At 50.2% G+C, this 53,940-nt stretch overlaps 2 protein-coding genes and 1 non-coding gene across 6 annotated transcripts; 2 read left to right on the top strand and 1 right to left on the bottom strand.

Annotated features, from left to right (window-relative positions):
* The first annotated feature begins 15,142 nt into the window (after positions 1-15,142).
* On the top strand, positions 15,143-33,622 carry MLXIPL (MLX interacting protein like). 4 transcript variants are annotated; one of them, XM_036020807.1, is made up of 17 exons: positions 15,143-15,672; positions 19,922-20,028; positions 23,841-23,923; positions 24,091-24,180; positions 24,472-24,516; positions 25,063-25,264; positions 25,386-25,466; positions 28,475-28,644; positions 29,890-30,418; positions 30,671-30,738; positions 30,816-30,963; positions 31,117-31,229; positions 31,322-31,441; positions 31,606-31,733; positions 31,811-31,934; positions 32,522-32,651; positions 32,886-33,622. In XM_036020807.1, exons 1-17 carry the CDS (start codon positions 15,374-15,376, stop codon positions 33,002-33,004), a joined length of 2,556 nt encoding a protein of 851 aa, XP_035876700.1. In that variant the 5' UTR covers positions 15,143-15,373; the 3' UTR covers positions 33,005-33,622. The 4 variants fall into 4 exon arrangements, with proteins under 4 accessions (XP_035876700.1, XP_028384589.1, XP_035876701.1 ...); XM_028528788.2 differs by having other exon boundaries at positions 15,144-15,672; positions 30,813-30,963; XM_036020809.1 differs by having other exon boundaries at positions 15,593-15,672; positions 19,905-20,028; positions 30,813-30,963.
* Positions 33,623-40,596: 6,974 nt separating this feature from the next.
* Positions 40,597-47,917, top strand: TBL2 (transducin beta like 2). Its single transcript, XM_028512960.2, has 7 exons — positions 40,597-40,797; positions 42,270-42,400; positions 42,666-42,850; positions 43,314-43,465; positions 43,806-43,932; positions 44,290-44,442; positions 44,668-47,917. Exons 1-7 carry the CDS (start codon positions 40,668-40,670, stop codon positions 45,128-45,130), a joined length of 1,341 nt encoding a protein of 446 aa, XP_028368761.1. The 5' UTR covers positions 40,597-40,667; the 3' UTR covers positions 45,131-47,917.
* Positions 47,918-53,500: 5,583 nt separating this feature from the next.
* Positions 53,501-53,627, bottom strand: LOC114514421. Its single transcript, XR_003686058.1, has one exon. It is a non-coding gene; the product is annotated as a small nucleolar RNA SNORA25 (small nucleolar RNA).
* Positions 53,628-53,940: the final 313 nt, after the last annotated feature.

Below are 53,940 nucleotides of genomic sequence, written 5' to 3'. Positions count from 1 at the left end.
GTGACTGTGTGACTTTGGACACTTCCTTTCTCTGAGCCTGACTCTCCTTTCGTGACATGGGAAGACTCATTCCTGTGCCACTACTGTGGAGATATGGACAGAATAAAATGTGACACCAGGATGCTTTGGAGGACAGGGCAGCCCACTCCAAGCAAGGGTTCTTTACAAGGGAGATGAGGTTACAAGGCCAGCTTAGGTGATAGGTGGGGCTGGGGTCTAGCCCAGGCTTCCATCTCACCCAAGTTCTCCTCTTATTCTCAGCACCCAGCCTGCCCTGCCTCCTGCCCAGGCCCCAGACCCAGGGCAAGGCTCAGAACAGGGCTCTGGGAACCTCAGGCCTGGGAAGCTGAGCAGTGGGCCCAGGCCCACCCAGGGAGACTGAACTCAGCCTAAGGCTGCTTCTGGGGGAGGAGGGGGATTCCACTGAGTAACTCAGGGCTGTGGCAACCAGGAGATCCCCTCCCCTGAAAGGATGAGCCTTCTCATTTGTACCCCATCCACATACATACACCCTAAAGACACAATCTACCCCAGGCCAGGGCTCAGTTTGGAAATGTGCTTAGGGCTCAGGCTGGGATCAAGACCCAACCTGGACCCAGGTGAGAGGGTCACTGAGATCTGGGGTCAGTTTCCACCTGGGGACTTGGAATGCTATGAACGGATCATCTGGCCTGTATGCGGGCAGCACTGCAGAGGTGGCGTTGTAAACTGAGGCAGAAGGCATAATGAGCTTTGACAAACTGCAGAGTAAGATGGAAGTGGAAGGGGACGGGCTGTTGAGGATCCAACGGACCACACCTGCCTCACATTGCTGTTGGTCCTGTGCTGTCCTGTGCTTCCCCTCTGCTGGGTCTCAGTCTTTCCGCCTGACAAATGGGAGGGGCACTTCTATGGCTCTGCTGGGGTAAAGGGTTAATACTCTTGGACCTGTGCTGGAGACGTGGGGCTGGAAGAGGCCCTTGTTAACCCAACTCTCACACCGTGGTCAAGGCCAAAGAAGGGGTCTGGGCTTGAATCTTAAGCAGCAGAGGAGGAGAGGGGATTCCCTCAGGGAAGGTGGAAAAGGGAGGAGGAACTGAGATCACTATGCACCTACTGTGTGCCAGGCACTCTACAGCACTTTCCTGTCAATTTTCTTCCTCCTGACAAACTGAGAGGGAAAGGATGTTCTCTCCATTTTACAGAAGAGGAAACAGAGTCCCTGAGAGATCAAGGCACTGGCTCAAGGTCACACAACCTAAAAATGACAGGGCTAAGATTCAAACCCAGGCAGCCAGATTCCAAAGCTCTGGTTTCTGCTCCCACTGCTGCCCGTGACTCACTTCCAGGTGACCCTGTCTCTTCCGGGGCTCACTGTGCTCACCCATAACCGGGTTCTAAGCAATCTTGCCTGGACGGTCAGCAGCAGCTGTGGGTGAGTGAGTGTTCCACATTCGGGGTACATCACACAAGAAGGGTGTACTCCTGGGGCTCAGGGTTGTTCACAACCACCTGCGCCCACTTCCACCACCTGCCTTTCCTACTCCCGGGCTTCAGGGCAAGGCAGCTCACAAGGGCTTCCCTCTTTGAGGTGGAACAAGCTGACCTTGGGTAGGGGGCCCCCCGACAGGGCAGCAAGGAAAAGAACCTTCCCAGGGCAGGGCTTGGCACTGATAAATAAGTGACGCATCCCCCTGACTGGCCCTGGCATTTGAGACAGGCTGGCAAGTGGGTGGGTGGGCAGGTGGCAGTCAGTTCTGCCCTGCCCAGAATCCCTGCCCCCTGCCATGGGGTAGTTCTGGGAGTCATATCAGCTCTTGTCCCACGTGTAGCTCCATCAGCTGTGTGACTCTGAGTGAGAGATATGCCTCCCTGGGACCCCTTTCCGTGTCAGTCTACCAGCCTGATGCCCTGCTGTGGCTGGTGTCACACAATAGGTGCAGTGTTGGCCACCGCAGTCCACCCTGCCCCCCATGCCTCTGTGTAGGGAGCCCTCGACAGCAGGCATCGTCTGGCCTGATGCTCCAGGTAGGCAGGGGCCTGTTGGGGGCAGGAAGCCCCAGGCTTCAACCATCATTCCACCCCCTCCAGGGCACCCCCTTCTACTCTCCTGGGACTGACTCTGAACAACCAGTCACAGACCATGCCCTGGCACACCGAGGTGGCCAGGAAAGCCATTGAGGCACAAAGAAGGAGGCCATGCTGCCAGGCACACCCGCTCTGCAGCCCTCCATTTTCTCACCTGTAGAAAGGGTGGATGACACAGGGGGGCTGCTCCACTGCTCTTGGCTCTCTCTCATGAGACCTCGGAGGTGCCGTGCACAGGGCCCAGAGCTGGGAGGCAGCGGGCTGAGCTTGGTCCCCACTGTGACACGCCAGGTGGTGCGCGGCCAGCCCCTGGGGCAAACCGAGCCTTAGTTTCCCTGAGTAGCAGGAATCCTGTTGCCCTTGCTGACTTTCACCACTCATTCAGGTCCCAACAAGCCAAACTCTAGGAAGAGTCCTGAACAGTCTCTGTGACCCTAACCCCCACGCCGCCTTCCGGAGAGCAAGGGCAGCTGGTCTTGCAGTCCTTGGCTGACTTGGCCCTCATTCACACAGCGCCCACTCGGTACCGACAGCTCCCTCTACCCTTGTCACTGTCTTGGGTGGATCCACCTGACATGTGGTATCTGGGGGAGGTTGGCCCTCTTTCAGTTCCTCTGAGCAGCCCAATGGAGGGGCGTACTTTATCTGCCATTAGACACAACTGGGTTTAAACCCAGGCTGTGCTACTTATAACCTGTAGGATGTGGGATAACTGTCCTGCTCTCTCTACCGTATGTTTACTGTGTGGGAGAAACACACACACACACACACACACACACATACACACACACACACACGTCCCTGATCTGAGCCAGGTGTGCTCCATGAGGTGGGGACTATCAACCCTGTGTGACAAGTGGTTAGTGGGTTGATTGGACATGACACACAGTATATAGGGCCTGGCAGCACATGGGACACCTGGTTGTGGGATGGTGGGAAATGTATCTATTTGGTCTTTATCCCTGGTTTCTGGCGCACACTCCTGAAACCCTAGGAATCTTCATAGCAATAAGAGTGTCTTTTGTATGCTAATGAATGACTGGTGGCTGGGGTTCCCAATAGTTTCAAGATGTGAGATGGGCACCAGGAAGAGTAGGCATGGTTAGAGGGTTGCAATGATCAGCGCACACTCCACCTCCTGGGAAGATCAAGGGGCTAGAGCTTGAGTCCAATCACCAATAGCCAATGATTTAATCAACCATGCCTACATAGTGAAAGGTCCTTACAAACCTGTAAAGGAAGTAGTTCGGACAGCCTCTGGGTTGGTGAGCATGGCTGGGTGTGGAGAGGGTGGTGCACCTGGAGTGGGCCTGGGAGCCCCGTGCACCCCTGCCCCCCATGCCGCGTTTGCCCTGTGCATGGTCTGCATCCAGCTTTTCTGCGCTATGTCCTTTATGATAAGCTGGTAAACATAAGTAAAGTGCTTTCCTGAGTTTCTGAGCCTTCCTAGCAAATGATCAAACCTGAGGAAGAGGCCGTGGGACCCCCTGATTTATATCGCCTGCTGGTCAGAAGTACAGATGACAACCTGGGCTTGTGATTGTGTCTGAATTGGGGGCAGTCTTGTGGGACTGAGCCACCAACTTGTGGGATCTAACACAAACTCCAGGTAGATAATGTCGGAACTGAATTGAATTGGAGAACACCCAACTGGTATTGGAGAATTGGAGGGTGGTTTGGAAAATACATCATGCATTTGGTGTCAGAAGCATTGTGAGCAAAAACCATCCACTGGTAAATGGTGGCTGTGGACATGTTTGCAGACTGACAGACTCTTGGCATGACTCTTCTCAGTGAGACACTAACTCCAGATGGACCCCACCCCCTGCACTGCTGTGTTACTGACGGTTCGCTCCCCTCCCCTGGCAGTTCACAGCAGGCCATGTTACAGGGAGGGCGCTGAGGCCCAGAGAGGGCGAATGGGTTGCCTGACCCATGGGACCCTGACGAACAAGCCTCCTGGGTCTGTACCCTAAAGAGAAGGTGCCCTCCAACCCATTCTCACAATGAGAATGAGTGTCAGACAGGCTGGAGTGGAAGCCTGCACTTTCACCTTCCCCAGTGTCTGGTCGGCCAAACAGGCAGTTTTTTCTGTTGCTTAGAGATCTTTGACCTCTGGACTTTGGGGTCCTCAGAAGGAGAGGAAGGGGTTTCCGTGCCACCATCTACTCCACTATCTTCATTTATTTTCTTAAAAAATTATTGATTTGAGAGAGAGAAAAACATGAATTTGATTTTTACTTATTTATGAACTTGTTTATTAATTCGCTGGTTGCTTCCTATATGTGCCCTGACAAGGGATAGAACCTGTAACCTTGGACTATCGGGATGAAGCGCTAACCAACTGAGTTACCCAGCCAAGGCTTCTTTACTTTTTTGGAGGTTTTTTTTCTAGTTTTAAAAATAATACACAAGTATTATGCAACTTTAAAATTTGTATTGCCTTGGCTGGTGTGGTTCAGTGGATTGAGTGCCATCCTGCAAACTAAAGGGTTGCCAGTTCGATTCCCAGTCAGGGCATATGCCTGGGTTGTGGACCAGGTCCCCAATAGGGGGTGTGTGAGAGGCAACCACACATTGTTTCTCTCCCTCTCTTTCTCTCTCCCTTCCCCTCTGTCTAAAAATAAATAAATAAAATCTTTAAAAACAGTAAAATAAAATGAAATTTATAGAAATTTGCTAAATGAATGTTTTTAATATCCACCCACCAAAAGATCACCAATATCATAGTTTGGTGCCTTTGCTTTTCATAAGTGAATGTTTATTAATAGTTTTTAAAATTATTAGTTTTACTAGTATTAGTTTTTACTCAAGTGGGATCACACTTCATATATTGTGGCTTCTTTTTTAACCAGCACTGCATCTTAACTACCTTTCCCTATTTCTATATCTATATGACGATCCTGGCATCTACTAAGCACTTTGCATGTATTAAGTCACTTAATCCTCACAAAAACTGTAAGAGGCAGTAGATATGATTATGATCCCCATTTTACAGATGAGGTTGTTAACAGCTATACAGTATTCCACTGTAGGATTTATCAAAATTTATCCAACCGTTCTCCTGCGTCTCCATATTATAAACTGTGCTATAAGAAATACCCTTGCACATCCTTGCACACTTATGGAAATATTTTTATAGGACAAATTCCTGCAGTTGAACTTGAATCAAAGAGTCCCAACATTTTTGGAGCAGTAGATTCTGCCAGTGGCCCTCCAAAAATATAATCCCAAGTTCCTTGTCTGCCACCAGAGGAGGAGAAAGGCCTGTGCCCCAGCCCACGTCATTTCTGCCTCATCCTGGCCTGGGCTGGGGTTTTAAGGCTGCCCAGGAGGCAGGCAAAGTGCTGAAGAAGGGGGAGTTTCTGGACAGATGGCCCCGCCAGTCATGCCACACGCCACTGTTTTCTCCTCCCCAGCTCTGGCTCTGCACACCACCCACCCCTCTCCCACCCCACCATGCGCTGCACCCCAGGGCCCTATGGGAACGGCTTTCCTCTCCTCTCTACTACTTAACTGTACCAGTCAAAACGTACAGGGTCAGGAATTAGAGCCTTTGATTATTTGCTCTGTGTCCGCAACCAAGTGACCTAACTTCTCTGAGCCTGTTCCCTCATCAGTGACATGGAATAATCGTAATCCTGGTTCATTAGTCTCCCTGAGGGACAGAGGAGAGAGTGTCTGAAGGTGCTGTAGTTCCTGACAAGGGCAGGAGACCAGTGGTTTTGTTGGCTAAACTTTGGATGGGCTTTAGGAACACAGATAGATGGACCAAGGCCCTGGCCTCAGGAAACTCACCAGCTTGCTGATGAGGGGAGGAGAAGAGGAGGAAGTACAATAGATGGAGAGGGATCAAAGTTGGCTGGGCCTGGAACTAGCCGCATTTCCCCTTCCCAGAGATCCCGCTCCTGTCCTGGTTCTTCTAGGAATATCTGGGGAAGCCCAGGATGACCCTCGGGCAGCTCTCCTCAGGAAGTCTTCCTGTATCCCCTCAGTGCCCTTAGCACCCACAGATACTCTAGGACGTGCTCTGGATGCTAGCTCCACGCTGTTTGCTGTTCTTTCTTCAGTTGCTTCTTCATTACTCTCTGGAGCCTTCCCACTCTACTCCCCAGCTCAGCCTTGCCTAAGAAGGAGCTCATGGGAGGCTGCCTGATGTGGTGTCAGTCCTGGGTTCAAATCTCAGCCCTGCCACCTGCCATGTGTGAGAACCTGGGCCAGTCATGCTGTAAAATAGGGATGATAGTTCTTGCCCTGCCCTGCTCTCAGGGAAATGAGACAGTGACCATGAAGCCACTTTGGCAAAGGGTACATAAATGGAAGCTGTGCTGGTCACCAGTGCTTCTCAAACTTCCTACAGCCCAACTAAATGGGCAAAGAGCCCATTTTTATTTTCAATCTGCCATGGACATGTAAGTGTGCAAAATGCAATAAAAAATAAATTACTTGAAAAATTAAATTGAGCCCTAGCTGGTGTGGCTCAGTGGATTGAGTGCTGGCCTGGGAATCAAAGTGTTGCCTGTTGAATTCCCAGTCAGGGCACATGTCTGGGTTGTGGGCCAAGTCCCCAGTAGGTGACGTGTGAGAGGCAGCCACACATTGATGTTTCTCTTCCTCTCTTTCTCCCTCCATTCCCCTCTCTAAAATAAATAAATAAGTAAAATATTTTAAAAAACCAAAAACTTACATTGAAAAAATAGACAAACTATAAGCCCAACATTTTATGATTATGTTCAACAGATATCAACTTACTCTATTAAATTGATATAAATATTTCTGAACACTCTCAACCTATGTATTTATTGTGTCATGACCTGGTTGAGAGAATCCATGACCTGGCAGTGACCCACGGGCCACACCCTGAGTGGCATTGGTACAGATGCCTCAGTGCCCACTGGAGCCAGGCTTAGGGGAAGGGCTGGGGGTGGCTTCCAGGAAGCACGGCAGCTATGTAGGCTGCTGGCACCCTGCTGGCACCCCAGCCAGTTGAATGACTTGCCACTCTGTCGTTCCCCAGCCCTGCCTTGCCTCTGCTCTCCCCTCCCTGAATACCTTCTCCTCCCTCTGCGTGTCTAATTTCTGCTCTGTCTTTCAAGGTCCACCTCAAGCATACCCTCTCTTTTAGCATACTCCCACACGGCAAGTCAGTTCTCCCTCCATGAAACGTCCACAGTTCCGGGCACTATCTCTGCCCCTCTCTGATTCACTGGTGGCTCACTCTCCTCCGCAGAGTTGCTTGGAGGCAGAAGTCATGTTATAAGTATCTGAGCATCCCCCCACACCCCACCCCTGGCTTAACTGAGGACTTAATATCAGCAGGCAGTTAATACATGTGCTGGATGGGCAGGTAAGTGGGTATTTGAATGGCAGGGATGGATGAAAAGATGGAAGGTGAAGTAGATGTATGGACTAAGGGTGGAGGGACAGATGGACAGATTGGTAGGAGATGGAAGGGTGGGTTAACATGTTATGAATGGACAGACTGGTAGATGAATGGACAAAGAGGTGGACAGATTGACTATTTGAGGATGGATAGATGGATAGGTAAATAGCTAGATGGGCAGACAAGAGATGAATGGGTGGGCAGACAAATGGCTGGTTACTCACATGACTGTCACTTTGTTGTGCTTTCTCCTCTGTCTCTCCCACCTCTCCCTCATCCTCCACTCTCACAACCTCAGAGCACAAAGATACTGGTTGTCAGTTGGGATCAGAGACAGTCTACATAGAGCTTTTTTTAACTTGTTATTTGTATAGTTTAAAAATATATAAGCATTGCCAATGATATCTTGGACAAAGGTTTGCTCTCCAAAATATATAAAGAATTCACACAACTCCACACCAGGAACACAAACAATCCAATTAAAATATGGGCAAAGGTCCTGAGCAGACAATTCTCCAAGGAGGACATAGAGAGGGCCCAGAGACATATGAAAGGATGCTCAGCATCACTAGCCATCAGAGAGATGGAAATTAAAACTACAATGAGATACCACTTCACACACGTCAGAATGGCCATCATAAACACATCAACAAACAGCAAGTGCTGGCGAGGTTGTGGAGAAAAGGGAACCCTAGTACACTGTTGGTGGAAATGCAGACTGGTGCAGACACCATGGAAAACAGTATGGAATTTCCTCAAAAAACTAAAAATGGATTTGCCTTTTGACCTAGCAATTCCACTGCTGGGATTATACCCAAAGAATCCTGAAACACCAATACAAAAGAACCTATGCACCCCAATGTTCATGGCAGTACAATTTACAATAGCCAAGTGTTGGAAGCAGCCTAAATGCCCATCAGTAAATGAGTGGATCAAAAAAACTATGGTACATTTACATGATGGAATGCTACACAGCAGAAAGAAAGAAGGAGCTCCTACCCTTCAGGACAGCATGGCTGAACTGGAGAGCTTTATGCTAAGTGAAATAAGCCAGGCAGTGAAAGACAAATACTGTATGATCTCACCTATAAGTGGAACCTAATTAACAAAACAAACAAGCAAGCAAAATATAACCAGAGACATTGAAATTAAGAACAAACTGACAGTAACCAGGGAGGAGGGGGAAGAAAATAACAGAGGAAAGAAGGGGAAGGGTCGTAAATGAACACGTATAAAGGACCCATGGACAAAGCCAAAGGAGGGCAGGATTGAGTGTGGGACATGGGGGGAGGGGCAAGGGAAAGCGGTGGTGGGAAAATGGAGACAACTGTACTCGAACATTAACTTTAAAAATGATTTAAAAATATACAAACACTATGACTGCTATTTGTAGTGTCACTAAACATAAACATACAAGCAGAAAGTCTATGTGAAATATGCCTCTTGCAAAGAAAAGTTGTTTTTTTTTTATTCCTATATGTTGAGACCCATATTTTTGATAGAACAATTGGATGGATGCTCCTGACATGAAAATTAATCCAATCCATCTTCCTCACTTTAATTTGGTCTATTTTTAAAAATATATTTTATTGATTATGCTATTACAGTTGTCCCATTACCTCCCTTCCATTCCCCTCCACCCTGCACACCCCCTCCCACCCACATTTCCCCCTTTAGTTCATGTCCATGTGTCCTAAGTTCTTTAGCTTCTACATTTCCGATACTATTCTTGCCCTCCCCCTGTTTATTTTCTACCTACCATCTATGCTACTTATTCTCTGCACCTTTTTCCCCTCTCCTCCTTCCACTCCCCTGCTGATAACCCTCCACGTGATCTCCATTTCTGTGGTTCTCTTCCTGTTTTAGTTGTTTGCTTAATTGGTTTTTGTTTTTGTTTAGGTGTGGTTGTTAATAATCCTGAGTTTGCTGTCATTTTACTATACATGTTTTCTATCTTCTTTTTCTTAGATAAGTCCCTTTAACATTTCATGTAATAAGGGCTTGGTGGTGATGAACTCCTTTAACTTGACCTTATCTGAGAAGCACTTTATCTGCCCTTCCATTCTAAATGAAAGCTTTGCTGGATAGAGCAATCTTGGATGTAGGTCCTTGCCTTTTGTGGCTTGGAATACTTCTTTCCAGCCCCTTCTTGCCTGCAAGATCTCTTTTGAGAAATCAGCTGACAGTCTGATGGGAACTCCTTTGTAGGTTACTGTCCCCTTATCTCTTGCTGCTTCTAGGATTCTCTTCATCATTTTTACCTTGGCTAATGTAATTATGATGTGCCTTGGTGTGTTCCTCCTTGGGTCCAACTTCTTTGGGACTCTCTGAGCTTCCTGGAAGTCTACTTCCTTTGCCAGATTGGGGAAGTTCTCCTTTATTATTTGTTTAAATAACTTTTCCACTTGTTGCTCTTCCTCTTCCCCTTCTGGTACCCCTATGATTCGGATGTTGGAACGTTTAAAGGTGTCCTGGAAGTTCCTAAGCCTCTTCTCATTTTTTTGAATTCTTATTTCTCCATTCTTTTCTGTTTGGTTGTTTCTTTCTTCCTTCTGGTCCACTCTATTGATTTGAGTCCCAGTTTCCTTCCCATCACTATTGGCTCCCTGTGCATTTTCCTTCATTTCACTTAGCAGAGCTTTCATTTTTTCACCTAGTTTGCAAACAAATTCAACCAATTCTGTGAGCATCCTGATCACCAGTACTTTGAACTGGGTATCTGATGGGCTGGCTATCTCTTGGTCACTTAGTTGTATTTGCTGTGGGGCTTTGATCTGTTCTTCCATTCGGACCATTTTTCCCCCTTAAAGTGGTCATTTTTATCCATTTTTTCTTCATGGTCTATTCATCCATTTCACCAGTGGAGAAACTGAGACCCAGGCAGGGAAAATGACTTCCCAACTTGCTACCAGTTAGAAACAGTTAAGACTCCTTCCTCATTGTCATCCACCTCTCCATCTTCTACTTTCTCAACTCACGCAACAGATCCTTCCTCCCCAGCCAAGGCAGGCTTTAGTGAGGCTTCCTGATCATATATGTGTATCCTTGTGCAGACTCAGTTTCCCTTTTATAAGACGTTTGTCTAACATACATATAAAAGTGCACACATCACAAGTATTCACAGTGAACACACTCATGTAACCTAAACCCAAATAAAGAAATAAAATGTTAGCAGCACCCCAGGAAACCCCTTCTAGTCACCTAGGCTGAACATAACCCTGACTCCTAACACTGTAGATTAGCCTGTTTTGGAGCTTCATATAAATGAAATTGTACAGCACATATACTTCCACATCAAGCTTCTTTTTAAAAAATATTTTACTTAGTTATTTTAAACAGAGGGGGAAAGAGAGGGAAAGAAACATCAATGTGTGGTTGCCTCTCACGTGACCCCTACCAGGGACCTGGCCTGTAATGCATGCATGTGCTCTGACTAGGAATCGATCCAGTAACCCTTTGGTTCACAGGTTGGCACTCAATGCACTGAGCCACACCAGCCAGGACTACATGTCAAGCTTCTTTTGCTTAACATACTGTCAGTGAGATTCATCCATATAGTTGTATTTCGCTGTAGAGTGTTCACTCTCATTGCTGTGCTAATATTCTATAATGTGCCCATACTGCAATGTATTTATCCACTTGCCTGTTAATAGACATTTGGGTTGTTTCTGATATTGAGCTAATGAGAATAATGTTGTCCTGAGTAGTCTTGTACATGTCTTTTGGTCCATGTATACCCACATTTCTTTGGAATTGCTCATAATTGCTTTGGTCATAAGGTGTGTGGGCATTCAGCTCTAGTAGATAGTGACAAATAGTTTTCTGCAGTGATTGTACCGAATTACACCGGTGGCAGCAGTGGATGAGGTTCTGAGTGCTCCACATCCCCACAAATGATCACTAACCCTTTTAATTTAAGAAGGTAGGTGCTTGTGCAGAAGGCTGGCATCAGCTTGCTTGTGTTTGAATCTCAGTTCTCTTCTTACCTGTAGACTTTCAGCAAAGCCAGTTCCCTAGTCTACAAAATGGGCTGAAAATCATGGGACTGTTAAGATCCCACAGAACAGTGAGGTTAGGCTCCATAAACATTGGCTATTTGCAGTTAACTCTCACAGTGACCCAGCAGATCACTTCACTCCTCGGAGCCTCAGTTTCTCCTTCTGTAAAATGGTGATAAAAATACTGATACCCACATGCACACAGTTGAGAGGATTACCAACAAATGAAATTGTGTGTTAAAGTGTCTATTTTTTACTGAGATATAATACACATATTATGAAATTAACCCCTTTAAAGTCACTTGTAGTGCGTTCACAAAGTTATGCAACCGTCACACTAATTCTGCATTTCCATCACCCTAAAAGAAACCCCATGCCCTTTAGCAGTGATTCCCCATTTCTCCACACCAACTACTCCCAACTCCCAGCAACTGCTAATGCACTTTCTACCTCTATGTATGTTAAAAGTTCTGAATCTTTGCTTTTCCATTTTTTAACTTTCAAAAAAGTGAAATACCTTGCACTGGGACAGGCACATAATATGCACTTAATAAATGTTATCTGTGTGTGTGTGGATGGATAGATAAAACAACTGAGTAGGTAGATATAGCAGAAACCCATTCATTCAGCAAATACTCATTTGCATGTTTGCACTTGAGAGAAAAAGGGTCTGTAGAGAGAAATGGATGTGGTTTTAGCTTTCAGGGAATTCGCCCTCTAGTGGAAAAGACAGGTATGTGCACCACTCATGGTGAACGCAGAGCCAGATGAAATTAGTTGTATCTGAGCAAGGGTTGTGGAAACTGCGGGAGCATGTGGGAAGTGCAGGTGGCACTTCTAGGATGGGTGAGCTTTCCCGACATGGAAGGGCAGTATGGGGGACAGATCCTGAGAACTAGGACTGGGAGAGAGGCAGGGGATAGTGTCAGGCAGGATCACCGGAACAAGCAGGTGTTCACAACCTGATCGGGACCTTGTCCTGCATCTTCATGGTCATGAACAGGACTCACGTGGTAAGAAGATATGAACACAGAACAATGGGTGAAAGAGGCCAAATGGGAAAGGGAGCAAGAAGGTGAGCTGGGTCAGCTCACACAAGCCTGTGGTGTCATCTGGGCAAGAGCACCCTGAAATGTCTGTGCCTGCTGCCAGGTGTGCCAGGCCTCTCATACCACCAGCTGGTTTGGTTTCTCCAGGCACACTGTGGCTAGAACCATTTTTACGAGCAGAGGGCTTCAGCCTCATGCATGAAGGGGACTGTACCTCAGGGTCAGACTTGGTTCTGCCCTTTCTTAGCTAGGGAGCAAGAGTATCACCTCTCTGAGCCTGTTTCTTCACCTGTAAAGTGGAGGCAATATTACTTACTGCAGTAGGGCCAGAGACGATGGCTGAGAGTGTTGAACACAGTGTCTGGAACGAGGAGTGCGTGCTTCCTTAAATGGCCAAAAACATAGGTTGGGGAAGCTGGCTAAGGCAGACGAAGCACACATTCAAAGCCCAGTATTTAGGGTTTTTTTTTGGAGGGGAAATCAGTAACACACACACACACACACATAACATTTTAATTGAAGATGCGGTCATGGAAGAAGTCAGAATTCATGGACACCATTGCACGTATTGTGCAGCTTAGCATTTTGTTTTGAATTATACCAGTAGGGACTGTCTTTTCACTGCTTAGTCCTCCAAAGGTGTTATCAGGCCCTGAGGAAGATGGAGATGAGGTGCAGTGACAGTTGAGGGCTGACTAGTGGCTGGGGAAGTGGAAGGCCATAGGGTGAGGGAGATGACCCACTCTACTGAGACCCAGCTCAGGGGAAAGTCTCTTGAACCAAAGGACATTCAACTGGGAAGATTGTCTCCTGGAGATCAGAGACCTGGGGGAACATGTTGGGGTGAGCTGGGGATGCTGATGGCAGAGGCTTAGAGCCAGAGGTGGTGAAAATTGTAGGACCCTGAAAAATCACCGAATTCAGCTCCCCATTTCATAGGTGGAGAGACGGAGCCCAGGTAAGACAGATTTGCCTAGGGTCATTTGTGGAGTTACTGACAGAGCCAGGATCAATTCAGGTCTCTGCTTAAGCCAGGACCCCTGAAGCTAGGAGATTCCAAGGGACCCTGCTTTCTACCCCTATCCCACCACAGCAGCCACCAGTCCCTCTTAGCATCATGCCCTTCTCCATGCATTCCCCAAGTCCCTGAGTTCCCTGTGTGAGGGTTCAGAGACCCTGGGACACAGTCCTGTCTCAGGACCCACTGGCCAGGGAAGAAGCCAGATAGGCACATAATGAGTCATGACTCTAAGGGTCACATCAAGGAACGTGTATAAAGGACCCATGAACAAAGACAATGGGAGTAGGAATAGGGGGAGAGAATTGAAAGTGGAAGGTGGGGGCAATGGGTAGGGCAGGGGAGAGGAATGAGGGGCAAATGGGGACAAGTGTAATTGAACAATATATATTTTTTTAAAGAAACAGTAATGACCCTGTTGGTCTTGGTGCCAAGGATCCCAAAAGGGCCACTGAGGGATGGCTCTCTCTCCAGAGGAGGCAGGCTGAGGTGGGCACCCAAGTCCTCCCAGGATCTGACAGGGATGGGCAGGGAGAGTGCACCCTCTACAGGGGACAACAAGCAACGAGTGGAGGAGAGCAGATGGGGCTCCTGGGAATGTGAGGTGATTGTTTGTCAGGGACAGAGGGTACCCAACAAAAGGACATAGGTGGGTGGAAGAGCCAGTTGGCGAGCAGCCTTGGGTAACAATTTCAGCCAGGCCAGGGACCCCCGGGGCACTGCCATTTAATTGTGGGAGCTGTGTGACCCTACCATGGAAGAAAGCACTGTGTGGGAACCTTTCCCAAGCCTTCAGCCCCCAACTGACTATCTTATTTATGTGACCACATGTAGGCCACATGCTCAGCAAAGCCAAGGAGGGTGAGCATTTGCCTCCAGCCCTCCTGGCCCCCACCAGGGATGGCCCTAGGCAGGAAGTCTGGAAATCTTTTGGACCAGGCTTTGTTGCTCTGCCTCTGCAGATACTTGGGCATTTCCCCACTCCTGTGGACTCCAGTGCCCCAGTGAAGTAGAGCAAGAACCCCACCTCTGAGGATTGTGAAAGGTGCCATTGAGGTGGCAGGTGTGAATGCCTCTTACCAAACAGCCTGGTTTGTGTCCTCAGGATGAGAAGAGGGACTTCAGAAACAGGGCTGTAAGGCAGACCTCAGGGTGGGTGAAAAGAGGGGCCATGAGCAGATGGCCTGCCTGGGGGATATCCAGGGCGAGGTGAGCAAGGTTCCACCTTGGGAGCCGTCATCCATCACCACTGGTACTGGCTCTGCTTGGCTTCAAAGTATTCACATTCAAAAAACCCTCTGAGGCTCTGTGCAGTGTAGTGATGACTATAACCGCAACTGGGGGTCCTGAGACCCTCCAGTGGGCCAGGCCACACTAGACTTCTGAGAGGTGCTTCCAGCTGTGTGGATGACTGCGAGGGGTGAATGGGAGGCAGGAGATCAGAGAGGGCAGGAGGGTAACTGTTAGGTGAGGGGCTTCATGGGAAGCGCTTCTGAAAGCGGGAACCCCAGGCACTAACGTGCTTTCAAGCTCAGGTGTGCATGACTTAAAATCGAATCCTGAGACATCTTTTCGGCAAAGTAGGGGCGATTCCACCAAAGTCCAAGTGGTCACAGCAGAAGGGACGGCGTTTGGTAACACAGGGACTTAATCCTCTACAGGGATCCACAGGGCTCCCACGTGATGTTTTATGTTAATTTAAGCCCCGCCCCCGCCTGCTCCCTCGCGGGGAGTACCCGCGGCCCCGCCTCCTCCAGCAACCTACCGGGACCGAGGGGAGGGACGACGCTAATGTGGTCTGTCGGGCCACAGTAGCGGCCCTGCGGCTCCACCAAGCCTAGGCGAGAGGGCAGCAGCGATGGCCACGACCGGGACGCTGGCAGGTCTGGCCGCGGGTTTGCAGGGCCCACGGGTCGGTCCCAGCCCAGACTCGGACTCAGACACAGACTCGGAGGACCCGAGTACCCGCCGCAGCGCCGGCGGGCTGCATCGCTCACAGGTCATCCACAGCGGTCACTTCATGGTGTCGTCGCCGCACAGCGACAGGCTGACCCGGCGGCGGGACCAGAAGGGGCCCGTGGGGTTCGCCGACTTCGGGCCGCGCAGCATCGACCCCACACTTACTCGCCTCTTCGAGTGCATGAGCCTGGCCTACAGGTGAGGGCGGCTCCTGGGCCCGACGGCTTCGGCCCTCCATGGCGGGACCGCGCGCTGGGGCCCCGGACACCCCACCTGCCCCGAACCTTGGTCCCTGGCTGCTCTCCAAAACTATGGGCACATCCTGGATTCCCCCTCCTCCCGCCCCGAGAGTCCTCTGACCCTGGCCCAGCCTGCTGATCCCCAATGGTCCTGCTCACCTTCTGCTTCCCACACTCACGACCATCACTCTCCCCAGGGCGCAGACCGCCTGCCCTCCACCTTGACCTTCGTAGGCCCACCGGGGACCCCTCCCCATCCCCATTCTTCTGCCCACAAAGATGCCAAGGCATCCCTCGCGCTCTCAGGACCCTAAACCATCCTGTCACACACACCCCTCGCCCCACCTGGGGGCCACTCTATCCGATCACCTGCAGCCTTCCACACCCTCCCCAGCAGCCCCAGCCCACGCTCACTCTATTGCTCACTCTGTTTCTGCACCCTCGCGGTATGCCTCTTGCCCAACCGTTATCCCGGTTATCCCGATTCGTTGCCAACCTTCGATTGAAACCCAGTCTCTCATCGTGCACCCCCGCCCCCCACCAATTGCCGGGACACCTGTTTTTGACCAGCCAGGTCGAGGGTGGCAGGAGGAGGATTCTTCAGGCGGACCCAGGGGGGCACGTCTTGCAGAGCTTCCCAGCCGTGGCCGGGCAGGGGGTGCTGCAGGCCGTGAGGGGCTGGTGCCCGGAAGGCCTGGGCTCGCATACGCCAGTCGCTGCGCGAGGCAGGGAGCCTAAGACCTCCTCGGACTCCAGCTTGGTGCACCGCATAGGGCTGCCACCTGGCTCCAGCTCCACGCCGACGTCCCGGGGGAGGGTGCGAACCTGGGTCCTGGCCCATTGCCCTGGAGCAAAGTTCCCCAGAGCTGAGGGGCCCGGATAAATTATCAACGGAAAACCGCAGGGTATGAAGGGGGATCGGCCGGCCTTGATCTTTTCTCTGCAAATATTCCTTTTCCTCCGCGGCACTCCTCCCCTTCAGAGAACTGTTGTCTACAGACCAGCAATTGCTGCCCGGGAGCCGGAACTGGGGTGGGGATTGTGGGGGGAGTGTTCCCCACCCCCAAAAGCGGCAGCCCAGCCACGACCCCATTGGCTGGAGGCATGTAACCTTGGCCCTCAAGCTCTGGCCCCGGGCCCAGGTCATGTTGCAACCTGACCGTCTGAGGCATCAGACCAATGTGGAAAGTTCAAATTCCCAGCCCCTCCACCCCCTGCCCCACCCCCATCACAGACCGCCGGAGCAGGGCATTTAAGGTCCTGGTACATTGAGAACCGGCACCGCACCTCCCCAGGCTCCCTCAGGAGCCCCCATTCCCCCACCCCACTCTCAATTTCAGCTTTTCACTACACACCTCTCTACCTGGGCTGGCTAATGCGCGCCCCCACCCCCACCCCAGACCATGGGTGTCCAAAAGGGAAGTTTCAGGGGAGGTGGCAAGGTAGGGGACAGAGCAGATTCCAAGAACTGCTCCCACTGAAAGGCTGAGGGGTAGTGGTGTTATCCCAGTCAGGGGCAGCTGGGATGGAGAGCGCTGTGCTTTCTCCCTAAACACCCAGAATATTCGCTCCCTCTGGCCTGCTCCAGGGATGGAGGTAGCTTAGTACTAGAGGAGTCTTTGGGTCCTTCCATTTGACAGAGAAAAAAACTGGGGCTCAGACTGGGACAGTGTTTCATCCCCTTTTAAAAAAAGACTTTATTTATTTATTTTCAGAGAAAGGGAGGGAGAAAGAAAGGGAGAGAAACATCAATGTGTGGTTGCCGCTCATGTGCCCCAAGCTGGGGACCTGCCCAGCAGCCCAGGCATGTGCCCTGACTGGGAATCAAACTGGCAACCCTTTGGTTTACAGGCCAGCGTTCAATCCACTGAGCCACACCAGCCAGGGCTCTGTTTTAGCCCTTAAGGCCCCTAATTATAGGGTTCCCTGGAGGGGAGAGGATTGTGGAAGCAATCTCTAGGGCGCCCCAAGAGAGCAAATGGATGGGATAGGACAGCAAGGCAGAGGTACTGGGCAATAGGGAGACAGCACCCTGACCCTTGTCTAGAGGTACTGGGAGGAACTGGCCAGCTTGACACAGAGGACAGCTTGGGGATGCCTGGCCAGCTTTCTGCATCAAAAGGGCAGTGTGGGCAGAGGAAGGACTACTCTTCTAGGAGGAACTGCATGTTCCATGGTTCTGTGGGTGGAAGCCCCAGGGAGGCAAGTTCTAGAAGTTCCAAGAACACACTTTTCACCGTCAGAGCTGGCCAGAGCTGGCCAGAGCTATAATCAGAGCTCTGGAAAGAATGGCCTCAGGGAAGTAGGGGAGTCAGAGGACCCTGTCAAGGAGACTCTAAGGGAATTGCTACAAGGTAGAGATGTGTGGGGGTAGGAGGAACTGAACTAGCAGTTCTGGGTTATCCCCCTCCCATCCCCAAGACTCTCAGATTTTCTACTGGTCAGGAACAGTCCTTGAACTCTGGCCTCAAGGCTTTTCGCTCCAAGGCTTTTTGCTCCTCTCCTTTCCTCCCAGCCAACAGGTCCAGCACCTTTCCTCCTGGGCTTAGATATTGTCACTGTCTCATCTCCCCTAGCCCTACCTGGCCATAAACACTATAACCTCAGGAAGAGGAAGGGCAGGCAAGGTGGGGGTGGGGCACTGGGTGATGAGAGTGGGTTGGAAGGTTGCTGGGATACAGGCAGGGGTGATAAACTCAGGAGGCTACCTCCCTCCCCATCAAGTGCTACAAAAGAAATTGGCCCAGGAGAGGTGAGAGTGCCCCTCCCCCACCAACTTCTCCAGACAGATGGTGTTTATCTAACTTAGGAGAGAGGGGGCCAGCCAGCAGGCCTGTGCACTTAAGCTATGTACCCTATTTGGGTAATGAAGCCTGGTGTGCCCGGGAGCCTGGAGACCAAAGAGGAGAGGGGACTCAGTGACCTGTGCACCCAATGGGGCTTTAGGAGTCAGAATACCACCCACCCACCTCTTACCTCCAGGATGAGGGAGAGGCCCCCGGAGACAGCAGGTGTAATGTTCTGCAAGACTAAGCCTTAAGGCCTCAGCCTTCTGTGTGAGTAAGGGTTGGCGAAGGTGGTCCAGAGGGGACTGGTATACAGTCCTGCCTGTTAAACCATGAGGAGGGAGGGACAAGCAGGGGTCTAAGACCCTGAACATCCTAACCTCCTAGGTCAGCTCCCTGGAGGAGGAAGACTTGGCCTGTGCCTAGCAGGACCCTGAGGGTCAAGCCCCTCTCTTTTTTTAAGATTTTATTTATTTATTTTTAGAGAGGGAAGGGAAGGAGATAGAGAGAGAAACATCAATGTGCGGTTGCTGGGGGTCATGGCCTGCAACCCAAGCACGTACCCTGATTGGGAATCAAACCTGCGACACTTTGGTTCGCAGCCCGCGCTCAATCCACTGAGCTATGCCAGCCAGGGAAGCCCCTCTCTTGTATAGAGAGCCCTTTCAGCTCATGGATTTGATTGACTGCTAGGGTCAGGGTCAGGGTGCTGTCTCCCTATTGCTCACCACTCCACCATCCTAGCTACCTTCCTTTGGGCCCTAATAGTATTGTCTTGGGCACACCCCTGAGAAGGGACACACCTTCCAGCTCAGTGTAGATTGCCATCCCAGGACTCTGGGCTTGGCAGACACCAGAAGGGCAATGAAAACGCAGTGACGGACTGCTTGGAGCTTACCTCGGGTGAAGAGGCCTCCTCTCCACCAGACAAAGCTTGCCCATCCCCTGGACCTGAGGAGGCCAGCAAGACTGGCAAAGAAAAAGCCCAAATGAGTCTCTGCCATGTGATCGTGGGCATGCCCCTTTCCCTTCCTCACCCTCAGTTTCCTTCAGTAAGAACTGTATCTTAGAACCCACCCTAGTTGCCTGTAAGGCCGCTGGGTGTTATTGTAATAAGGACTAAGCTAATGAATATCTCCCAGCCACTGCCTTAGTTCTGGTAGTAGATTAACAAGCACATCTCACCAAAGAACACAAGGGCCCCTAGTGGGGACCCGGCAGGGTGTTTTAAAGTCCAGACGGTCAGGGACGGGATTTCAGGCAGGTTAGAACGAGGAGCAAGATTTGAAAGGGTCCCTCAAATTGCCCACCACAGAGAGTGCCCAGTGCACGAGAAGGGTGTAGGGCCAGCCCCTGCAGAAACCCCCTTCAACCTTCCCCTTTCTCTGTCACCCCCCTGACCCAGCCCTCTCCCTCTGACAGTGGTAAGCTGGTGTCTCCCAAGTGGAAGAATTTCAAAGGTCTCAAGCTGCTCTGCCGAGACAAGATCCGCCTCAACAATGCCATCTGGAGGGCCTGGTATATCCAGTGTGAGTGGGCACTTGGGCGTGCCCAGCGGAAGGGCAGCAGTGGGGTGTGGGGTGGGGGGATGGAGGGTGGCTGCCCAGGAATCCCCAGCTAGCACCAACAGAGTGCTTTGGGGGAGACCAAGCCTCCAGCATCAGCACCCAGACGGCTTCTGACCCCCAGAAAGTCTTGGAGAATGTGTCTCTAAGAGTGCTGTCACTCCTGGGAGTCCTACGGTGGGCGGAGATTTGGTGGGCAGTTCAAGGCTCATTCTGCATCCCATTGGTGTTAGAAAGAGGTGTTAGACACTATCTGGGTGAATCCTGTCACTTTGCAAATGGGGAAACTGAGGACCCTGCGTGGGTCTCTTCCAGCCTTTCATTAAAGTACTTACTGAACCCCCACCAAGTGCCCCCAGTGGAATTTCGCAGGAGGGAGCCCGGAGAGGCCATGCGGTAGAGTGGAAGGGACTCCAGGCTCGGAGTACGCAGAGCTGGTTTCCCACCCTGTTTCTGCCCCTTGCTGGCTGTGCGATGGCAGGCAAGTTGTCTAACCTCTCTAAACCTATTTCCTCAACTATAGATGAGGCCAACAGTCCTACTTTTCAGGACTGATGTGGAAATAACGGGTATGAATAGGCTGGCGCAAAGTGCTCAGTGAATGACAGTTGAATCTGAGGTACCCTTGAGAAGGTCATGGTCATTGATTTGGGGATACAAGACCTCCCCACCTTACCCCCTGGCAAGGCAGCAGAGGCTGAGAGGCGTCAGACTAGTTGGCCCTGTGTAGGGACCTTGTCAAGCTCAGTTAGGTCCTGCCGTGGTCAAAGGCTATCCGGAAACAGATGGTCGGGGGACCACACACGGTGTTCTCTGCATTGGCCCCACTAGATTACACCTAGGCAGAGAGATGGAGTGTTTTTGGTTTCTATTCACTTATGTGTCTAGCACTTTCATAAATCATCTTACTTGAGGCTTCCTAGCAACCTTGGGAAATAGGTATTATTACCCTCATTTTATACATGAGCAAGTGAGACCCAGAAGGCAAGTGACTTGCTTAGGGTCACAGAGCATAAAAGGAGCAGAGCTGTGGCTGGAAAGTCCTGGGCTCTCCAACTCTGGACTCAGTGCTCCTTTCACTGAACCCTGCTGGCTGGTTCCTGGTCCTCACCTGGGAACTGCCCTGCCGGAGCAGGGAAGCTGGTGGGCTGGGGGAGTCAGTGTCAATGTCTGTCTCCTCCTCCCTACATAGCTGGTCGGGATGCAAACCCAGGGCGCTCACCCAAGACAGACCTCGGTCTCCAGCTATTGTGCAAGCTGCTGGAAGGACCCCAGGTTCTCAGTCAGGCAAAGATGGGTTTGAGTCAAATTCTAGTATGCCCTGGCTACGTGGATTTCTAGGCTCCCCTAGCCAAGGCTTCCTCATCGGTACATTGGGCACAATAATAGGTCCCACTGCTGAGGTGTACTGTGAGTTTTCAGTGTGATCCCATCTCCGCACCAGGCAGACACACACAAGGGCTCGCTGAGGGTGGGCCCTGGGGTCTGTCACTGCTATTCCGATAACAGCAAGAGCACGGGCAAGCAGAGAACAAATGTCGGCTCCTCCTCCCTGAGCACCCAAGGTTTGGATGCGAGCTTCAGAAAGGGGGCATGGGGGAGAAGAGAGAGAGGGGTGGTGACTGCTGGAGGGCCACCTGGCTCATCCCCACCTCACCCCCCACCTGCCACTCTTCTGCAGGCTCCTGGCCTCCAGAATCCCCTCTTTTCCCCCAGATCAGCTCAGTTTCCTCTGATTGCCCAAGCACTGTGCCCCTTTCATGGGCAGGCTCTCCGCCTGATACTAGCACTTGTCGTGTGTATTTTCCTCATTTTGACCCAGAGTCATCCGTGGATTCTCTCCCAGCATCTACCCCAGGGTAGGTGCGAGGGGCTACGTTGCTGCATGAATGGATGGATTTCTCATGGTTAAATAAAGCCTGCCCTTTTGTGGAGAGCACAGTGCCCCTGGGTGGGGGAAGGGCAAGTTGGCCAGGCCCCTGGGCAAACTTACTCTCTCCCTGTGCTCATTTCCTCATCTGGAAAGCCAGGCAGATGCTCTTTGAGACCCTTAACCCTGCAGGAGTCCACGCACCTAAGGGCCTATCCTTTTGTTTTCAGTCCAAGCTGGGCTCAGCAACCCTCCCCAGTCTCACAGGGATCATTTTGGAGAATGACGTGTAGGGCAGAACTTTGGAAATGATGTTGGAGTCCCAAGAAATGTCATGTTTGGGTAGTCCCGCTCCTCTGTGTCAGTTGTCCCAGAGGAAGTCTGCTGAGGGCTCAGCGGGATGGGCCCCCATGGGCACCCCTGAAGCCCTATTTGTCAAGACTGCCAGAAAAAGTCACTGCCCAGGGCTTTGAAGACCTGCTGTGTGCCAAGCTCTGTGCCTAGGCAGGGATTCTGGGCAACAGGGCACAATTCTCACTTTCACTCCCTGTGGGGAGGCATGCAGAAAAATGGTCAAGGCAGATGAAGATAGAGGCAGACGTGACCAGGGGGTTTCAGAGGAGGGAAGGCTTCTGGAAGAGAAGCTGCTCTGGGCTCTCTTGGCAGGTTGGCAGGTGAGCACGAGGCAGAAAAAAACAAGAGGGTGGGATGTGTGGGGGAGCTGTTGGCTTCAGGGTGGGTCGTATGGAGGAGACAGAAAGGCAGGAGAAGCATGGGACTAGTCGCGGAGGGATGGAAAGCCAGGCTTGGGGATGCAGGCTTTGTGGTGGAGGTTTAGGGAGCCCTGGAGGGATTCCAGCCTGAACTGTGCTGTAGGAAGAAATGACCTGGCTGCAGCGGGAAAGTAGGTGGGCTGGAGAGTGTGAGGCTGGGGTCAGAGAGGTCAAGGTGAGAAATGACCCCAGACTAGGAAATGACAGTGAGAATACAGAGGGGAGGGGACACTGGAAGAAAGGTCATACATCCTTGGGATTAAGATGGTTAGTCCGAGGATTAGACAGGAATCTGGGAATCAGTGGGAGTTTTAGTGCCTGGGAGGCAGAGCTAGCAGCCCAAAGGAGGTGCCAGCTGGGGAGGGAATTTCCCAAACACCCGAGAGTGGCAAGTTTTGGGACATCCTAGTGGAGAGTCCATAGGCAACTGGGAAGTGGGTCTGAAGCTGGAAAGGGGCAGAGTGAGAGGGGGTGGGGGATAGGCGTGGGGGCAGGTGCTGGGTGACAGGAGGCGAAGATGAGATTGGGAGGTGTACAGGTGGAGGTGGCAAGTGACAACCCTTCTGGAGTTTGGAAGGAAAGCCAAGGGGAGAGCAAAAGGGTTAGCTTGTTGGGTAGCATAGGGAAGGGGAAGGTTTGGGAGGTAAAGGAGAACCTGGAATGTGTATACAGGCACAAAGGAAAGAGCCTGGAGAGAGATCAGGATTAGAGACAGGGAAGGGAGTAGAGGAGGTGGAAAAAGCATTCAGATAGGTGGCCTGAAGTGGACAAGGCATGGTTCTCTGAGATCAGAATGGGCAGTGCCAAGAAGCCTGAGGCAGAGGACCAAGGGCTCCAGGCCGTTGGCCTGCCAGCCTAACCAGGATGTTCTTGGGGCTGCTCACTCCCTGTGGTCCTGATCCCATTCAGCAAGCATTGCTTTCACAACTATTAGACTGGGTTACTTTCACAGGGTTGCACAGAAGAGGAAGATTTGATAGCACTAGAGAAGTTGGGAAGACTTCCTGGAGGAGGTGGCACTTAATCTGAGCATTGAAGGCCAGGCAGAATTCCATAGGGTGACACAAGTTTCAGTTCCCTTGGGGTGAAAGAAGAGGGACCTAGGCACCCCTGACCTGGCCCCCTTCTTTCAGATGTGGAGAAGAGGAAGAGCCCTGTGTGTGGCTTCGTGACCCCCCTGCAGGGCCCTGAGGCTGATGAGCACCGGAAACCGGAGGTAGCTGAGACTCAGGGAACCACCGTCCACCTGCCTCCCCACCAAACCCGACCTCTCACTCCAGTCTCGTCCCGCACTGGGCCGGAGGGCCCGGCCCGGATCGGGACTGAGTGAGGGGTGATGTCAGTGCTACCCTTCGCACTGAGCCTCCTCCCCGCCTTCCGCAGGCTGTCGTCCTGGAAGGAAATTACTGGAAGCGGCGCATTGAGGTGGTGATGCGCGAGTACCACAAGTGGCGCATCTACTACAAGAAACGGGTCAGTGGGGGCCCCAGGGAACGCCCCAGACCATTCTCCCTGCCGGTGCTTGGCTACTGCTTCTCTTCGAAGACCCCTAGAGGAGCTCTTCCAACCTCCGACTCCGCCCTCCTTTAAGACCCGGGCTGACTGCGCCACCGTGTGGCTATTCGCGCAGTCCCTTCACTTCCCAGGGCGGAGGAGCTCCTTAAGGGAAGTGGGAGATCCTGTTGATTTGGGGGAGCTTGTGAGTAGGGGAGACCTTAGAGGAGGGGCAAAGAATCCAGTGTTCACGTTTCTGTGTTCCTGCAGCTCCGTAAGTCCAGCAAGGAAGGGGATCTCCTGGCCCCAAAGCAGGTGGGTGCTCCCTGGAGCCAGAAAATGGACAGCTTCCCTCTGCGGGCGAAGCAGTGGTGAAGGGGGCAGGATGTGAGGGCGGGGCACAAGGGGAGTGGGCATGGCCCCCATGCTCTGATTTATTAATTGAGCCCTTCTCCCCTTGGAGCAGTGGTGGGAAGACCCTAAGCCTTTTGCTTGACTGAGCAAGTGGTGGGGAGTCAAGGAGGAATAAAGGGTCCTAAAAACTAGGGCCCCTGGCAGGAAAAAGTATAGAAGGCAAGAGGAGTACCTGTATCTCCTCAGTACCCCTCCTGGTCTACCTCCTGTGGGTAGTTGTGAGAGGCCAACGGGGTGACCCTAGCCTTCCAGGCAGCAGACTGGGTCCACCAGAGAGCGGCGGGGAGGGACTGCAAAGGGAGGCCTTCTGGCAGGTTGCCACTTCATCCCCCAGGCAGGGGGTGATATGGAAGGGCCAGGGCAGTGGGCCACTCCTGTGCCCCCAGTCTGAGGAGAAGCAGGAGCAGCGGAACCCTCGGGCTGCTACTGCCGCCTCTGTCTCCCTAGACGGAGGGGGAGTGGCAGCCACCGGAGCGATGGTGTGAGCAGCTCTTCTCCAGCGTGGTGCCCGTGCTGCTGGGGGGACCGGCGGAGGAACCTGGCGGGCGGCAGCTGCTGGATCTCGGTTCCTTTTTGTCCGACATCTCCGACACGCTCTTCACCATGACCCAGCCCAGCTCCACGCCCCTGCAGCTGCCGCCCGAGGACGGTGAGGCCTGTGCCCAGGAAAGGAGGCCTGTGAGAATCAGGCAGCGAAGGGAGGGTGGCCCGGGACAGGGACACCCATTCCACATTCCTACTGCTCCTGACGTCACTGCTGCCCCCTCCAGCTTACGTTGGCAATGCTGACATGATCCAGCCGGAACTGACACCTCTGCAGCCCAGCCTGGATGACTTCATGGAGATCTCAGGTGGGGCAGGCCCCGCCCCTGGGGTGGACGGGCAGGGTCAGTGTGAGGAGAGCCCCATGTTGACCTCAGGCCAGCTCCGCGGAAGAGCGGATGGTCTGGGTGACTTCTGGGGGATTTCCCTGACGTCCCTTTGTCTGGCCTTGGGATGAAGTTGGTATGGCCTCCGGTGAGAGCAGGGCCAGGCCCAGTAGCTGGGCAGGGGATGGGGGACCAGAGTTATCGAAGCTTTAGACTCTGGGAGCTCCCAGGAAAGCAGCGGATGCTGGCACTCTCTAAGGGGGCAGAGGGACTGTGATTTGTTTGCGTTTATTTACTTATAGAATTCATTTTAAAACTTTATTAAATAACATTTCAAACATACAATGAGAGAGAGTTCAACGAACCCTCACGTACTGTACCCATGGTGATGTACCCATCACCAACTTCAATATTTATCAACTCTTGGCCAGTCTTATTCTATCTAGACACCACCCATTTCTCCTCTCCTATTTTATTTTTAAGAAAATCCCAGGAATTATATCTAGTAAAGCATTTTTAGTGTGTTTCCCTACCTCTCTCTCCTGACCGCAGGGCCATCAGGTCACAGGAGTAAGTCCTTCCAGAGATGCTCATGTCTGTGTAAAATGAGCACACGTGGACAAATGTCTATTGTGTTTTTTTTCTACAGTAGACATCCCCACGTTGCTTTATAGCTGTAGATCTTGAAGACTGCCCCTGATATTCACAGACTTAGGGGACTTCATAGCCATTCTAGGGATCAGGTAGACATCGAGGCTCAGCCAAGGCCGAGGGGCAGAAAAGGGTTCCTGGGATAAAGGCTTAGTTTCCGTGACCCATGCACTCCTTCCCCACAGGGTCCTGGCCCTGTCAGTCAAGAGGTGGAGGCCTATGGGGCGGGGACTAGGGAATGAGGAACCACCCCCACCCCTGCCTCAGCCCTGGACAGGGGTGGGGGCTGAGGGGGCAGAAGTGTTGATGGCAGTGCCCTGGGAGCAGACCAGCCTGGGAGGGCAGCGGCCCTGCCTGGGCACACAGAACCCTGCCACAGGTAGGAGCTCAACCACCCCCACTCGGGGATCTGGGCAAAACCTGGGGCTAGGAAGTGACTTCTCTCAGTCCAGGGTGACTGCTGGGGTGGGGGTCAAGTGTGGGCAACCTGTTGTAGGGGGTGGCATGCAGAAGAGATGGTTAGTGTGGCCCCTGTAGTGCTCTATGCACTTGGAGGGCAGGGAGCACTAGAGCTACTTGGGCTGCCTCTTTGATTCTCCCTAAGAGCTCCTCACTTGAAAGGAAACCCAGTAAGGGGGCTGGAGAGGGCAGGGTTCAGTGAGGGCTAAGGGGCTTGGTGAAGGGTGCTCAAAGAAGGGGAGGGAGCCTGGGTAAGAGAAGGGCTCCGGGAGAGGATGGCAGGTCGGTTGAGGGAACAGAGACTAGGAGAGACTCAGTGGGTGGCTGCAGCTAGAAAGTAGCGTCTCTCAAGACCGGGTGGAGACATGTCCACAGTCTCAGATAAGGGGACAGTGGTGACTCAGTGATGAGCTGGACTGGCTGCTCCATAAGGCCTGCCAAGCCCTGGGAGACAGCAATAGCAGTGCGCACGGAGCTGCTCTGTGGCCCTCGGCATCCTGGGACCAGACCCAGGATGAGGCTGTTTCCAGAGCCCAGGCTTCAGGGGGCCTCGTGAGGAGACCTATGGTCCCTAGGGGCTGGAGAATGAAGGCTCAGTAACTGCTCACCCTCTGCCACCCAGTCCCTTTGTTAAAAGGAGGCAGCAGGACAGCAAGAAGATCCCTTGTGACTGTGTGGCTGAGAAAACACACACAGGCGTGGGCACAGGGCAGGTATGCACTCGCCCAGCAGTTCACATCAGGGCAGGTGAACACAGACCTAGAGCCACAGACAGTGGGACAGACAGTGGGACAGACAGGGAGACAGACAGACGGATGCTGCTAGAGACCACACACTGACAGGCAGAGTTGGCTGCCCAGTGACATGTGAGCCTCAGAGTCACATAAGATGCACACGTAGGTATGATCCCCGTCAGGCTCAAGGTTTGGTGTGGTCTTTTCTGTCCCACTCCTGGGTCTCCTTCAAGGGGGCCCTCCAGGGAGAGGCCTCACCAGCTCCATTGGCTGGGGGTCTGGGGCCCATCAAGGCTCATTGGTTTGGGTCTGACCAGACTAGGAGGCCTTGGGAGCTGGTACAGACTGAAGGCTGGTCAGGGTCAGAGAAAGGTGCCCGGAAGGGAGCGGGCGGGTGGGTGGCGCCCAGGCCCGGGATGTGGTCAGGCCACGGGCAGCTGCTTCCCAAAACCAGAATAGCCCGGGGTTTACACAATCTGCACCTCAAACAAGCTGGCTGCCTCCTCCCCACCAACTCTTCCCAGCTTTCCAGAACCCCCTCGCTCCAGCCTCACTCTGAGCCCATCCTCTGACCCCTGCTATGATCCCCTTAGCCCCTTCACCCCACTCCTGGATTCTACCACTGAGGCCCCGCTTGTTGGGCTTCCTGCAAACCACCTTGTCCCGCAGACGCACTGACCGCCTGACCCCTCTCACCCCTAACTCACCTCCTGAACTCTTGTCACCCTGGGGCTCCTCCCTTGGACCTCACCCCTTTCCCTCCCTGGCGTACTCTATTACCCTCCCCCACTTCTAGGTCCCCAGCAGGGCTGGTGACAGCAGTAGACAAGGGGAGGGCCCAGGCCTGGGGATGGGAATGGGGGACCTCGTGAGCCAAGTGTGGGGCTCAGTGGTGGGCTACTTCTAGAGTCCTACCCACACCCCTACACAGTCCCCTGCTGTCTCCCACCCAGGCCCATCCCACCCGAGCCCATGTCGCTGCTTCCCCTGAGTGAGACAGAAACTCTCCCAGTTTCACAATCTCCTGTGGAAGCCCCCCCCTCCCCAACCCAGCCTGGGGACAGGGCACGAGGCCCGCTCTCCTCCCACAGCTTCCAGCCATGGCCTTCGCCCTAACTGCTGCCACTCTGTATGTCTGAATTACAGATTTCTTCACCAGCTACCGCCCCCCACAGACAGCCACGCCTTCAAACTTCCTGGAGCCCCCCAGCTTCAGTCCCACGGCTGACTCCATTTTCAACAGTGGGATCCTGGGCTCAGAGGTGCTCCCTGCCTCCTCGGGCATGACCCACCTCTCAGAGCATCACCACCTGCAGGTGAACTGCCCCCACCCCACCCACCTCACCTGTCCATGTCCAGGAGGTATTCTGGGTACCCAGTCCTGTGCTTGCTTGGTCCACCGAGTGAGACCGGAGGGGGAGAAAGACCCCTGAAGGGTGAGAGTCATCTGGGGAGGAAAGACCCTCATGAAGCAGAACTCACAAGATGGCTACGGGGGAGTTAGGCTGAGGGCAGGAAGAACAGGGAGCAGCACTGCCAAGGACTGGGCTGCTTGTGGAATGCTTCCTGGAGGAGGGGGAGTTCTGGGCTTTAGTGTACAGGTCGGGTTTGGACCAAAGGGACCAGTAGAGAGCCAGTCAGGTGAGAGAAGCTCAGAGGAGTGCATGGAGCCAGCAAACTGAGCATGTGTGTTTAGAAAACACCGAATCTACCATTTTGGCTCAAGAACGCCCAGACCCAATTCGGATGTTGTCTCCCTGCTGCTGGGCTAGGTGCCTTTCCCTCCACCAGCAGACTTTTCAGGCACTATTGCAGTTATTGTTGAGGGGTATCTCTGCTGGACCAGAAAGTGAGCTCCTTGCTGGAAGGGCTATGTTTTGCTCACCACTGCATCTTCCATACTTAGCGCTGTTCAAACACACCAACAGCACTGGGTAAATGATTGCCCCATGACTGAGCAAGTGAATGAATGAATGAGTGGATGGATACATGGGTATGCTGGTGGATGGACAGATGAGTTGTAGATTGGGCTAGATGCTTAAATGAGTTGATGTTTATACAAGTGGGTGAATGCCTGGCTGGCTGGATGAAGGGGCTGATGAATGAATTCATAGATGAATGAGTAGTTTGGTGGATCAACAAATGGGCTAGTGGGTGGATAAGCAGCTGGTGAATGTATGGTGGATAAATGAAGGAAGTACAGATAACTGGATGGGTTGGTGAATGGGTTAGTACTTGGTGGACTGGTAGAAAGATGGATGAGCTAGCTCACAGGGGAGAGAATAAACAGATATGTGGATGGATGGATGGATGGATGAATTCCTTGGTGAATAAAAGAGTGTGCAGGAAGATTAATACTCTTTCTCACGCCTGATTTGTGCATCAGTGTGCTCCACTGTCTCCCCTTATTAGATTATAATTTCCCTGGTGTGTGTACTGAAGGGCAGGGACCGTTTCTCTTATCTCTCCCAGTGCCCAGTCTAGAGCTCAGCCAGGGCAGGGGGCTGCCTGGGTGGCTATAAAGGCTAGTTTTCTCCCCTGCTCTCTGTTCCCTCAACCAGGCTTGGAGCAGCTGCCCTGGCTCCCTGGACTCCAGTGCCTTCCTGAGCTCTGATTTCCTCCTTTCTGAAGACCCCAAGCCTAAGTTCCCACCCCACCCCCCACCCCCACCCCTCCTCCAGTACCCTGCCCCTGCTAAAGGGCCTGGCCTTGAGTCCTGTGCCCTCCCCCTCTTCCCCTCCATGGCTCTGCCCCCTGCTGTGCTGCAAGAAGAAACTCTCTTCCCTCCCAGATCCTCCTTCCCTACTGTTCCCCCTGTATCAGGAGTGCCCCCACTGCCTGCTCCCACAACCTTCCCTTCCACCCGACAGTCTGGCCCAGGCCCTGCCCCCGCCGCCTTTCCCATGGACCTTCTATCCCCCGAGTATCCAGAGTCCCCATTTGGGCCTCACTTCACAGTGCCCCAAGATGTGCAACCCAGAGGCAAGCCGCCCACCCCACCTCCTAGGGGGCGGAAGCCCAGCCCTCCTACCTTGGCCCCTGGCACTGCCGGGGGCAACAGCTCCTGCCTCACACAGCTGCTCACAGCAGGTGAGCTAAGAGGGGCCGGGCTGACAGAGGGAGAGATGGGAAGCAAATGCGGAAGTGGGAAGCCTATGGGTGCAGAGGGTAAAGGTTAAGGGGCAGGCTCAGCTGGGGGGCAGGGTGGTGAGGAATTTAGGAATTCCTAAATTCCTCACCACCTCGGGTCCTGAACCCGGAACGGGATGTGGGCTACTAGGAGTGGAGAGATGGGATCTTGGGAGATGACCCCAGAGGCCCTCACAGTCTGCCTGTGCACAGCCAAGCCTGAGCAAGCCCTGAAGCCACCTCTTGTATCCAGCGCCCTCCTGCGGCCCCCAGAATCCCCGGTAAGATGGCGTGCAATGGGAGTGGGGGGTAGCCTCAGAGCTTCACCCCAACTCTCCACCCTTCTCCACCCCAGCAGGAGACGGTCCCTGAATTCCCCTGCACCTTCTTTCCCCTGACTCCGGCCCCCACACCACCCCGGCCACCTCTGGGCCAAGCCACACTGGCCCCTCCCAGGCCCCTGGTTGTCCCCAAAGTAGAGCGGCTGTCACCCCCAGCACCCATCGGTAAAGAGGGGTTGCAGGGATTGGAGGACACTAGAGGTTGGAGGGAGGGGAAAGAAGAGGGGGGTTGATGTCTGGGGCCAGGACGAGAGGGACAGGTCAATGGGACCCTTTCCCCTATGTTGGTCTGTCTGTGGGTCTGTCTGTCTGCCACAGGTAGCGAGCGGCGAGTGTCTGGGGAGCTCGACCCCACCCTGGGCCCAGGGACTCCGAGGGTCCAAGTCTCTACTTCTCAATCCGTCCTGAGCAGGGGTCGTCCAGAAAACAAGGTGGCACTATCCCAGCACCCTGATATCTCTTTGCTACCCCTAAGCACTCCCACACTCCTTCCTAGGCTCACCCCACTTTCTACACCCCCAAGACTGAGAACCGGCGCATCACACACATCTCTGCGGAACAGAAGCGGCGCTTCAATATCAAGTTGGGGTTTGACACCCTGCATGGGCTGGTGAGCACGCTCAGCACCCAGCCCAGCCTCAAGGTGAGCCCCCAACCCAGGCTGGCACCCCCAAAGCCACAGGGCCCTTCATGGACCCTCTACCTAAGACTAAATCCCAGGACCTGCCAGATACCCAGTTGCCTCTTCCCACCCCTGAGTGTCTCAGCGGGTCCCAGCACCTGAGCCCACACTGGCAATGCCCACAGGTCAGCAAAGCCACAACCCTGCAGAAGACAGCTGAGTACATCACCATGCTGCAGCAGGAGCGGGCGGCCTTGCAGGAGGAGGCCCAGCAGCTACGGGACCAGATTGAGGAGCTCAACGCTGCCATTAAGTAGGCAGGGACCTGCAGGTGCTGGGGCAAGGGAGGCCTCTTGCCTGACTCAACCCCTGACCCTCCCATGTCCCCAGCCTGTGCCAGCAGCAGCTGCCGGCTACTGGAGTACCCATCACACACCAGCGTTTTGACCAGATGCGAGACATGTTTGATGATTATGTCCGGACCCGGACACTGCAAAACTGGAAGTTCTGGGTAGTATCCTCACTTGGCCAGCGGCAGGGTGAGTGCTGCAGCCAGACCGGCTTGTGCCTGGCTGCAGGCTCAGTTTCACAGGCCAGGCAGGGTTTCAGAGATGCTCTCAGGGGAAGGGACTCCAGTTCTACTCGCTCCTTCCAGGCCTCGGTATCTTGGCCAGAAGTGTTGCCAGTGATGGGCTGGACCCAGAAGGAAACTGAGGAAGGGGCCTCTGGGTAGGGGAACCATAGCCTCACCTACAGAAAGTCCCAGGGGCAGTTTGGGACCTAAACTGTAAGTGGCATGTGTGGGCTGGGCCCTGGGGAAGACATAGGATCACTCACCCCCTCACCTGGTCAAGCTCTGGACTGAGCCGGGGCAGGAAGCCCAGGGATGGGGGATGGCCCAGCTCAGAAGGGCGTGGAGGAGCTGGGGGAGGGGGCTGAGTGCCGCAGAATTGGAGGGAGGATGGCTGCAGTGGGGGTCCTTGGAGTTGAAGGTTTCACAGTCGCCAGGCCTTTTCCCTGGTTGGGCCAGATGCCAGGGTTACATGTGAGGTGGGTGAGGATACTGGCTGGTCGACAGTCCTGCTCCTTGACCTGGGCCAGTTCAGCATCCTCATCCGGCCTCTGTTTGAATCCTTCAATGGAATGGTGTCCACGGCAAGTTTGCAAAGCCTTCGTCAGACCTCATTGGCCTGGCTGGATCAACACTGCTCCCTGCCTGCTCTCCGGCCAAGTACGTGAGCCAGCTGCCTGCCCAGCGGGATGTCTAGGGCTCAGGGCAGAGGGTTGCATTCTGCTCAGACTCCAGGTTCAGCCTGCCTTCAAAATAGCCTCGGGTGTTGGCCATCCCACCATGCTCCAGGATACCTACAGTCATGCGAACTAGTATCTCTCCCTACCCCTTTGTCTTTAGCATCCAAGGGCAGGGCCCTGACCCCAAGAGGTATCTCTCTCTCTCTTTTCTTAGCTGTCCTGAACTCCCTCCGCCAGCTGAGCACATCTACCAGCATCCTGACGGACCCAGGCTGTATAGCTGAGCAAGCCACGCGGGCGGTTACAGAGGGCACCCCTGGCAAACCGCTATAGTGCTGACCAGACCCCGCCATTCACTCAACTGCCTTGGGACTATGTTCCTTGTGCATAGGTTCTCCCTCCTGCCCCAGGCCCTGGCTGTCCTGTTTCCTGAGAGTGAAGCAGGACCCTAGCCTCTGCCCTTCCTCCTGGAAGCCAGGAAGAACTGAGTTCCAGTCTCTGCTCTCCAGTAACTCACACTGTGACCTAGGGTACCCATGCTTCCTCTTTGCACCTCCATTTTCCAGTCTGCAAAAAGGGGGTGGGGAAGCTTCAGCCAGAAGATGATCCTAAGACCTCAGCAGCTGTGACACTTGGGGGCCTAAACTGGCAACTCAGGGAGCTTGAAGGAGGGAACAGGACAATCCTGTTTCCCTGTCACTCCTGCCTGCTCCCCAACAGGGAGGGCGCAGGGCTCTGTTTCTGAACAGAGTAACAAGAGAGGAGGTTCCATCTCTCTTCCTTCACTGGTAACCTGGGGGGCTGCAGGCCTGGGTAGAGGAAGCCAAGTTATGATCCCAGGAGGGCGCACAGCAGCGGGTGGCCAAACCAAAGCAGGCATCTTGTATGTGTGTATGGATGCATGTGTGCGGGTTTTGTAAAGAATTCTTGACCAATAAAAATTAAAACTGTCGGGGACTGTCAGCGTATCTTACTCTGGGATGGAGAGTCGCTTGGCAGTGGGTGGTGGGCTTGAAAGGACCTTAGCTTTTCCCCTGAGCTGGGAAGCCACTGGAGGGTTTTGACTAGAGGTGGGACAGGATCAGATGTTAACTTGTGAAGAGGATCCCTCTGGGTGCTGAGTTAAGAACGGGCCACTGTGGAGCAATGGTGGGAGCAGGGCAGCCAGATTTAGACTGTTGCTGTCATCCAGGCAAGCGATGACACACGTCCTGGAAATCCTCCCTCCGTGGCCAGGAGAGGGTTCAGAGAGGCTCACCACTTTCCGAGTTGGAAGAGGGCAGAGCTAGTGAACCAAGGAGCAAAAGTGCAGGGCCATTCGTCAGAACCACCCAGGAGAACGTGGTGCTGCAGGGGGTGGTGACGTCCCCACTGTGCAAAATGTGCAAGCAGACCGGGTGGCTGCTTGGTTGGGTTGTCTCAAAAGGAACTGATACTTCAGATGGAGTTGAGGTAAAATACTTTATTGATCCTTTCATTGATCCATTTACCAAATACTCCCTGAGTGCCAACTGTGAACCAGGAGATTGTCTTGGCTCTTGGGGTTCTGTTCACAGCTGCACCCCTCTCCTCGCAGAGCTGACCATTCAGGCCTGGCAAGTCTGAGGCCTCTCACATCTCAGAACTTCTGGAGGCATTTGCAGGATATAAACACAGTCTTCCGTGAGCTTTGCCCTTTCCTCATTCGTGTAGAATAATAACAGTAACTGCGCATCGATCCAGTGTTTACTACTGCCAGGCACTATTCTAAGTGCTTTGTGTATATTAACTCGTTTAATCCCTACAATACATACCTTTACAGGCCTATTGTGAGGATTTCAAAGCAAATATAAGCCCTGGCCTGACAGCTCAGTTAGAGCGTCGTCCCAATACACCAAGGTTGAGGGTTTGATCCCCAGTCAGGGCACATACAAGAATCAACCAGTGAATGCATAAGTAAGTGGAACAACAAATCTCTCTCACTCTCTCTCTCCCCTTCCCTCTGTCTCTTCCTCTTTCCCTTCCTCGATCTAAAATTAATTTAAAAATTTTTAAAAGTCCTGGCTGGTGTGGCTCAGTGGATTGAGTGCTGGCCTGCAAAACAAAGGGTTGCTGGTTTGATTCCCAGTCAGGGTACATGCCTGGGTTGCAGGCCATATCCCCAGTATGGGGTGTGCTAGAGGCAACCACACACTGATGTTTCTCTCCCTCTCTTTCTCCCTCCCTTCCCCACTGTCTAAAAATAAATAAAGAAAATATTTTTAAAAAGTTATTTTTAAAGAGTAAATATAGGGTCCAGCACAAATAACGCCCCCCCTTTTTTTTACAAAATCATAAGCATGTACTTCTGTAACATAACAATATCACACTCAAGCACACCATATGACATTTTAGGTGAAATGTTCAAGTTAAAACTATAAATTATTACACCCATATTATTACCCTACCAACCACACTTACGCAGGCCTTAACTTCTGCTGGTCCCTGTATATATGAAGCACAACAGTGCCAGGCAAAGAACACTATATATGTCAGGGTTATCATTATTTTTCTTAAAGATTTTATTTATATTTAGACAAAGAGGAAGGGAGGAAGAGAGGGAGAGAAACATCAATGTGTGGTTGCTTCTCACACACCCCTCCCTGACTGGGGATCTGGCCCACAACACAGGCATGTGCCCTGACTGGGAATCGAACCAGTGATCCTTTTGTTCACAGGCCAGCACTCAATCCACTGAGCCACACCAGCCAGGGAAGGGTTATCATTATTATCATCCCCATTTTACAGATGAAAAATTGAGGCACAGAGAGGTTAACTAGCCTCAGGTTGTATGCTTCACGAGGTGCCCACCCAGAGTGTCTGACTAGTCTCTGCTTTAGCCACTTCTCTTTGCTGTGCGGTGACAGGTGCACCCAGGTTGTAAGTGCTATTCACTGCTGCAGACCACGGTTTGAAGTGGCTCCTTGAAAGGTAAAATCCTGGCAGTTTGCACTATGTTGTTTTCACCCACTCATAACCCACCAGGAAGATCTCCATAAGACACCCCCTTGATTCTGTGTTCCCTTCTAGATGCCACCCTCCTTTGAGAGAGAGTCATCTGCTCTCCCTTCTCCCCTCCCACTTACCCCCAGCTGCCTGCCTTTGGGCCCCTCCTCCCACCTTCCACCCCAGCCTCACTCCTGCACTGGCTCTTTCAGCCAGGCCCCTTGACTCCCTCATGGCCAAACCCAATGACCACTCCGCATGCTCTTCTTGTCTTTTCCTGGGCCCTCGGACCATCTTCCTGAACCCCTCTCGAATTCAAAATTTTTGCCAGCCTCTCCTTACTCTTGCCTGACAGTGCCTTCCTGCTGCCAGAGCTGCCTCCCCCGCCCACCCCTTTCCCTAGCCCTCTTCCTTCTCACTCTGAAAAGTTCCAGGTAATGCCATACCTTCTACTTCTCTCCTGAGAACCCTCCACCCTTTATCTGTCTTGCTGTTCCCCCAGAGCTTCATAACCACATATTTGATTGCTACCCTAACCCCTCCCTCTGAAAGTTCCTCAGCTCCCTTAACGTTGAAGGCGTCAAAACAGAACTCATCATTCCTGAGATTGTGCCTCATGGTCTTCCCCCTCAGGTTTGGTCCTCTCCATGTGCTCTGCATCCCCAGGAAAGGTGTCACCATTCAGACGCTTGAGCAAACTGCTTCCATCCTTGGCTCCTCCTCCCCACTCCCCACTACCTTACCAAGGCCTGACCAGTTGATGTTGTAAGCATCCATCTCCACAGCCACCACCCTGGTCCAACAGAACATCACCTTTTGCATGAGCCTACTTCCTGTGTCCTTTACAGCTGCTTTTCAAACATAAATGTGCATTTAAATAATTGGGGGAGGGGGACTTTTAAAAATCTTCATGACCAGGTCCAGTGTGAACTAAAATCAGAATCTCTGGCTGTGGGACTTAAGACATCAGCACCTTTTAAGGTGATTCCAATATGCAGCCAAGGTAAGAACCACTGTAATAGAGACTTTGAGCTACAAATTACATATGTCTGGGGCCCAAGTTAGTTTACTCTGGTTCTGAAACTTTAATATGCATCAGAAATCACTCAGCAAGCTTATTAAAATACAGATCGCCAGGCCCCCACCTCCAGAGTTTCTGAGTCAGCAAGTCTGGGACAGAGTGTAAGAATTTGCATTTCTAATAATGCTGTGTCTGGAGCCCCAACTTTGAAATTACTGCTTAAACCATGAGGAAATTGATCATTTCACCTAACACAGGCCAGAGGTAGGGAAGGCTCCAATTGCTTCTTTGGCTCCTACGCCCCTCTGATGAGTCCAGCGGCTTTTTGAACAGATGTTCCAGGAGCTTTGTAACTGGGCCATGCGACCCCTGCAGCCTCGTTTCTTTCCACAGCCTCCCTCCCTTCAACTCCAAGGGGTCTTGAAACTCCAGTGGTTCCTGGGATGCATCATTCTGCTTTGCCTTTAAAAGACCTGATCAGCCCAAGAGGGAGACAGGCCTAAACTTTTAAAAAATAATTTAATTTTTCAATTTGAGTTGATGTACACTATTATATTAGTTTCAGGTGTGTAATCCAATGATTAGACCATTATATAACTTACTAAGTGATCACCCCAATAAATCTAGTACCAAGCTGACACCATAGTTATTAAAATATTATTGACTATATTCCCTATGTTCTACTTGACTATTCTGACTAGCAATTTGTACTTCTTAATTCCTTTACCTTTTTCACCCATCCCCCAATCCCCCTCCCATCTTTTGAAAACCTAGTCCCCCAATCACCCTCCCCCTTGGGCAACCACCAGTTTGCTCTGTGTCTGAGTCTACTTCAACTTTGTTTGCTTGTTTGTTTGTTTTTTTAGATTCCACACATCAGTGAAATCAAATGGTACTTGTCTTCCTCTGACTGACTTTTCTCACTGAGCATAATACCCTCTAGGGCCATCCATGCTGTCACAAATGGTAGGAATTTGTTCTTTTTTTATGGATGAGTAATATTTTATTGTATGTATGTACCACAGATTTTTTATCCACTTGCCTATTGATAGGCACTTGGGTTGCTTCCATAGCTTTGCTATTGTAAATGATGCTGCCAGAACATAGGGGTGTATATATTCTTTAGATTTAATATTGTGGGTTTCTTCAGGTAAAGCCCCAGAAGTGGAATCACTGGGTCATAGAGAAGCCTAGACTTTGCTGTGTCCCTGTACATGCCCCTTCCTCCCTAATCCTTTCCTCCAACCCCATCTGTGGCATTCACTCAGACAGGCCACCATAGTCACCCCCTTCTGCACAGGAACCAGTTACTTCTTCCTCTGCACCAGGGGTGTCCAACCTTTTGGGTCTCTGGGCCACACATTAAATACACAAACACTAATGAAAACTGATGAGCAAAAAAAAGGTCTGTGCATAATTTTTGTGATATCCACCATCACAGATAAACAAAGAAGTCCTTACATAATAACTCCAAGTATGCAGTGGCCCTTTTTATACTCTTTTAAAACTGTTGAGCAGGTCCCAAGTTTGTGATCACTAATGTAGAAAATGTATGTATCTAAGTAATACAACTTAGTATGAAACTTAGTAATAAAACTAAGTAATTTTTTAAGTAAATTTATGATTTTGTGTCAGGCTGCACTCATAGCCATCCTGGGCCATGAGTAGCCCAGGTAGCTGGGTTGGACACCCCTGCTCTACACCTTTGTTCATGCCTTGTTTCCCACCTGGAATCTCTCCTGGACTATGCTTCACCTGTCTAAATGTCCACCTCTACAGGTACAGCCAGGCCTTGTTACCCCTCAAAATCCACTGGCTGATCTCCCTCCCTGATCTGCTCGGCTTTGCCAAATCCTGCTTTGTGTTGTTACTTACACTTCCAAATGTCGACCTGAGCTTCTAACTGGGCTTGAGGACAGAGCAAGACCTTCCCTGCCACAGCCCAGTGGTGTGGTGGGAGGAGTATGGATTAGGAGTGTTTCAGACATAAGTTTGACTCTGAGCTCTATCCCTCACTTCCTTGTTGACCTTGGGTAAGTTGCTTGACCTGAGCCTAGTTTTTTTCACCTGTTTAACGTCATTTCATAGCATCTGAAAGGTCTGTAAAGATCAACTGAATTCATGATGTGAAAGAATCTTGTATCCCTAATTGAGCTGTACACAGATGACCCCTACTTTTGTTTCTCTCTGTTCCCCACAGCAAAAGATTCGAGTTATAGTCCTGCGTGTGTACCCAGGTTCACTCTACCTGTGTGACCTCTGAGAAGTCACTTAATGAGCACCTCCAGAGCATCAGTCTTCTAATCTGTGCAATGAGAATGTGAGATTAAGTGAAATGCAAAGCTCTTGGATCAAGAAATACCATGCTGCTCTGGCTGGTATGATACAGTGGATTGAGTGCTGGCCTGTAAACCAAAAGGTTGCCGGTTTGATTCCCAGCCAGGGCACATGCCAGGTCACGCCCAGAGTTTGGAGCGTTCAAGAGGAAACCAGTTGATGTATCTCTCCTGCATGCATCGATGTTTCTGTCCCTCTCTTTCTCCTTCCCTTCCTCTCTCTCTCTAAAAAAAAAATAAAGACACATGCAAAATGCTTAATAAACTAAATTCTTCTTAAAAGTACAGCTTTGTCTCTAGGTGGTAAAGAAAGTGGTTCTTGGCTGGGCCTACAGTTCGAAAAAGCAAATTAAGGTCGGTTGGTTAGAACATCATTCTGATACACTGAGGTTGAGGGTTTGATCCCCAGTCAGGGTAAATACAAGAAACAACCAATGAATGCATAAATAAGTGGAACAACAAATAGACATTTCTATCTTTCTCTCCCCCCCCACTCTCTCTCTCTCTAAAATCAATAAATAGAAAATAACTTTTAAAAAAAAGCAAATTAATGTGGAAAAGCCCCAGGATGCTCTGGACACTCCCTCTAGCCCTCCCCACCCCACTGCCCACAGCTCTGTAGACCCCAGTGCCCACGGCGCGCATGCGCACACACGGGACAAAAGGGAAGGAAATGAGGCAGCTCCATTTGCTGACTAGATCTGCTTCCTCACCAAGGCTGTGGGTGTGGGTGTGTCTGTCTGTCATCTAGTCTCTGCAGCAGCCTCTCCCCTCAGGCGGACTTTCTAAAGACCAGAGGGTCTGCATTATCAGGAGAGGCTTCCTGGTAGGCATGAAAATATTTGAATCATGAATCTCTGACTCTGGTACTTCCACTTGCTGTGGGTTTCAGGGCTGGGAGGCTCCCAGAGCATGCCTGTTCTGGAACTATTCCCTCTCTAGCCAAATGGCTCTAATTCAAATTCTATTAGCCTTTCAGAATATCATCCTTTGTGCTGAAATCTGAATAAGCGGTATAGATTGTATCAATGCCAATTTCCTGGTTTTGCTATTACAATATATTTATGCAAGATGTTTCCATTGAGGGAAACTGGGCGAAGGTTATACGGAAACTTCCCGTTCATTTTTTCAACTCCCTGTTAACTTTTAATTATTTCAAAATAAGAAATGTGTTGTTTAAAAAATCGTCTTTTCAATTTCCTCTCTACTCCCTTGGCCACCCTTAAGTCCAGGCCCTTATCAACCCCCTCTTGGATCCTAGCAAACACCTCCTGGTTTTCTAGAGAAAAGGAGAGGGAGGGAGGAAGAGGGAAAGTAACATGGATGTGTGGTTGCCCTGACTGGGAAGGGAACCAGCGACTCTGGTTCGCAGGCCGGCACTCAATCCACTGAGACACAGCAGTATCCATCCTTCTTTGCTGAGGCTGTTCCACACTCTAACTCTAGGGCTACCTTTTCTCTTCTCCATTAATAGTAGACGCCCCTCTGAATTCCCTGATGCTCAGAAAACTTTCCCCTAAAGGCCAGGCCCCGCCCCTTGGGACCCTCAATTAGGCAGGCCCCGCCCCGCAGGAGGATTTAACCGTTAGGCTCCGCCCCGCGTGCGTGCGTCTCCCCGCCAAGACGTGCTGGCGCCTGCGTAGCCTGAGGCTGAGGTGGCAGCCGCCAAGCCAACATGGAACTGCCGCAGATGCCGGAGCTGATGGGTCTGTCGCTGTTGCTCGGGCTGCTGGCCCTGATGGCGACGGCGGCAGTAGCGCGAGGGTGGCTACGCGCAGAGGAGGAGATTAGCAGCCGGTCCGCCGGTCAGTGGGGCCGTGGCGAGCAGGGGTAACCCGCGGGGACCTCGCTTCCGACCGGCAGTATGGGCCCGCGGGGGTGCAGGGTCCCTCCGGGCCTCAGTTTCTTCTCTTGTGGAATGAGCTTCGCTTTTCGACAAGAGATGCTGCCTGGCCCGGCTGGTCGCGCCCCTTCGGGAAGACTTTAGAACCTGGGTCCCACTCTGCGGCTTCCTCGGTGCCACTTTGCCTTTTGAGTCTCAGCTTGTCTCCGGGGTTGCTGCGAGGTGGCTTGTAAACTCCCAAGCGCACTATTTCGTTCGTTATTTTATGAAAATGGACGGGGAGGTGAGGGAGTGACGGACTGACATTCATTTGTGAGCACTCTGACTAGTTCCTTGATTTATCGTGTACCTACTATCTCAACAGGGGTCTTTTTTAGGGGGGAGCCCACTCTGGGGTAATGGAGAACATCTAAAAGTATTAGCGAAAAAATACAGTGTAATACGTTTCCTAGAAGGGGTCAGTACTAGAAACAGGCAACCCTGTGGTGGGAGTGGCCAGGCCTGCTTTTTTGGTGGTGGTGGGGTGCCTGTCAAGGAAACCTCCACTGATTGTAGGCAACACATGAGATGCGGTCTTAAAGCATAGCTGTGTAAGAGTTTGCCAGGAGGCCAAGGAAGGAAGAACATTCCTGGCAAAGGCAACATGCACAAGGCAGGGAGCCCTCAACATCATTTGGTATGACTTTAGTGGGAGGGGAGAGACAAGGGGGGGCGAAGGTGGGGGTTCTTAGACAAGGCTGGAGAGCTAAACAGAGGGCAGATTGTGGCCATCTTTGTACTTTGGCCTCAGGAGTTTTGTTTTTTTTTTTCTGTAGGAATTGAGGGTATGCAGTGATCTAACACCTGCCAACTTTGTGCCTGGCCTGATTCTCAATTAAATTAGCTATTTTATGCAAAAGTGACTTGCACCATTTCTGGGGCAGTGTAACTCAATGCGTGTTAACTGCCTCTCGTTCCTCAGTTTCCTCTAGTCCTTTGGGCCTTTAATGCTTGTTTTGGGTACTCTACTTGTCATTTTGTGTATATTATCAAATTCTGACAACTTTAAGGAAACCAAGGCCCAAAGTAGTTAAGTAACTTACCCAAGATTGGGACTGCCGGGTGCACATTATTCTCTGTGTAGGGATGTCTGGCCAAGGATCTGCACTCTGGCCGTGCTGTGCACCCACTAAGCTGTACCAGTCCAGACACGGCACCTTTTCTAATTTGCACGGAGGTTCTATATGGACTAACAGCAGGCAGCCTCCTCAAGATCACAATCCAAACCCAAGTCTGATTCCAAAGCTTCTCTCTTTGCCTGCACCACTCTGTCTTGAGGATGGGGTCCACATCTGGTCATCTCTTGTTGACCAGTGCCTGGCCAACTATAGGGGGTCGGTAAATGTTTATTGAGTAAGTAATAAAATGGATGAATGAGATGGCCCTTCCTTATAGGCCAAAAAGCAAATGGATTTCCACTTGACAAGTCCTCGAAATCGAAGAAGCAGAAACAGCAACAGCGTATTCGCAAGGAGAAGCCTCAGCAACACAACTTCACCCACCGCCTCCTAGCTGCGGCCCTGAAGGTATATACATGGATACCATGCACGACACAAATACAAAGACTTAAACCCCTACACAGACTTTTCCTTTGTAGTATTCTGTGCATATTGCAGACCCCTTGGTCTCTGACCAAAGTCAGTCTGGATGTCCCATTCTATCCCTTCTCACCACATCCTGCCAGCACCTTGTTATTAATCCAGGCAGCTGGGCCCTGGAGTCATGGCTGCACATCAGTGTTCCCCATCTGCCCAGGGGGTTCCTGTTTACACGTGCAACCTTTCCCCCTAGAGCCACAGTGGGAACATATCTTGCATGGACTTTAGCAGCAATGGCAAATACCTGGCCACCTGTGCAGATGATCGAACCGTCCGCATCTGGAGCACAAAGGACTTTCCGCAGCGGGAGCACCGCAGCATGAGAGCCAATGTGGAGTTGGACCATGCCACGCTGGTGCGCTTCAGCCCTGACTGCAGGTGGGAAGGATGGAGCCTTAGGTTTGCCTGTAGAAGCCTAGCCTGAGGCTTATGGCCTTCCCATACATGGTTTGGGATGGTGAGGGGGGACTCGGGGTTCCCCTTAGGGTAGCAGAAAGAGAGCATCCACACAGATTGAGCACTGCCTGGGGCTCCCTAGAGTGCTAGGCAGTTATATAGCAAGGAAGTAACTTGGAAAGTACCAAAGTCTGGCTTCCAGATTAGTCTTGGAAGCTATAATGATTTTCTAAGCCCTGCGAAGAAACTAAAGGAACAAAAACTATTAGAGTTCTATCTAGTGGGGAGTTTTAGATTTTGAACCAAGGGGTTAAGTTATAATACTGGACTGTAGGGATGGGGAGATCTTGATTTTCCTTAGAATCTATTGCAGTATAGGACCTGGCTCACATACGGTCCATGTCCAAATGAGTGTGTGACTTACTTGTCTGCTCCTTGTCTTTAGAGCCTTCCTTGTCTGGCTGGCCAATGGAGAAACCCTCCGTGTCTTCAAGATGAGCAAGCGAGAGGATGGCGGATATACCTTCACAGCCACCCCAGAGGACTTTCCTAAAAAGCACAAGGCACCTGTCATCAACATTGGCATTGCTGATACTGGTAAGAGGCATTCAGAGAGTGGAGCTTGCCTAAGGCAGGAAGGAATGGCTCTAGTTATAAATACTGAATGAGTTAATGCTGCCTCTCAGCATTTTGCTCAGCCTCAGCATGATAATGGGACTCTGGCTCTGTTTCCCCGGAGTCTGGGAACCGTAGTAAATCCCCAGGTAAGGCAGGTAAGAGCCACATTCTTTAGTAGTCTTTATGTGTGTTGACCCTTGGCCCGGGAGGGGAACATGGGTACTTTGGGCAGCAGTGGCTTTCATGCATGTTTCACTGAAGGTTAGCAGTTGGTCAGGTAAAATTAACCTCAGCTTATGTCACTCCCCTCAATTCTCAGGAAAGTTCATCATGACTGCTTCCAGTGACACGATTATCCTCATTTGGAATCTGAAAGGTCAGGTGTTATCTACCATTAACACCAACCAGATGAACAATACACATGCTGCTATATCTCCTTGTAGCAGGTGAGGAAGGAGGGACTTTGGCATCTGGGATGGGTAGAGGTTGGGCTGGGGGCTAGAGGCAGAGCAGTGAACCAGCTACAGATAGTGGAGAGAGCATACAGTGTTGAATCAGGACACCTAGATTTAAGTCCTTAGTCTCTATTTCTTCATCTATAGTTTTTAAAAGGTTGAGTTGGGGTACTGTGTATCTTATAGCATGGCTTTGTGGATGAATTGAGATCATGTGTATAAAAGCACTTTTAAAAGATTGTGTCATTTATATATAAAATTAAATTTTTTAAGGAAGAGGCTTAATGGGTTTGCAGAAATAAGATGCCCTTAAAATTAAGTTTGAAAGGAATCTGGGTTGTATGACAGGTTTGTGGCCTCATGTGGCTTTACCCCAGATGTCAAAGTTTGGGAGGTCTGCTTTGGGAAAAAAGGTGAATTCCAAGAGGTTGTACGAGCCTTTGAACTGAAGGGCCACTCGGCAGCTGTCCACTTCTTTGCCTTCTCCAATGACTCCCGAAGGTGAGTGAATTCTCTAATTTCTTACCAGTGGCTCTCAGCTCCTCTTGGTAACCAGGGTCTTTCTGCCTGTCTCTGCAGTAGCCCTGAACTGGGTGGGGTACCTGACCCTCAGCAGGAAGTAGACATAGTAGTAGAGTTGGCTTCCTAGTTGGAGCCCTTAGTGCTGTCCCAGTGCCCTCTCCTCCGGGTGTGTGGGCGCTAGAGCTGTGATTTTCCATGCTGCAGGATGGCCTCTGTCTCCAAGGATGGTACATGGAAACTGTGGGACACAGATGTGGAATACAAGAAGCAGCAGGACCCCTACTTGCTGAGGACAGGTCGCTTCGAAGAGGCAAGCAGCATGCCATGCCGCCTGGCACTCTCCCCTGACGCCCAGGTGTTGGCCTTGGCCAGTGGCAGCAGTATTCATCTCTACAACACCCGGAGGGGTGAGAAGGAGGAGTGCTTTGAGCAGGTCCATGGGGAGTATATCACTGACTTGTCCTTTGACATCACTGGCCGGCTTCTGGCCTCCTGTGGGGACCGGGCAGTGCGGCTGTTTCATAACACCCCTGGCCACCGGGCAGTGGTAGAGGAAATGCAGGGCCTCCTGAAGCGGGCCTCCAATGAGAGCACCCGCCAGAGGCTGCAACAGCAGCTGACCCAGGCCCAGGAAGCCCTGAAGAGCCTGGGTGCCTTGAAGAAATGACTGTAAGAGGGTGCAGCAGGAAGGATCTGGCCTGCTGCTGCCACCACTGCTGCTACTTTCCTTCCCAGGTACTCCCCAACTGGAAACCTTTTGAAAGGAGTATCCTGATTTTTTTTAACGGTGACCCCTCCTTTTTTCCATTGAATCTGTTCTTACCTACTTAGGTCTTTTGCTTCTTGCTGGTTGTGACTCCTGGCCGGCCTTGACCTCCCAGGGTGTTTTTTTCCTGGACCCAAAGGTTGGAATCTGTCTTCACTGGGCACTGAGGAGAGTGGTAAATAGAGGAGTTGGGGAACATGGTCTTTGACCTTGTGGCAGCACACCCTGATACCCAGAGAAGTTTAAATCGTGGAGGCAAAATCTAAAGAATGCTCAAGTATTAACCAGCAGTGTTGCAGGGGTGGGAGATTGGGATATCTTACAAATACATAACTGTGGTATGGGTGAGGAAAAGGCTAGTCTGAATCCGGGTAGAGTAGATAACACTATTAAAAAGTAAGGGATTTCATTCTGTGCCTCAGTTTTCTTATTTGTAAAATGAAGAATCTTCTTTTGACTTCCTCACAAAGGTGTTTTAGGGATATGAGAGTAAAAAGTCCCTAGATTTGAAAGAAAAGTAGAAAAGAGTAGTAATACATGTTATCTGTTATCCAATATCATTTGTTGACTACTGGGTAAAAGAGGGCCTCGAACACTAGTCTAAAACTAAATTAGAAAGGAAAAAACACATTTGTTGGGAAGGTAAAGTTTCTGGGATCATACATTTCATATCTGGTACTGCTTTTAGTTGTGTGGAGGAATCAGAATCCCACAATGAAGTCTTCTCTTTCAGGAAGTTATATCCTGTTGGAGGGGACTCCTTTTTAGTCCATTAAGCATTTGAGTACCCAGCCTGCCCAGCACAGCTCAAGGCAAGACATCTCTGCCATCAAAGATGGCTGGTAGGAGAGTGGGACACTTGTCTATTAAGTACTTAATATTTACTATTAAGTACTTTTTGTTAGTTGATTCATAGCTGTAGAAGGCTCTTATAAAAGTCAAAGTAAGAGGATTGAACCAGGACAGAGGCAGTGGAGATGAAGATGAAATTGAAGGGATAGATTTGATAAGAGATTAGGTATTTAGAAGTTTGACTGTTTGGATTGGAGGGTGGTTTGGATGTGGGAGGTAAAGGAAATGAGGAATCTAGGAAGACTTGAGTCTAGGTAAAATTTATTCATCCAAAATCAGATTCTTGTTTCCTTTCTTTAAAACGGGGACCTCCCTTATTCACCCCAAGTTCACACATAAATGTTTGAACAAGCCACAGCCTTAGAGTTATCCTTAATTATTCCCTTTGGTTACTCCCTCTGCCCCATTACTCTTACTATCATCCACTCCACCAAAAAATTTTGCTTACGCTCCAGATTGTATTATATCCTGAATTTGCTGCTTCTCTCCATTTTTTCTGTTATCATCCTAGTCCTAGCCACTGTCTTCTGGGTAATCTGGTCTCCTTGCTTCTTTTCTTGCTTCATTAAATCACTTTCACATAGCAGAGTGATCTTCTGAAAATGTATACAAGATCACATTGCTCCCCAGTTAAAACCCTCCAAAGGCTTCCCATCACACTTGGAATAAAATCCAAAATGCTCACCGTTGCCCACAGGGTCATAAGTAATCTGGCTTCTTCCTTGTGTGTTCTTTTTACCACTCCCAACCACCCCAACCTTGCTGTTCCTCAGCCAAGCCAAGTTACTCCCAGCCTCAAGGGGAACTTCTGCCTATGCCCTTCCCTCTGCTTGGAAGCAGTTTTCTTTTCTATTGGCTGAGTTGTCATGCTTGTCACAATTCAGGACTCAGTTTCAGTTAACACTTCAGAGAGATGGTCCCTAACCACCCAATCTGAAGTAGCCCTTTCCACCAATCACATCACATCCATCATATTACTGCATTTTATTTATTTTATATTTCATAGTGCTATCCAAAATTATATTGTTTGGATATGTTTGCTTCAGGGGTTTCAGTGTAAATGCTTATGGATGTCAAGTGGATAACGTAAATGCACGAATTGGGTATCTTCTGGGTGTAAGATGGTAGGGACTGAAGTGATCTCTAGAGGGCATGTGTCCTGGGTAAGGGGCAGGGTTGGCTGCTACTTCTTATTCAGGAATCCAACAGAAGTTGCCAGTTTCAGAGAAGCTGGAAGTTGGCAGTTTGTTTATAAAAAGAAAAAAAATTAAGCACTGTGTGGACGAAACAAAACACTAGTGTGGGCCAGAGGCAGCCCACCAGTTCTCTTAACTGGCAGCTTCTGGATTGTTCATTAACCCACTGGAATGTGAGCTCCACAAAGGCAGAATCCCTGTCTTTCTGATTTGCTGTATCCCAAGCACCATACCTGGGACAGAAAAAGCCCCCAAGAAATGAACTCAAACCAGTGCATTTGACAGGAAGTTCAGTACCCTCTATGAATATCTTCCCACTCTTGCTTTCCACTGTGGTTTTATGTTCCTAATAACAGATTTCAGATTGGTAATGCTATGCACATGGGTCCTGGTGAATATTAGCTTTCTGATTGCCAGAAGAAGGAGACTAAAACTCCCCCTTGCATATCTGCTTGGCATTGGCATTCCTCATTGTGAAGTGTTGAGTTACTGAAGTCAGAAGTCTTCAGTTTTGGTTTCAGCTGGATCACAGACTGACTTAAGATCTTGAGCGATAGACCACTGACTACTCTGAGTTTGTTTCCTTATATGTAAAATGGGAATAAATCCTGTCCCTGTGTTTCTGATGAGCCAAGTGAAAGCACTACAAAAAAAGTGATTACGGAAACTTCATGAGGACAGAAAGCTCCTTTCACTAAAAATGAGCCTGCTTCTCTTGTAAGCATGGGGAAGCGATCTGGATATTAATGCAGAACAGAGACTGCTGTGTTATTTTGATCAAAAATACTTGTGTATGAAGGCAGCATAATATTTTAATATTACTATTTCAACTTCTGTGGATTTGAAAATTTTCAAAATAAAAAGTTGGGGTAATGTTAAAATGGTGGTATATAGCCTATTTTATCAGTTATCAAAAATAAAAATATTTAAACCACAGTTTTCATCAAGGTAATTATATTCATATTTAAATGATTGTTCTGTAATTAGAGATTATAGGAGGTAAGTAGGAAGCACATACTAACGTGATGAGTTAATCAGTGATGCTAGGTTAGTGCTAGATAGACCCAGCACTGTCCTAAATTGGCCTCATATCTGGGAACTTAATAATTTGGGGATTCATGTACTACTCTAAAAAATTCCAAGAATAGGGATCTTTCTTGTGAGCACAGCTTGGTTTCCACCCACAGCTCTTCAGGTGAAGCCCACAGATGGGCACGGGTTGGCATTGCAGAAGCAGCCACAGCAACTGAAAGCATGATTCATACACACAAAATTGTGAATGTCTTCTGAGATCGTGACTGCATTTCCAAGTCTTCATTTCAGGCTACAAACTTCCAGAGCTCAGGGCAGTTGGAAAGTGAGTGTGATTTCTACTTGCTTTCTATTCAGTATACAAACCCAGTGTGAGCCTATCTGCATTTTCTTGATCTCATTAATACTGGCTAATATTGAGTGCTAAGCATTTAATCCCTACCAACTTGTGACTGGTTTTGCCTCAGCCATTCTCCCAGTAACCACATATTTTTATCTGGTGAACTACCACTTCCCTGACTCGTGATCCATGTGATTTACAAAGGATAGGCCCAGATGCTCCATAGTGGGCATATAATGAATCAGCAGATCCCTGGACATGGCCAGAATGTTAGAATAAAGTGAAAATATCTTTCATTTTCTGCTGGGATTGCTTAGTAAGTAAGATATAAGCTTGTTATGTGTGGTCATGCCTAAGAATGAAGCTAACACAGGAAAATAGGGCCAAAGATGTAGAGATCACATGCTGAGGATGCTGTTTAGACTGGCAGATTCAGGCAAGCCTGAGGTTTCCACCACTAGAGTTGTCAGTTACAAAACAGTAAGTTATTGTTTATGATTAGTAAATTGTCCAAGGCACATAGTCAATAAATGGCATGCCCTGATAGGTAAGTTTAGGCCTGTCTGGTACTAAGTTACATACCTTTAACTGGGAGATGGACTACCAGGTCTATCCCCAGAGGCAAGAATACAAATGGAGGCCCATATGCCACATCTTAATATCTAAAAGTTATAAATCAAACTAAGCTCAACTATGCTCTATCCTGTCTTGATAGGTACAACATCCTGGAAGGCCAAGTTTGAATTTAGAATTCTCAAATTCAGTGTGGTGTCAGAGCCTGTGTCTTTTTTTTTTTTTTAAGATTTTATTTATTTACTTTTAGGGAGGGAAAGGGGGAGAGAGAAAGAGAAACAGAGAGACATTAATGTGCGGTTGCTGGGGGTTATGGCCTGCAACCCAAGAATGTACCCTGGCTGGGAATCAAACCTGGGACACTTTGGTTCCCAGCCCAAGCTCAATCCACTGAGCTATGCCAGCCAGGGCTTAAGGCCTGTGTCTCTTTTGTCCCTACCTGCTACTTTTCCACATTGCAAAGGATACCCCAGCCCACACCTCCCAGGTGCCATCATATCCCTAAAAGCCCCTCACCAATTGATCCTTAATAGTATGCACATGGCAGTACTGCCTTTGTAGGAATGACCCAGAGAAGGCTTGGACAGGCCTGGAGGCAGTTTTGGGTCTGTTGGTGTAGGGATTCCAAGGTTTTGGGTACCTGGACTGTGGTCTGGTGGGTAAAGTGGTGACACAAGCTCTGAGTCGTCCTGCAAGGTCTATGCCTGATGGGGAGGGGCATAGCAGGGGGAGGGGCATGGCAGGAGGAGGGCCAAGACAAGTCCTTCCAGAAGGAGTCCTCTTGCCCATGTCTAACACTGTTAACCACATTTCATGTTTCCCCTGCAGTTTCAAGTTCACTCCACTAAGCTCTCCTTAATACATCAGAAATACAGTATTGTGAGTTTCTGGAGATTCAGTCAGATGTATCTCAAAGGTACATAGTCTTGTATATATATATTTTTTCTTGTATATTTTCTTAACTGGTATCTGTGCCCTGATTACGGGCTCTCTGTTCTCTAAGTTCTTCCAAGTATCACACAGACGAGCTGCAGCTAGGGTACCAGTATGGAAAAGAGTCACACCTGGATCATTCTCCATCACATGCCAGGATCAATCTGACAAGTTAAGAAGGAATCCAGGGGAGCTGAGCATACCAGCTTTCTCTCTAATAAACTGATAGAACTTGTCGTTCTGCTTTCATTATAGATGCTGTCACTACAGCAAGTAAACTCAGCTTTTTCACACTTAAAACATTTCAAACTGTTTACTGGCTTGTAAATTATGCTAATTGAGTAGCAGGAGTTTTTTGTTTGTTTTTGTAAAAAGTCTCAGTTCAACGCCTTGTTGAATACCCTGTTTTAACCTCTCATCCTCTCCTTTACCCTTTTTTTTTTCTTCCTTAATGGCACCTTTCTGCCATAGCTGAAATATTTGGTAATAATGCCAAATATTCGTGGGGTTCTCATTATAATTCAGACACCATCCTCAGTGCTGTAGTAATAACTCATCTCACCCTCCCAGCAGTTCTATGAGAATAGGTACTGTTGTAACTTTCCCATCACCAATAGGGAATCTACATAATTGCCAAGGTCACTTAGGAGGTGCATAGCTGAGTTAGGATTTAAACCCATGGAGTCTCAGTTCAGAGAGCTCAGGTTCCTAATAGTTCCCAGTATCAGAATTACCTGGGACCTGGGCATACCTACCAAGCTCCTATCCTGCTTTAACAGGCCTCCGTGTTCTTTATTAGCTCAGGTAATTCTGATACCAAAGTTTGGAAACCACAGCAACCGTGCTCTTCTGCCTTGATTTTGAATGTTATTCAGAAGCTACTGTCCTGCCTGAGGTTGTGTTCCTATCCCTACAGGTGAGCATTCCCATGCTTGTGCCCAGTGGAGGAGAAACTGCAGGGGAGCCATCCAGGGACCCTCTAGGGGACTGTCCCACTCCCTGTTTGTCAGTGGAAATACCCTAGCTCCTGTCCCTGGTCATATGGCCATCACCTTTGCTCTCTCGGAAGTCTTTGGAAATTGCCTTTCCCCCAGTACCTCAGACTAACTTAAAGGCTTCTCAGTGCTTTCATAAGCCTGTACATTCCTCCATCTCTCCATATTATATTGTCTGTTCCTGGATTGTCTGGAGGACACCACATTATAATGTTACGTATATATGCTGTGACTGTCTGGAGGGCAGGTGACAATTCTGATTAATTTTAGTATCCTTACAGCCTGACACAGGGCCAGTTAATTGAATAACAGAACTTCTACCTTCCGAGAACCTTTCCCAGTTGCCCCAGGCATTGCAATCACTGAGTCTCCCCCTTGAGTGCCTTTCTGGACACACCCCTTCTGAAGGGCCCCTTTCCAACACCTAACCCAGGTATACTGCAGCTTTTAACCAGAACGTGATTTTGGGCATGTCCTTTAAACTCCCAGAACCTAAGTCTGCTTTAAGAAGAGAGTCAGGAACAGACTTAGCTTGCAGACTTTTAAATCACACAATACAGAAGAGCAATCTGAGTCTGGCCAAGATGGAGGCATAGATGGGTACACTGTGCCTTCTCGCACAACCAAAAGAAGGACAACAACAAATTTAGAAACAAAAACAACCAGAACTGCCAGAAAATAGAACTGTTATGGAAGCCCGACAATCAAAGAAGAGTTAAAGAAGAAACATTCATTCAGACTGGTAGGAAGGGTGGAGACGGGCAGCCAGGGTGTGGAGAGGATGCTGGGCAAGGCAGCTGGAGGACCATGTGTGTGAGGTGGTGGCTGGCAGACCAGGCAGTCCTGCATTTGCACATGGATAAACCAGAAGGAACAAATGGGGAGTGGGACAGACCACACAGCCCAGGATTACAGCGTGGGGAAATAAAGCCTCAAAACCTCTGGCTGTGAAGACCTCTGAGAATTGTGGTGGCGGGAGAAACTCCCAGCCTCACAGAGGAGAGTTTGTTGGAGAGATCCACAGGGTCCTAGAATGTATACAAACCCAACAATCCAGGTATCAGCACCAGAAGGGCCCAATTTGCTTGTGGAAAGTGAGACAAGTGACTGAAAGTCAGTGGAGAGCAGAGCAAGCGGCACTGTTCTCTTTCCGACCCCTTTCCCACATATAGTGCCACAACACAGCAATAAAAAAAAAATGAGGATAGCATAAGCAGCCTCTGGGACAACCTTAAGTGGTCTAACATTCACACCATAGGGCTGCCAGCAGGAAAACAGAGAAAACAAGAAAGGAAATCTATTTGAAAAAATAAGGAAAGAAAAATTCCCGAATTTGGTGAAGAAAATAGACATGCAAGTCCAGAAAGCACAGAGTTCCAAATAAGATAGATGCAAAGAGGCCCACCCCAAGACACATCACAATTAAAATGCCAAAGATTAAAGATAAGGAGAGAATCTTAAAAGCAACAAGATAAAAGCAGTTAGTTGCCTACAGGGGAGTTCTCATAAGACTGTCAGCTGATTTCTTGAAAGAAACTTTGCAGGCTAGAAGGAACTTGCAAGAAATATTCAAAGTCATGAAAAGCAGGGGTCTACAGCCAAGGTTGCTCTACCCAGCAAAGCTATCATTTAGAATCGAAGGGCAGATAAAGAGCTTCCCAGACAAAAAACTGAAGGAGTTCATCATCACCAAACCATTGTTACATGAAATGTTAAAGGGGCTTATTTAAGAAAAAGATCAAAACTAGGAATAAAATGGCAAAATATATATCTATAAACAATTGAATCTACAAAACAAACTAAGTGAACAAGAAGAACAGAGACAGAATCCTGGACATGGAGGGCTTTTGATTGTTCCCAGATGGGAGGGACATGTGGGGGAATGGGTGAAGAGGTGAGGGGCTTAAGAAGTACAAATAGGTAGTTACAGAATAGCCATGGGGATGTAAAGTACAGTATAGGAAATGGAGTAGCCAAAGAACCTATATGCATGACCCTTGGACATGAACAATGGTGGGAGGATTGCCTGAGGGAGTGGGCAGTGCTTAGTGGAGGGGGGGCAAAGGGAGAAAAACAGGACAACAGTAATAGCATAATCAATAAAATATAATTTTAAAAAATATTTATTTATTTTTAGAGAAGGGGAGGGAGAGAGGAAGAGGAACATCAATGTGTGGCCGCCCCTCACACACTCCCCACTGGAGACCCTGCCTGAAACTCAGGCATGTGCCCTGTTTGGGAATCAAAACAGCAACCCTTTGGTTCATAGCACAGCATGGAATCCACTGAGCCATGCCAGCCAGGGTAAAATATTTATTTTATTTTATATTTATTATTATTATTTTTTAAATTTTGTATCTCCACAAGAAAACATAGCACTGTTGAATGTCTATTACATCCTATGGAGAACGTCAACCTTAGGTCACAGCATTAAGAGCTCCTGGTTTTGGTCCCATAAGCTCTCTTTGGAATGACCTAAAAATACATTTTTTAAAAAGCACTTAAGGTCGTGGATTCCAGAAGGACACTGGAAAAAGACCTGAGGGAGATGAGACAGGCATGCAAATATGTGTGGGATGTGTGTTTCAAGGGGAGGGACCTACAGTGCAGAAGCCCTGAGGCAGTTTTCCTGGGTGTGTTCAGATGAGCGAGGAGACCAGTGTAGTTGGAGCAGAGACAGCAAAAATTGGTTGTAGGAAGTGAGGTCAGAAAATTAATGAACATAGGTGTGGAGATGGGTGGGGCATTAGAGGCCACTGTAACTTTTACTGAGAAAGGGAAGCCACTGCC

Source organism: Phyllostomus discolor, chromosome 3 (assembly GCF_004126475.2).
Source record: "Phyllostomus discolor isolate MPI-MPIP mPhyDis1 chromosome 3, mPhyDis1.pri.v3, whole genome shotgun sequence".
Taxonomy (NCBI): Eukaryota; Metazoa; Chordata; class Mammalia; order Chiroptera; family Phyllostomidae; genus Phyllostomus; species Phyllostomus discolor.
This window is presented reverse-complemented; position numbering and strand designations above follow the sequence as displayed.

Bases quoted from the DNA above. Each gene is read 5' to 3' on its own strand.
- MLXIPL (XM_028528788.2), top strand. From the start codon at position 15,374: ATGGCCACGACCGGGACGCTGGCAGGTCTGGCCGCGGGTTTGCAGGGC. The intron at 20,029-23,840 runs GTGAGTGGGCAC...CCCTTCTTTCAG, and splicing joins GAGGGCCTGGTATATCCAGT to ATGTGGAGAAGAGGAAGAGC. The intron at 24,517-25,062 runs GTGGGTGCTCCC...CTGTCTCCCTAG, and splicing joins ATCTCCTGGCCCCAAAGCAG to ACGGAGGGGGAGTGGCAGCC.
- TBL2 (XM_028512960.2), top strand. From the start codon at position 40,668: ATGGAACTGCCGCAGATGCCGGAGCTGATGGGTCTGTCGCTGTTGCTC. The intron at 42,851-43,313 runs GTGGGAAGGATG...CCTTGTCTTTAG, and splicing joins CGCTTCAGCCCTGACTGCAG to AGCCTTCCTTGTCTGGCTGG. The intron at 43,466-43,805 runs GTAAGAGGCATT...CTCAATTCTCAG, and splicing joins CATTGGCATTGCTGATACTG to GAAAGTTCATCATGACTGCT.